This window comes from Saccostrea echinata, unplaced genomic scaffold, assembly GCF_033153115.1.
Source record: "Saccostrea echinata isolate AGI-Se365-2 ecotype Australia unplaced genomic scaffold, CSIRO_AGI_Sech_v1 ptg000028l, whole genome shotgun sequence".
NCBI classification, from domain to species: domain Eukaryota; kingdom Metazoa; phylum Mollusca; class Bivalvia; order Ostreida; family Ostreidae; genus Saccostrea; species Saccostrea echinata.
In genome coordinates, this window is record NW_026889777.1 from 15,188,149 (window position 1) to 15,260,237 (window position 72,089).

General features: G+C 33.5%; 7 protein-coding genes across 7 annotated transcripts; 1 reads left to right on the forward strand and 6 right to left on the reverse strand.

Moving 5' to 3' along the window:
- Positions 1-3,677: 3,677 nt before the first annotated feature.
- Positions 3,678-4,871, reverse strand: LOC133193556 (neuronal acetylcholine receptor subunit beta-3-like). The gene has a single exon (XM_061329518.1). It carries the CDS (start codon positions 4,869-4,871, stop codon positions 3,678-3,680), a length of 1,194 nt encoding a protein of 397 aa, XP_061185502.1.
- A 1,009-nt stretch (positions 4,872-5,880) lies between these two features.
- LOC133193557 (acetylcholine receptor subunit alpha-like) lies at positions 5,881-7,080 on the reverse strand. Its single transcript, XM_061329519.1, has one exon. It carries the CDS (start codon positions 7,078-7,080, stop codon positions 5,881-5,883), a length of 1,200 nt encoding a protein of 399 aa, XP_061185503.1.
- A 2,600-nt stretch (positions 7,081-9,680) lies between these two features.
- LOC133193558 (retinoid isomerohydrolase-like) lies at positions 9,681-18,877 on the forward strand. The gene is made up of 7 exons (XM_061329520.1): positions 9,681-9,755; positions 12,603-12,785; positions 12,931-13,003; positions 13,136-13,309; positions 15,148-15,202; positions 16,733-16,892; positions 17,438-18,877. Exons 1-7 carry the CDS (start codon positions 9,681-9,683, stop codon positions 18,818-18,820), a joined length of 2,103 nt encoding a protein of 700 aa, XP_061185504.1. The 3' UTR covers positions 18,821-18,877.
- Positions 18,878-21,415: 2,538 nt separating this feature from the next.
- Positions 21,416-29,248, reverse strand: LOC133193561 (cubilin-like). Its single transcript, XM_061329521.1, has 11 exons — positions 29,171-29,248; positions 28,540-28,684; positions 27,937-28,242; positions 27,395-27,679; positions 26,827-27,159; positions 25,074-25,361; positions 24,610-24,740; positions 23,258-23,450; positions 22,706-22,990; positions 21,848-22,168; positions 21,416-21,611 (listed from the first exon to the last, which is right to left on the reverse strand). The coding sequence occupies exons 1-11, from the start codon at positions 29,246-29,248 to the stop codon at positions 21,544-21,546; spliced, it is 2,433 nt and encodes an 810-aa protein (XP_061185505.1). The 3' UTR covers positions 21,416-21,543.
- A 1,932-nt stretch (positions 29,249-31,180) lies between these two features.
- Positions 31,181-35,935, reverse strand: LOC133193808 (beta-1,3-galactosyltransferase 5-like). The gene is made up of 2 exons (XM_061329739.1): positions 35,718-35,935; positions 31,181-32,256 (listed from the first exon to the last, which is right to left on the reverse strand). The coding sequence occupies exon 2, from the start codon at positions 32,237-32,239 to the stop codon at positions 31,235-31,237; it is 1,005 nt and encodes a 334-aa protein (XP_061185723.1). The 5' UTR covers positions 32,240-32,256; positions 35,718-35,935; the 3' UTR covers positions 31,181-31,234.
- A 6,920-nt stretch (positions 35,936-42,855) lies between these two features.
- Positions 42,856-50,992, reverse strand: LOC133194158 (uncharacterized). The gene is made up of 2 exons (XM_061330152.1): positions 50,467-50,992; positions 42,856-47,262 (listed from the first exon to the last, which is right to left on the reverse strand). Exon 2 carries the CDS (start codon positions 45,735-45,737, stop codon positions 44,688-44,690), a length of 1,050 nt encoding a protein of 349 aa, XP_061186136.1. The 5' UTR covers positions 45,738-47,262; positions 50,467-50,992; the 3' UTR covers positions 42,856-44,687.
- Positions 50,993-52,672: 1,680 nt separating this feature from the next.
- Positions 52,673-53,992, reverse strand: LOC133193562 (uncharacterized). The gene is made up of 2 exons (XM_061329522.1): positions 53,788-53,992; positions 52,673-53,633 (listed from the first exon to the last, which is right to left on the reverse strand). Exon 2 carries the CDS (start codon positions 53,153-53,155, stop codon positions 52,673-52,675), a length of 483 nt encoding a protein of 160 aa, XP_061185506.1. The 5' UTR covers positions 53,156-53,633; positions 53,788-53,992.
- Between the last annotated feature and the right edge of the window lie 18,097 nt (positions 53,993-72,089).

Below are 72,089 nucleotides of genomic sequence, written 5' to 3' on the forward strand. Positions count from 1 at the left end.
CTTTTTCAGTACCTTGTGCAGCCCTGTAATATATAATGACATATGGAGAAAAATTCTATTTCAAGAAAAATATCTGTCATAATTGTAGGAGTATTGGAAAGGGGGGAAGGGTGTCATGAAGCTTGGCAGTTAATATGTGTACATGAAAAAAATACCTTCTTTTTTGTAGAATAAAAAATGATTTTTTTTTAGTGTGTGTGACTATTTTTATTTCTGGATAGACCATGTAGACAGGGTAGACTACAGAATGAGCTGTCCATTTTTATTCATTGTAGTAATCAAATTAAAAAAAACTCTACAAGGATCATGTGTTATCGACGTGGTAATCAACTTTGTATTCCCATGGTCGATGCATTCCCGATCTCATGCACACCTGTCCAATACTCCAAAATAGACCCTTGTAAGCTAAATAAATGCAATAAATTTCTGAAACCAATCTGTAGATAAGCTTACCTTTTGAATACAGACTATTTTAGCATTAAAACGATTTAATTTTCCCTTTATACTTAAGTATGTTGGCTAATCTTGGTCCGCTCAGAATGGCTTGTGTTTACGTCATGTAATGAAAAAATAAAGCAATTAAACGCTATTTACCTGCATCTATCAATCCATTTTCTCCTCTTCTTTGCAACAATCGTGAATCAAAACAAACTAGTTTTATAATTCCACTGCGATGCTTACAACTTAAAGCGAAACAGTAATCCATTGTCTCCAAGAACGCTCAGGTACCCGGAAGTTTAAAAACGAAAGTGAAAGTAAACGAGACTTACAGGCCCTATGTTGAACAAGAACAGGAAAAAAATTAACAGTGCCATAATGACACAGACATATTTTCTGTTCAATATAGATTTTTTGCTAAAACAATTTACATTAAATTTTACGAATACTTTTTTTTTAAATGCTACATAGAAACTTTTTGCCACCTTCAGTTAATACCTCTGATGCATACATTTATTTTACTGAATACAAGGTATCTCCATGTGATCGCAAACCTTAGACCTTTCCTTTAAATGTTTACAATTTGAAGGCATTTTTGAAGAATGAATTGTTTATTTTATAAACTTAATGATGGAAAATTAAATTATAGGGAATCAATTTAATAGTTACCCAAGTTATTTTGGTATAACCTGGGTTGGAGGAGGTTACACAGTTTATAAAGCATAAACTGTCCCTACCCAGGTTATACAGTAAACGTTGTCTACCTATTAAATTTAAAATTCCTTAATTGTACATGTACTGTGTTGTTTGCATATTACTGTATATACACACAAAACATTTCAGGAAATAATAATTTCTTCTGGCACTATCTTTACATCTGTAAAGGAATTGAGGAATTTATTTTTACCAAGACCATTGAATTGAAGAAATAATGTACGTGTACATAAATTAGCGTGTTGAAAATTAAGCGCAATCCCTAGGTTTGGAGTTGTTGGTGTAATCATGAATTGGCGCTATACACGTCCGTGCCGTGTATTGTATTTATAAATGATTTCTTAGCATACATTTATACAATGATTTCATATTCATGAATTAGCGCATCGTTTCCCCCCGCCTAAAATATGAAGCCCGCTTTTTAAAGGTACACATACAGTATTTGCAGCCTTACAAAAGCAAATAATGAATAATTATTTCTGTTCTTCTAGTCTTATCTTGATTTCATTGAACTTTTGATTCTTCAGGTATTTGATATATATCGCAGATTCCATATTACTTAATTAAACATTTGTGAAATGTCGGGTGTCATGAGCTATATATTTTAAATTCATCAGGATGTCCATCAATATCAAAACTTAGGTACGAATTTGAGACAAAAAAAAACTCTTATAGATTTAAACTGAATTCATGTGTGAATTTTTTCACTTTCTTTCGGTTAAAGCATATTATATTTTGATACTAGTACCCTGTCATGAACCGTGTTTTGTAATAGCCATCTGCAAAAGATAAGAGAACTTTTCTGTAAAGTTACACCCCCTTATGCCAGGTACCTTACACGATGCACTGTAAGTGTATGTGAGTGCAAATAGTCTAAAAATCAATTTCATGTCAAGCATTTCTGATTAAACATTCCTGATAAAATGGTCATGTCAACTGGTGATTAATTCAAAAGCTAGGAACAATTTAATGCAATTATTTTATTTAATCACAATCAATTAATGTAAATATTACTGACATTTTTTCTGCATATTTCAAGAATGCATTTTAAATACGTTTGATATTCTAATTTGCAAATTAAGATTATCTACATTTCACAAAACTCTTTATCAAAGCATTCCATATATATATACAATGTATATGCAACATAAACGTGGAAATGGTATACGATGTAAAGTTTGAGAAAATCCATTTATAACTGTTTTCTCGGTTTTTTTTTTTATAAAATGGTCTTTGTTAATCTTAGACAATAAATATCAAAATGATATGAAAAGGATTATAAACAAGCAGTTATCGTTCTAATTTGGTAGGTAAAAATTCAAAATTTACATCAATTTGACGACCAAATAAAAATAATTTTTAAATTAAAAGCATTTTATATTAAGAATATGTATTTCATCAATGTTCATATACGAAACAAAAAAATAGCATGCAACTATGCAATGTTAGTAAAAGAGACAGAGTAATGAAATATATGGAGATAAGGAACAATAAATCATGTTTTGTTACTGTCTTTATACTAGTTTACCAAAGTCTTTGTGTAATTGAAATATAAATTGCTTTGAACCCCTCATTGTTTCAAACCGTTAACAATTTATACTTTCAGAAACTCTATACAGCACTGTAAAATGATTTTAGACACCCAAGGTATTACATCGTACACTGGACTAAGTTTGCCTATTTCATTTTTAACAGGATACTAGCTATTTACCCCGAGGAAATATTTTCAACATGGATTGATGGACAGAAATCATTGCTGTTTACCACTTAAATGGGAAATAAAAATGCTAATAAAGTGTTCAATTAATTAATTAATGAAATGTTATGAATGCTATACTGATTATAAATTGGCAATACACTGTAGATTTCAATCTCTTTACTGTGGAGTGTATAGGTTTACATGCTTTTTATTTCCCCACGAGTTTTTAACCTCTACATTATAAATGGCATTAACTGAATTTATATAACCAATGAATATAATGGTAGTTTCTTGAGATCGATATATTTATTTGCGCAAAAAAAATTTCGATAATTTTTTACTCGAGATTTGATCGTAAAGTTGAAAGCAAATTCAAACAAATGTATATACAGTTAATCATACAGGTAGCATGGTATTGGTTGATGGCAAAAGCAATCATTGAAATTTTACCTATAGGTTAATATCAGGCATTGAATAATGACTAAATATGTAGCATTTTTCATAATAAATATTAATGGTAATTAAATAAATATTATTTCCATGTTAAATGTTTTGTATTTAATGAAGAAATAAATCGAACTTGTGCTTAATAAAGTTTTCGGAAATTATAACACTTGTAAAGGAAGAGAATGACACTTGGAAAAATTACCAAACTTTTATTTTTAATGTTATTAAAATGCAATAGTAGTACATAAATGGATAAAAGACCGGTATATATACTTTTTAAAGTTCTGACAATACGAATCTGTAAACTAGTAAGTAATAATTTTATTCTAAGAGAGAAAAAAATATGAAAGTTTTGGAGGGAAAGTAATAGTATCTGGATCTATGAATACACAATGGACATAAAAATTATATTCGATATTGCTATTTGAATTAAAGAGACAATAAAACACATTTTATCAAAAAATCTTCCAACTTCAATCCAAGACACTCCGTCATTATCATCCTCATCAATGGCCACAGATTTTGTTTCCAAGCTTTCTGCAGAGTTAACTCCTTTCCTTTTCCTACGAAAACATTTCACTGTGCTTGCAATGAATCGAGGAACGGGTTTTTTGCAAGAACTTTGAATTCTAAAACCAAAGATTACAAAAATTACAGTGATTGCACCTGTCATTACGTAGCTTACCAGAATGTAGCCAATAATGGACACATTCGGTTCTGAGGATTCAGGAAGCATGTCTTGAATTAAAGTAAGGTAAAGAACTATTGATAGTAGAACTGTGGTACTAAATCCCAATCTCTCGCCAGATTCAGGAGGAAGAATAAAGACAAAACCCAGCAGTACTGAGATTGCCAATACTGGCAATATCAGACTAACGGTGTAGTAAGCTGTTCTTCGTTTCAAATGAAGTCCAACAACAACTTCTTCATACCCATAAAGGTTTAACTTTGTGTGAGTTGTAGAAGCAGTAATTTCCCATACACCATTTTCATGATATAATTGTAAAAACACTTCTGATGTTACGAAATTGACGTTTACTTCGTATGGTAGATAACCACCAATGAAAAATTTCATAGTACAGTACTGGGTGTCAAAAGGAAATTTGGAAACATCGGGATCACATATCACCTCCAGCACCTGAAGGGCATACCATTCACACAAACCAGTGGAGGACACACGTACTGAAATCAGCTCACTTCCAAGCCCTCTGATGTCTTCAAAAGGATTCGTATTAATCAGGTTGGGCAGCCATATTTTGTTTTGTAATATTATGGTTGAGTTTGTCTGATTATGGTTGGCGGGATCCCAGGAAAGTCTTTCATCAAACCACTGCTGTAGGAAGAAACCAGTCAGAGTGAATTTCCCTGTATCCATATCGAACTCGTTTATAGAAAATAAAAAGTAGGATGTGTTTACTTGAAGGGGAAATGCTCTATCTATTCCTGGTCTCAACTCCTTATCATACCCCGTCAATAGAGACGTCCGTAAATTCTGCTCGTCCGATAAGGTATATGCGCTCACGGTTGATACCAGAGAACAAAAAAGTAAAAATCCCCGAATCACTTCTTTCATTTTGATATCGCTAAGAAACAGCTAATGGATTCACTTATCAAATCCTTTCTTATGATACGCTATTGTTTACATAGATAATTATATATTTGCGATAAATGAACAGAAATCTGCTGTTTATAAAAGTCCACCAATGAAACTGTGTCGTTTATGAAAGGTCTTCAATGACTTTAAATGCTTGTGTGCAGATTTATTTAAAACTCTTTAAACATCAAATCCCTTCCATTTGATATTGAGAAGGTCATATTCTAATTAATTATGAGCATTGACTAGAGGTCTTAATGGTATTAAACCTGAAAACGTTACTTTAACAGTAGTATTAGATCAGTACAAAAGAACCTAAAATTCACTTATCCCATTTGTGAAGGTCACAAGATTTTATAAAATTTAATTTTATAATAGCATTAAGTTTCATCAACAAATTAAATGATGAAGTACCGATCAGAAGTAAATCTCTCATTTTTATCTTGTGCCACTTGCATACACTTCTCAACAATGTTTATAGTAAATTTGTAAATTTTATCAGCCGACAAAGATATTCAGTGTTATAAAATAAAACTACTTTATGAAATCTTCCGAAGGTAAAAATAAAAGTATAGGAATATAATTAGAAGAGGTTATTTTGCGGATGCATAATTCTGTAAATGGTGCATTTTTGTAACGATATACTTTTAAGACAAACAAGTGTTCATTATGACCTACTGAAGTTCAGGATACTTCAAAGTTATTGATTTTTAATTTACTTACGTATATGCTATCGATATTATAAACAACATAAAGGAACTTTGAATGAACATATTCTCATGTATATCATTATGAATATTTCTTTATCTTAAACCTAGCCCTAAATTATTTTACTATTTAATTGCTCGGTCACTTTGTTCTTTGAGTTATATTCTTTGCGTAAAATAAAATAAGCTCAATGCTCAAAATATGTTTATAAACAATATCAAAAGTAATTCTTTTATTAAGAAAACGATTCGAGTCTTGACAATGGCTCCTTATAAATAAACTATGACAACACAATTGAAAAATACGTAACACACGTTAAAGTTAACTGAATTATCAAACTAATGAAACACACGAAATCGAACCACTTTCCAACCTCATACCAGGTCACATGTTCATCGCTTTCTTCGTCATCCACTGGTCCAGATTTTTCATTTATCGGTTCTACGGTATCCTTTTTCTTTCCTCTCCTGCGACAACATCTAACAAGTTGAACAATGCTTTGTGGTACAGGCTTGTCGCTTGGACAATTCTGGATCCTCAAACTTATGATTACAAGTACAACAACAAAAGCCCCACTGAGGACGTAGCTAACAAGAATGTACCCCAGAATTGAAATGTTCGGTTCTGAAGCTTCTGGAAGCATGTCCTGGACTATTGTCAGATATACAACGATAGATAACAGTACCGTGATGGAAAATCCTAGTCTTTCTCCGGAGTCATGGGGCACAAGAAAAACAAATCCCATCAGTCCTGCGATTGTTGTTATTGGTAGAACAAGACTTACAACATAGTAAGCTGTTCTTCGCTTAAGATGCAAACCAACAACGATTTCTTTATATCCATACAAGTTTGACTGTGTATGGGTTATAGAATCCGCGATTTCCCAGATACCGTTTTCTGTATATAGTGTTAAAATAATACCTGATGAAATGAAATTCACATTTACTTCATTTGGTTGATAACCCCAAATGAAGAATTTCAGCGTGCAGTACTGAGTGTCGAAAGGAAAATCAGTTACATCAGCATCACATATGACTTCGAATGCTTGGAGAGCGTACCAGTCACAAAGTCCTGTATAGAAAACGATAACTTTAATCAAGTCGCTTCCTAATCCTCTGATGTTTTCATAAGGATTAACATTGATCAAATCAGGAAGCCATAGTTTTTGCTGCGGGATTGACGTGGAGTTTGTCTGATTGTAGGTGGTTAAATCCCAAGAGAGTCTTTCGTCATACCAGTTGACTTGGAATACACCAGTGATGGTCAATTTTCCTGTATCTAGATCGAACTCCTTGATTGAGAACAGATAAAATGATGCGTTTACTTGGAGAGGATAAGTTCTGTCCGTGCCTGGACGCAGGTCTTTATTATATCCTGATAGCAAGGCCGTATGTAGATTCTGCTCGTTTGTTAAAGTATATGCATAAACAAAGTCATCCATAAAACAAATAAAAAGTATTTTGAAGAGGAGATGCTCCATTTTATAATTTGCGAGAATCATAATCCGATTTGACACTTTCTAGAGTAAAATAGTTTCAACGCTTTTTTATATTCAGAAGAGAAAAGAAATGTAATCTCACACTGGACAAAACATTTTAAATCATCTATTATGCCTTCAACTGAAAACCATTAAAATCTAGTCGTCCGTTTAACAATGTCCGTCTTCGTCTGGTAAATCCTTTGTCCTTAAGACAATGTCATGGTGCACAATTTCTGATTAACATTGGGACATCGACTTTGTATACATTTACATTCTATATTCTAATATATTGATTTTGGTAAACCTTATATGTTTAAAATTTGATGAACAAATATGTATTTACTTCCTTTGGACTACTGATCTATAAAATAAATAATTAAATAATTAACAAGCGTTCTTCATTTCTCCCGATGTCTCTATTTAATTTACAAGTCAAACACTGACAGGAATAAATACGGGTCCCTTTACTCTTCATTTCTTGGCAAATATTATCCGTTTCAGTGTTTATAGATATCGATCTGTAGTGCCCCATAATCAGTTAAAAAAGCAAATACATCAGCGGACATTATTTATGTATATGTACTTTTTTATATTAAAGGGACATGCTCTGTTTAAAGGGACCTGGACACAGTTGCATTGCCATTCAGTTTACAATTGTATATTTCTATTTTTATTCCAAAAATAACTTCAGTTTAATTAATTGAACTTACATAAAAATTCTTAAACAATATATGTCTGTGTTCGGAAACATGGGCACGAGCTTTCTTATTGTAAATGTTTACGTTTTACTGGATGTGTTCAATTTGTAACTCTACACACATCGCGTTGGTCATGCTTTCTCCTATTTCTACTCTGAGTTTTCTGGATTATAGTTTTGACATTTTTCATTATACGAAATTTAGGTCAAGTTTTACTTTGTGAAAGTGAAAGGATGTGTGTCAATCAAAAGCGTCCCGAAATTCATACTTTTAATAATTTTCAGATAAAACACGTTTCAAAACATGCTTTTATAATAAATCAGTCTGAAATGGTATTAAAAAAATGTAATTCATGATATTATACCAAACATTTTAGAAAACATTAACATCAAATCTGTGTCAAAACCTCTTACGACGTGAACATTCATATGAGTTTAATGGCAAAAGCCATTTTTTGCTATGGGAAACCCCAAATAACTGTCCGATCATAACATAAAAAGGGGTGCACAATGGCACTATATAATAAAGATTGTGAGTAAATCTCATTATTCAATGGTAGAAGAGAAGTTGAGGATAAGAAATTGGTACCCCCAATATTATAGAAAGAATGGCAATTATGTCCATTTTTTGCTATTATAAACCTCGAATATCTGTCCGATCATAACATAAAATAGGAGGTGCACAATGGCAATATATGTTCTAAAGAGTCTGTGAAATTCTCATGAAGTTATTCAGTGGTATATGAGGATTTGCGGGAAAAATATGGGTACCCCCTCCCTCCACAATGTTACATGTATAGAAAGAGTCTGGTTAAAAAGTACAATAGGAGGTGCACAATGGGACTATGTAGTGAAGGTTCTGTGAGAGTCTCATTAAATTTTAATTAGTGCTATATGAAGAGCTGTTGATAAGAGATGGGTACACCCATGTACTAAAGACGTACGGACGTACGGACGGACACCCCCATTTTTCAAGATATATACGTTGTCATTAAGATCCTCAATATAAGAAATGTCGTTTTGAAACTTCATCAGGGACATTATGCCTATGAAAGTAAATTAGTAGTATTCTGAATGGGGAAGCTAATTCGTATTAAACCATGGTGTACATATTTTACAAAGAGTTAAAATATATATATAAATTGGATGATCTGATATGAAATACTAGTATACAGAAATATGAGTTACATGTACATGTATCGTGCATGGTTAAATGATGAAAATTGTAGGCTTGAATATTTGAAAAATGTCGAATTTTAAAATTAATGGATACATTTTTGTGTAAAACACTTGCATGAGACAGGAATCATTTTATCAACATTGATCAACAGGATTTATGTATCGTTTCAGGACAGAATTTTACCCTTTTAAAGCAGATGAAGGATATGTGATATTCATCAGAGTGAAGTCTTAAAAGTAATTGCATTAATTCTAGCAAATGAGCAGGACGTCTTTAATTACGAAGAAAACTTATCAGTGCGTTTCAATGAGATCGGGTTCTGATTTGGAGGCCATATTACATCGCCGGACATCAATTAGGGATATTCTCAAGAGTTATTTTCTAAATGCTGTGTTTTGTAGCAGATTAAGTTATTTTAATGTTCTCCTTTCTGTAAGTATTTTGATATTGTCCCCTTTATAACAACTGTCAAATGATTGGATGTAGCTTCGTGAATTGAAGTCTTAAAAATGATTCTTGGAAATATTAAATCAAATTTTATTAACCAAAATGACAGAAAATCAAAGAACGGAGCACAAATTGCATTAATAGAACTTTCATTTACATTTATGGATGTCGATAATAAATTAATTCTTAAAGACAATTTTCTGGATCGATCGAATGGACATAAATGTTTTCCGTCGATTGTGACGTCAGAAGTATCGGACGTTGTATATGAAGAAAATGAAAAACAAACTACTTTTCATCCACCCAACGCCGATAATCAACAAGGTGTATATTCCAAGAAAACTTCTAAAGGTAAGTGCCAGTTTTAGTGGAAATCGAAATAATTTCCTATAATAATGAAATGGCCGTTAAGTTAATGATTATGAATATTTTTACTGAGCGATGTAGTATGTGTCTACATATAAATCACGACATCTGTATACATATCAAGTTATTGCAGGTTGATTTTTTCATTCCGAAGACCCATAGCAGGCGAAGATTTTTTTTCCGTTAATTTTAAGAGGAAATTCTCATTCAAAGGTCTGTTGCTCCGTTCCCAATTTTTCGCTGTTCTATTTTAGAATTTATTTATTATAATTATGAGTCCTTGCCAAAAAAAGCAAGATTCTCCACTTCCAATCTAAAACACAACAAAAATAAATTGAACACGTCTAAAAATACGTACACCTTTAAAAAGGTAAACTTTTATCATTTAGAAGATACTGTTTTAATTTTTTATACCAGACTATGGGTGTGTTGCTCCATGTTCAGTTTTAGATTGACTGTCTATTTTGTGACTTTTGAGAAAATCACTGTCCTTGATTTGAACATCACAGTTGAACTGAGCATGGTAGTTGTATCATGATGAGCTTATAATCGAATTTGAGTTTAACCAATGAACATGTACATGTACCATTAATCGTCTCAGATGTAATGTAACGGTCTTGTAGGATAGGCTTTTCCCTCTACCCCCCTCCCCCTCCCCGGAAAACTGGCTCTAGAGCAGGATCCCCCTTCGGAAAAAAGGCTCTAAAGTAGGATTTCCCTCACGGAAAATGACCCTAGAGTAGGATATCCCCTACGGAAATCCCACACCAGATTCAAATTTTCCGGGTTAAATCCCTATCTGTTTTATAGTTTGATTTCCACCAAAGCTAAATTTCCAATACAGCATCATACCTTTTCCTACATATGAGGGAAGAGGGGACGACACATTGTCTTAAAGTGCCCGTATTCAATTTTCTCACAGGTGCTCCCGCAGTATACCATCTTAAAGAAACTTCACAAAAATTACAAACAAAAAGTCTTGAGCATTCAACATCTTAAAGTTTTAAAATGGCAATCGATTCCATTAAATCATATGAAGTATGAAAATTGAAAATTTTATATTTCATTTTTCCTCTCTCTGTAACCACCCAACCGATTCTTTAAAGCACTGAAGTCATTTTCTTTGTGATTGATCAAACTGGTTTCTGAATAAAATATGGCACAATGTACTAGTAATCGGTTGGACAAATTTTTAACTGTAGCCACGGAAACAAAAAAGAAGGAATTTTACCTTAATTTTATTTTTAATTATATTTCAAACTACGTGTACATAATATTGAAGTGTGTGTCTCTCCCAAGTTTTAAAAATTCATGTACAAAAAAATACCGCTGCGCCAAGAGAGGTGTTAAGACATCGAGTCTTACGATTTTTTGAGTGACTTATTTGAAAAATTGCCTTTGAGTTAAAATATTGAGTTTAGATTAAATGAATTAATCTACATATTTTTAGACATAATAGATTCAAACAATTCTGGGGTCAAAAACAGTCAGTTTTTTTATTGACGTCAGTTGACTCTTTTGTACACTTTAAGCCAAAATACTGCCTCTGTGATTTTTGCATTAATAAAATAGTGGAAATCCTACTCTTAGAAAGAGCATGGAATTTGGCTCTAGTGTGAGATTTCCCCTCGGGGGAAGGCCTACTCTAGAGTACAGATTCGGGGGGGGGGGGGGCTGGCTAGGGGGGGGGGTACTAGTATTTCTCCACAAAATGCTACATCTGTCTTTTGGGACATACATGTAAATAGTACCAGAATTACAATTGATTAAATTTTCTTTTTAATATTGAAATTGATTTGGTTACTGTGAGGTTCATAATTTTCAGAAATTTAGGAATGCTCTCAAGTCTTTCGCAGTAGTTTTTTTAATATATTAAAATATTGAGCAAATCTATGTTTAAGTTTGTTTCAGAGAGCAAACACTATGTGAGAAGATCCCTAACAAATAAAGGTAAGGACTTTGACGATAATAGATTCAGTGAAATAGGTGAATATAACGAACAGTGGTTGATTTAAAAATAATAATAATAACCTGTGAACAATACAAATATGTGATCAGGAATGAAAACACGGATCCCCGGAAATTCCAGAAGTGGGATCAGATGCCTAGGAAGAGTTAGCATCCCCTGTCGACCGGTCACATCCGCTGGGAGCCCTATTATTGACGGAATAATCTGTATTTAAATTTAGTATAAAAACAAAAGCTTAACAATTGGTATGAAATATGTCAATCAAAATACGACCCAATGATAGGTTATATTTGTTTACAAGGTCATTATAATGGCCATAACATTTGTGAAATGCTGACTTTAAGCGAGATTGTTCAAATCCCTGTAACATCAACTTATCTGTCAGAAGCCTGCAATAGCAATTAAAAATCATGTGTAAGCTTGGATATTGGGGGGGGGGGGGTTGATGTTGGTTAATTTGAAGTTTGAAATTGCACGAATATTTAACATGTCTTTTAAATACCCAAAAAATGAGTAACAGAACTATTGTTTTCGATAAATTCACTTTCTTGTATATTCATTGTTTTCAAATTTAAAATAGCTTTCAAATATACATGTGTATATATTTTCTACTTGTTTTTGTCCGTTTGTTTTGTATTAGAGTTACCTTCAAAGGATACCAAAACAAACAAAACAATTGTTAAAGCATAAGGTGGTGTACTATGTAGCACGAACTAAGCTTTGACTTTTTCGAAGTACAACGTATATAAATCTTGAACTTCATGTTCTGAATATAAATGATCCGTCCTGATCGAATTCTACCTTTAGCTTATGTACAAAAAAGCATTTTCCAAATTTTGATATTGTATACAATCACTTTAAAGACAGTGCATAGTTTTCCCGTTACAGTCTTCCTGTCCACTCCCACTCAGCGGCGCTTCCGGACAACTTTCTCAAGAGGTCAATTATGTGAGCTAGAGGGCGCTTTCCTACAGACTCAATACCCGGATGTATTCCAAAGAGAGCTTCTTGCTATGAAACTTGATCTGACTGAATCAAGAGTTCAGGTAATTCGCTTGCTTTCTATTCTTCTTAATGTAATTACTTCATCTAGGATACATTAACAACGATGCGTTATAACATTCGTAATACATGAAAAATTTCCCCAAACATTAAAGTTACTATTTTTGTTAAACTTATTCTTTTTTACAGGTTTGGTTCCAAAATAGGAGAGCAAAATGGAGAAGACAGATGAAAGTCATGATGACCTCAAAAGACAGCAAAGGTAAAACACATTTGTTTAGAGGGGGCAAGAAAACATTGCAACATTGTAGCATGTTTGTACCTACTGTCGAACTCTGGGAAGAGTCAGTATCATTAGAATTCGTCTTCTATGTTTATTTTATTTTTGTTTTAGTTGATACAAATTCACCTGCGTTGCCTCAAGTGTATGACATCAAGCTTCTCGAATCTGCGGAGAAAGCAAACGACCTGTACCCGTCACCAGCACCATTTGGAAATTTATCCGGCATGCAATATGACCGGAAGCCGAGTTTATACTACCATACACCTCTCAATGAATTCGACGATCGTTATGGAACGATCGGCCTACCTTCAGCCAACGAGGAGAGAAACTTTCTAATTTTAAATTAAATTTTACTACATTTATCTGAAATATGAATTTTTCTCTAGTTACTTTTAAAAAGTTTATTATACACTATATGTCCTTGTATAGTATCTACAACTGCAGGTTGCTATTTATTTTTCTGGCTTGAATTTACTAAATAAATTATGTCACTTGCACTTTTCATCACCGAGATAACTTCAGGATTGTTAAAAAAGTACCCCGAGGTTGATATAAAAATGATTATTGAGTTTCTTAAGTTTCTCATTGACAAAACCTAAGTAATTTTCAGAGACTAAGTCTTCCAACAGTCTATTTGAATTCCCATGGAACTAATTTTGCCCCTTATTATGTATCCTTATGAAGGAATTTATTCAGAAACTTAAACATGAAAAAGAAGAGATCTCTTGCTGAAGCTTTCAATTTGACATTTAGATATATCGACGACGTTTTATCTATAAAATATTTTTTTCTTTCCTACATTGATTTGATATATTCTTTTGAACTCGAAATAAAATACGCCACAATGCCTTACATATCTGTTTCGTATTCGGATGGTTTACTAGAAAAAGACATTGATGTCAACCTAACAACTAAACTTTGTGATAAAAGTGATGACTTCAACTTTTCTGTCGTCAAATTCCATTAATTATGTAGCAATATACCATAATTATTATCTAATATGGGGTCTAAGCCTTCTAGAAGAATCGATAAGCAAGAGCATGTTCTACATGCACTACAGCCTTTCTAAAACGAGGCAAGCTACTGACAGATAAGTAGATAATGCAATGATAGTAACAATCTCGTCTAGGGGAAATACAATGACTGTTTGCACATTTAAACTATATTTAGGTCGAATGCTGACTGACTTCTTTTATACAAATTATTAGGCCAATATTTTAACACTTTATTGTCTACAGAATTTTTTCGTTTACACGATCATCACAAGGGGGACACAGCGGGTGTGACCAGTTGACAGGGCTGCTTAATCCTCCATGGCATCTGATCCCACCTCTGTTTTCAGAGGTCCGTATTTGCTCTGCACACAATCTGTACTGTTTAACTGGTCTTTTGAGTAGCTGTTTGTTTTAAAGTCATCGCAAGTTCTATGGTCGATACAATGACCTTGTCAGGAAATACAAGGCCATTAATAAAACACTGAATTGTCTAGGGATTTTTCCGTTTGCTCGATCGTAAGGATGAAAACACGGCGGGTGAGACAGGTCGACAGGGGATGCTTACTCCTCCATGGCACCTGATCCAATCTCTGATGTTTTTAGAGGTCTGTGTTTGCTCTTCTCCCGATTTGTACTGTTTCCGTGGACTTTTGAGCTTGATTACTATTCGTTATCTCCATATTTCATTGGTACTGTTTTCACTTTGCAGAGAATAGGAATGGGCATTCATAGGGATAGCACTGTCTTCAAATCATTGTCAACAGCAAATTGTTGATATTCAATCCTGTTCAACGGATGAAAACAATCTGGCCCGACTATATATTACTCAACATGCACCCTCTCAAAAATTTATATGTTAGTAAGCGATTGACTCTGATAAATTATACATGTAGTTAATCATTTTATTATAAGAAGCTTAAGGCTCAGAATTATTTTTATCAAATCAAAGCTTTCGATTTACCAAACTAGAAATTAACTTAAACGGCAATCTGGACCTCTCTCTTTGACCATCCAGACATTTTGGGAAACACTTTACATTAAAATACAAGGTATTTCCCTACAGGTAGGATTAGTAGAAAACTTATGTATAAAGAATTATAAAGCATTGTGCTATCCTGTTTATTGCAGGTTTCGGTCTCTACTTCGAATTCCTCACAGAGGGCATAGACGCTTTGTTTAGGTGGTAAATGTACCCCTAATTTGTATTTATTTGCTTTACTATCAAATACGGTCACACTAAACAGATATATATATATACATTCCACAATTGTTTTCATTATTAACTACGTTGTATGTTATCATATGTTACAAATTGAATTTAAAACACCTTTCGAGGTATTTTTATGTATAAATGTAAGGTTCTCGCCTTACTAGGTAAAGTTATGCATATAAACGTAAGGACCACTTTGAAATAAGACAATTTCCCACAGGAACATCTCCTTATTTATCTTTAAGTAAATAATTTACGTAATATTCTTTCATAAAGGGCCTTGACTAAGGTCGTATAAAGTTTACTGTGATACAGCGAGAGATATTTATTATCATTGAATATTTAGTACATTTATTGTAAATAAAGTTGTAAATGAATTGACACTAATTCTTTGCAACACGAGTCAATGTATTCTTGTATGAACTTACAAAGTTCAGATTGAAGGTGTCATTGATGATGGCGAAACGATTAAAAGATCGTAAATTTATATCATGTAATATCACTTTTTTTTATAATTCATTATAGAAGAACAAGAACATTTAAAAATAATATTCCATATCTTTATATCACTTTCTCTAAACATCTTTCAACATGTAAAATGGGGGAATTATACCTTAGATTCATGCATAAAAAATAATTTCTTTTTTAAGGACAGATGATACAATCACAAAAATGGATGTCTGGGACCATCTTTAAAAATGTTTGGTTGCCCTTTCCCGACCGACCGGCTAAAAATGGCCTGACTCAAAACTTTTTTAACCTTCTGGAAGCTATTAATTTTTTTTTATGCATTTCGAAAAATAGATTTTGAAAATTCAGCATTGATATTTAAATAGTCTGAAAAAAAATTTCTCACCTACCTACCGACCCATTTTTTTCTTTCTCATTCTGAGTCGGGAGAGGGTAAACAAACATTATTTTAAATTAGCCTGGATTGATATATATTTTGATATCTATTTTGATTGTAGATGATGCAAATATTTAATTTCTAAAATAAGGAATCATTAATAGACTTTCTGTGATATTCAAAAATCTACCTTTTTGCTGTCACCCTTATAAATTCATACAACTTTTGGCCACTTTATAGGACAATATTGTGAAACTCTGAATAAAAAACGTAAATCTATGCTGCTAAACTTATTCATTTTAATTTTATAGATATGTTTTAGCTGATATTGTCATGATTTTTGAAGAAGGTATGTATGTATCATTTGTCCTTAAACGTTTAATATATTTAACAAAACATATCTCTTTGTTGACGAAATGATAATCTAGAAATCCTTTATCTGGAGTCTGGAGGTCGAGTGGATGGCGAGGTTACGAAAGGCTATCAAAAAATAAGGTATAAAGTCATAATACCCTAGAAAGCAATTAGTACACTTTGTTCCTGCTAAACAGGTAAACTGCTCTATTGAAAATGATGAGTAAAATACCGAAGTTCGTGTTCGTATTTCTAGTGTTGAGTATGCCATTGATGCTTATAGCGTCTGCAACGGTTTTAAGGAAAGACACTGAGAACGGATTTCTGGAAAGAAAGAGTGATGTTGATTCTCACAAAACAGACCCGGGTTTTGAGCTCTTCTTTGATTCAAATGAACAAGAAATGGAAAACGTTCCGATTTACTTTGAAAACCCTCTACCATCTTGGCTAAAAGGCACATTGGTAAGTTATGTGTTGTTATTACTGATATTCATCTTCATTAATCATAGATGTCATTAACCTAAAGTGAAATTTTCTAGTGAATGTTGTATCTAACGTCGTTAGAAAAAACTCCAAAATTCTACTTTTCCGTCTACTATAGGGCACTTTTAGTGAAACTTGGCACAACGCATTGTTGACTTTTGAAATGTATGTAAGATTAATATATCGCCTGGTTTTTAAAGTTTCCCAACCAGTTTCAGAATATAGTGCTTCTCTAGACACAAAAATAGGAAGTCCTGTTACAATTCTAGCGGCGGTTAATTGTACTTTTTCAAGCTTTTCAGAATTACCTAATTATACCTAATTATGGGACTAGAAAGTAAACAAGCCTTGTTAAACTTTACTGCAGGATCATTTCAAGATCTTGTTCAAGGACCTTCTCAAGAAGACGTAGTGAAGGATATCATTTATAAAAAAAAAAATATGAATCACTTCTAAAGATATTGCTAACATTTTTGTTTTTTTTTTTTGTTTTGTATTGCTAAATTCTTGTACATCTTATGCAGATTCGAAACGGACTTGGAAAATATGGGGTTGGCAGCAGAAGGTTCACGCATGCGTTCGACGCCTTTGCAAAACTTAGCAGTTGGAAATTTCCGGGTAATGGCACCTCATACTTTTCCACCAAATTCCTTCAGAGTGACTTCTATAAAGAATCTATGGAAAAGCATGATATTGCTCCATACCTTTTGTTTGAATCTGTGGATCCGCCATTTAATCTGGTACAAAGATTGAGAGCCCTAGTACGCGGCATTGACAACATGAATGTAAACGTTTACAAGTTCGGTGAAGGTGATATTGTAGCTTTAAATGACTTTTGGAAAGTCTATCAAATCGAACCCGACTCCCTACAAACTCTCTCTTCCGTATCTGCTCCTGTACACATTCATAAAAGTCCATCAGCTTTCTCTTTTCTCAATTTTCTCTCCTCTGCACATCCACTTCCGGAATCAGGAACCTCGAATCATTTGACCTATTTATCAAGTGTAAATGTCATTCCGGGTATGAAAAGCAAAATTTCACTGGTTAGAATAAAATCGTCTCAAGAAAGGGAGATAATTTCTTCGTGGGAGGTAGATCGCATTCCTTATATGCATTCCTTTGCTGCAACAGAACATTACGTTATATTTTTCGCTTGTCCATATTACATCAATGTAATGAAAATGATTCGATATGCTATCCCAGAGAGGGCTTTAGACTGGGAACCCGAGTCTCCCACAACTTTATATGTCGTACATATTAAATCGGGTGAGGTGTACACATTGAAAACAGAGAATGTGTTTATGATGCATCAAATAAATGCTTTCGAGAAAGACAATTCCAACATCATAGTAGATATTTCGTCATACCCAAATCCTGACTTCGTGAAAAATTTAGAGATGAGCAATCTATTGGACCCAGTTAAGAGGAACCAGTTTAACACGAGGGCTGCTGTAAGAAGATATTCAATAAATTTAAACACCTTAACAGTTAAATGGAAAACATTTGAGGATTCACGAAAAGCACCGTGTGCCTCGGCCCTCGACCTTCCTGCCATTAACGAAAAATATCGATATCGATCGTATTGTTTTGTGTATGGCGTGGCTTTGAAATGCAACAATGTTTCCTTGAGTGATATAGCACTAGTTAAAAAAGATCTGTGTGGGCGGGGCCAGGACAGAATGTGGAAAGTACCCAATCATTACGCAGTAGAGGCGTGGTTTATCCCGACACCTAGTGGCAAATCCGAGGATGATGGGTATCTCGTTCTTCCAGTTTTGAACGGAATAAGAAATTCAAGTTACTTGGCGTTCCTAAATGCCACTAGTATGGAGATGGTCAATTCAGCAGAACTCCCAACGATTGTACCATTTAACCTTCATGGACGATTCTTCCACGATTTGATTTAATACTTAGTTAAAGATTAAATGATAAACAAAAATTATGAGCTTTACATGTATTATCAACGAGGGGAAATGACATATATCTTAAGATATTTGCTGACAATGAAATATTTGTGCTGCTGTCTCGTCTGATCTGGAAACTCAAATGATTTTTTTCTCTATGTCGCATAATTCTGTAATCCTTTTACATTTTCAGCTTATTCAGTAGTTCTAACTTTGAGTCATTATGAATCGAACTCTACACAAATCATTTTGCAGATATAACAAGAAATTGAAATTTTCTTTTAAATGAAACCAATAACTAGATTTGTGCGCAGACTAAGAGTATTGGATTGGTGAGCATTTTCTCTGCATTATTTTTCATTTGCTGTCTTACTATTGAATTGTTTAATGAAATGATTTCTTTAATAAGCAGATCATTTCCTGTGATTATTTTTTTGCAAACTTTGATTGAATAGCATATCTAATATGTGTATTTTAAAAATTGTGGTAATTGCATTTCAATAAGTTAATCCTTTAATTCCATAGGTATTGCTTAGATTTTAATTCATTTTTTTCTGTGTACTATTATAGTAGTTATACATTACATGTATGTTCAGAATGTTTTTTTTTTTAAAAAATGTACATATGTATAGCAGAAACAACGTGTATTCATATTAAATTCATAAACAAAGTACAAGCTTTGCCTTATTAGATAACATACACTGGAATCAGTGTATCTCGTAAATTTGCAGGAAACTACGATGAAACTACGATATTCATTTTATCTGGTTGATCACTGAAAGGTCCAGAAAGGCGGTTGAGTAGTACAGCTCTGTCATTCAGTAAACTTTTATCAACTGAACGACATATTTATTCTTGTGGGCTAAGTCAGATTAAGGGTATTAATTTTATCAAAAGCCATACAGTACGACCAATGTAAGTGTTTCGGCTCGTTAGGTCTATGCTTGATATCATGTACGATTTTCATTAGAGTAATTTATCAATCTGAGTTATCCATTTATAATTTAATTTTGTTTGTATTCTAGCCTCTGATTGGTTAATATCCAAAAAGGAACACAAATTATTTCTGTATAACCTGGTTTGGTATGAGTACACACCCCCTTAACAACCAGCTGAATCATCTGTATCCATACAGTCCTCTCATTTCCAGTCCTCGGGATTCATGGAAAATTCCAGATTTAATAAATTTTTTTAATAAAAATTTAAACGATAATTCGATCTTACCACATGTAACCAAACAACATGGCTGCTAGGCCTATGTATCAGTTTTTACCTCCCCTCGCTTCCCATCACTTCCGTTACTTCCGTTACTACGGTTGTATTATTGAGCGGCAAATTTGAACTAATAAAAAGTAACGAAATTTTACACCCATAGTTATTTAATGATTTTAAAATTAAATTATAAGGAATGACTCTAATTCTTGGCCAAATTATTCGAGTATAACCTGGTTTGGGTCAGTTTACGCTGTTTTATAATCCGCTTCGCGGATTATAAAGCGTAAACTGACCCAAACCAGGTTATACTCGAATAATTTGGCCAAGAATTAGAGTCATTCCTATAATAAGTCATTGAGCCATTGAGATCACATTGCAGTTCACATAAAGGAGGCAAATGACAATTATTAGACGTAATTCATGAACACTGTCTTGCTAAATTTTCCTCAAATTTAATTTTTTGAAACTTTGACATTTTGTACTAAGATACCAAATCTCTCTCTCTCTATGTATAATATGAAAAAAATTCAACCATGCATTTTTTTTGTTCATATATTTTGATATTAAGCCTATCAGACCCCTGTAAAAAGAGGGTGGAATTAGACATCTCATACAAAAATGTGCATTGTTTATAAATTACTATCTGATATATTACAAATGTGTGTCATGCTGTTTCTAAAGGTAGCCATTACTATAATTCCGTTAAATATATCTGAGTATACTGTGATATAAAAAATAAAACATAACATGTAAATATGCTACTCTCTCATATCTCATAGTGTAAAAGAGAGCATGATTTCAAAGAATAAAAATTAGATTGTATCAACATAAGGAAATTGAATCATAGGTTTTAGATATTTTTGGAGATTTTAATAAATTAAAAGAATCCGTAAATGACATAATATTTGACCTTTGACCTCTAAATATAACCTTGAATTTTATTGTTCATAGACCATGGAAACTAATTTATACATATGTCCAAATACCAAAATTTCTTCCATGAAATCAAAAGTTACACTTCATTTAATAATTTCATTTTTTACAGGACAGGGTAGATATCTTGATAGTTTTTAATTTTCCTTACAAAGATCATTGATGATTGATATTGGAGTAATTTTTATTCCTTGTGAGTTTAAAAAAAATGAGTTAAAACTGATTTCACAGGTGTTTTATACTACCTTAAGTAGACTCTAAAGGAGATTTCATCAACGGACATTGTTATAACAATATCTCTCTCTCTCTCTCTCTCTCTCTCTCTCTCTCTCTCTCTCTCTCTCTCTCTCTCTCTCTCTCTTGAGAAAAAACGAACTTTTTGTTGTTTTTCTGAAAATTGTATTCAGCAGCCATATCTATAACAGTTACTGTTTTTGCAAGTTCGTACATGTTAAGCTGAAGTGAAATCCGAAGTCTTCATTTTGGGACAGATTCCGTCCTACAGGATGCATCTCTATATTACTGTTAACTCAAAGTGTGGTTCTCAATAGCATAGTTCCCAATATAACAGTTAATAGTCAGCTAGGATGAAGTCTTCGGCTAGCAGATGATGAGCGTTTGATGCTTGGGATTGAGGGACCCTGGTCTGTTAATAAACACAATTTAAGTATATAATGTTCTCGAAGAAAACCATTGAAATTTTAGCAATCTTAAAAATAAAACTGAAATATAAAGTGTAGAATTGCCATCTCTAAGTAATTTATGCAATATTTTAGTATTTTAACCTTTGTTCCTTTTTTTTTTTTTGTTTTGTTTTCCCTTAAGTATAGTTAATGAAATACCATGATTGTAGAGTATAATAAAACGATAAAAGTCACTTACCAGATATTGGTTTTATTGCTGCTAAGAAATTAGTTTGCTTAGTCCGAATCTCGATCTTTACAATTTCATTTTTAAGGAATAAAAACTGCATTCCTTTGCTTAAATTCGAAAAAGAATGCTTTGTATTGTTTATGATTAGAAAGTCGTCTTCTGTTGAATTTGTGGTATGGTTTTCATAATGAGTATCCAAGAAAGTGAATGATAACTGATGCACAGACTCCAAGGTCCATGAACACTGACACGTGACACTGGGGAATTGTGGGTAAAATGGCGTACTGATCAGTTGGGGGGATTTATCTATTGTTAAATAATCTCCACAATCTGCAATAAGAAAGAAAATCATGAAGTCGATCTATTGCGTCGATTTTATGGAAAAAATATGATGACAAGATCGTAATACAATGTATATACATTGCAATTGTAAACACGTGCTGTTGGTAAAGAAAGGTTCCAAGCATACAAATATCTAGAGATAGAATAAAAAAGTTTTCGGCGAGTTGGTGACATAAACTTGATGACTCTTCTTTTGTTTTGCTTCGATTTTTTTTAATACCCGAATTGAATTTTCCTTCACTTCTACGTCTCACTCATTCTAGAGATGGAGGGGGTCGTTGAACCTATCTTAATGATCTAAGCTAGTAGACGTTTGTACATTTCCTCATCAAATCAAGTATGTTACAATTTCAGAATCACTTAACCTTTTTGAAATTAAAATGATAGTAATTTGCTAACAATTTCAGAATTATTCTACCTTGCCTGTAATTATTAAGATGATTGTAAGATGCATAGAATTTCAGAATCTATAATTAAGATGATGTTTCTTTGCTTAACCAAATTATAAGAAAAGTGTTGCACTACCTGACAAAATCTGCATCTTTTCAGTAAACTCGCTATCTTCAGCTTCACCAATTGCAGACATCCATACTTCAAATACAATTCCCGGATAGGACAGAGTGTTGATAAAAGCACTATTCTCATAGAATGGTAAAATGATTTCAGAGACCTCGGTCTTCTCCTGGCGTCTGTAATTTATCCGATACCCCCTCACATAACTAGGATTTATCAAAGGTTTCTCCCATTTCAGAAAGAAGCCATATCGTGTTGACGTTAAGGTTACATTCGTAGGCCGACCTGATGGTGGATCTTTGACAAATAAATAAAACAAATTTACGTGTAATTATTAATAGTTATATTCAAGCAAAAAAAGTGAAACGTAAGGGGAAAAACGTTATATGCATTGATAAGAAAGTACTGCTGGCATCATTTGTATTCCATATTGGTACATTAAAATATCCCTAAAAAATTGACATTAAGAAATGGAAGGATTTAAACTGCAATAAGTCAACGCAGGAAAACATTTTAGGATTACATGTAAAAACCTAGAGGTTATTGCTTATCGTTTGTACTCACAAACTGCTGTAAACACTGCTGTAAATCCGGTCGCATAATTGCTGTCGTCTGTTACAAAAGCTATGGAGGCTCTGTGATCTCTTATAATCATAGAACCAGGCTCGTTTCCACAGAACCTCTGATTTCCCGGAATTTCCACATAATCTTTTTGACATAATGGGGAATTTTCGATGTCAATTTTAACAATATCAAACTGGAAAATAGATGTCATTTACAATAAGCTAAAGAATTTAAAAAAAAAAAACTTTTACAAAGCTAATTGATTAATACTTTAAGTAAAGAAGAAACCCGTTGTCTAAATTATTCACCCAAATCACTAATTTTTCCTGAACAAATTAATTATTTAGATTAATAAAGCCGCAAACTAAGTCAAAGGGCTTGATCTTTAAGAATTCAATCTGAGTTTATTATGAAATGATATTTACACTTAAATAGCACAAAATTTACACATGTTCATCTTGAAAGCTAAGTCATTATAGCCCAAAGGATCGAACTGTTCTGTATACATGATACATGATACATGTATTCAAAGGGAGAAGTTTTTGAGAAGTAAACCACATCTTAATAAACATCAGAATTTGTTTTCGGAATTTTTATTTTTTTAATTATACAATTTATTTTTTTTTCTTTTTCATCAAGTTCAGGAGTAAAATAGAGATAGATTTTTTCGGAGGTGAGTTTGTTAATCATATGCTTCTATCCCGACAAGCAGAAGTGTTACTTTGGCGTCCATGACAACTCCCTTTTCAGAAACATTGAAATACATGGAGATGTATTGAAACCCTCCAATCTGTAAAGTCTGGGGCTCAACTTAATTGAATGTAAAGATATCACCTAACGTATATTTCAGAGGGGATAATAAACCCTGTCTTTCCAATGGTTTACTTAATAGGAAGCGACTCCATTTTGTGTAAAATGTAAACATCCGGTGATGTAAATACACGTTTTTTTTCGAGCTTGCCGGAAAGACTCGAGGAGATGCGAGATTGTATTGTACTTTGTGAGGAAGTTTTGAAACTGTAGTTGTTTTAGCTCAGTAACTCAGTAGCGCTCATGTTACCTGTTACATGTAGATGAAATTTTGTTTATCATCTTCTCTTCATGTGAAAAAAATATTTTTCAGTTGATATGCAAATAGGAACTTTATAAACTATAGGTTGATATTGTTTTAGTTTAAGGTTATAACTGTTGCAGATATCTAGAAATCTTTTCATAAAGCTAAAGAACATGTTTTATATTTTAATGCTAAACAGAACCGAGAATCAGGTGAACATTATAGTCCATGTTTCTTTTTCTGTATTGAGAAATAATGGCATGTACATATTGATTAAAAATGATGATATTTTATTCACCTTATACCAGAGTGCGTGATCCGTCAACAAATTCCACTTGCAAAAGACATTTGAAAGGTAGCTACCATTAACTTCCGGCGACCGTATAGTGAGACTTTCATTATGGCGCAGTTGCACGGCACGTCCACATGCTATAAAAAGAGTAGAAGTTTTGAAAAATGCCTCCCTATCTGTTCTGTTAAAGACAGTTTATCCTGGTGATCTTAAAGTATTGTTCACACAATGCTGATGGCAACATCAGATACAGGCTAGCTTCATATTATCAGTTCAGTGCAACTGTTTTATATATTTACACATTCAGAAAAATATTTATTTTCTTCGTTTGCAAATTTTTTTTTAAAAGTTTTATTCCTTTATTACATGTATGTGTTCACAATACTGGATTTTAAGATTTACTTATGTTTTTCTCACTACTCTCTGTTCAGTTTGAAATTTCATCTTTAAAATTGCGTAAAAGTGCTTACAGGCCCGGATGATTTTTACATTTGAAGGTGTCCCCTCTCCACCCTCGGTTAGATAAGATAATTTTACTGCAAACAATTGGCCTTGGTGAGCTTTCGTGTCAATGACGTATGTTGTTAAAGTGTCAAAGACCCGAACAGGGATCACGTGATGTCCTACGTTAGGTATGACACTGTAGGTGACAAGGTAACGCAACAGGTCTTTTTGTCCATCGTAAGGACTCCACGTAATGTTGATAAGGTTGTGTTTGCTCTCGACATAGAATTGGTCAAGAAAAGGGGGAGGAGAATCTACAAGAAAAAAGGCATATACTGATTGGATATTGTACGATTGAGCCTTTGTACGACATATCGAGGTACAAAGAAAATTTTAAGTACAGAGTGGCACTAAGAGATCATTTTACCCGGCGTCTGCTTGTCTGTCTGTCTGTCTGTCCGTCTGTCACACCCTATATCAGAAGAACTGTTCGAGATATGGATTTGATATTTTGCACATATATTGCTTGGCACTATGGCTTTTGTAAATTACCATGGTTACCGACCTCCTGACCTTTGACCTTGACATTTGACCTGCTATTCAAAATAGTTCATAGTGACGATATATATATATATATATATATATATATATATATATATATATATATATATATATATATATATATATATATATATATATATATATATATATACAGCATATTTTTGATATATAAGAGGTAAGTCTACGCTATTTAGTTTGTGCACTATTTGTCATAAGACAATACGAAAAATACCAGCATTACAGTCCACTTGACCTTGACCTATGACCTACTTTGCAAAAAATATCTCGGGCAGTTTAATTAAACTTATGACTTTTGAATTTTGAGAGGCAGGGTTTAGATAACTAGCATTTATACATATTTATGAACTCATGATTGTACTTTGAAACCGTATGATATTCAGTTACCAGACTTACTTATATTTAAATACTACGAAGATAAATCGGGATCGGTATTCCACGATGGATTGTGACTGAGAATTGCAGACAAGACAGACTGAAATCCCTTGAATGAAAAAACATTTAGCTCATGAAAAAGTACTTTTAAACTGTATGATATTGAGTTACCACACAAACTTATATTTAAATACCATAAAAATCATGAAATACCATAAAAATCGGGATCGGTATTCAACAATGGATCGTGTAGACTGACAATTGCAGTAAAGACAGACTGAAATCTATTTTGGAGGATTGTTGGAAACACGTATTAATAAATTGACAAAAAGTTATTTCTAATAATTTCAATTTAATTATTCATTTTAGGGTTATGGAACCATACTTTCTTTGATTGTCAGATTCTATAGCAGTCTTATACTATCCATGGATGTCATTTTTCCTTTGCAGGCAAATGCATTAACTATCAGTCAATCGAGCTTATAGTGTATAAAAAGCTGACCATTCTTAGATTCATTTACACTATTAGTGAAGCCACAAAGCAGGCGACACGTGTTCCCTGGAACACTCTAGTATAAATATTATATTCTGGCTGCTGTCCTTGAATGAATCAAAGACGAAATTCAAATCAAATCGAAAATAAAACGCAAAATAAAGTATCATAAATAAGGAATAAAAACGCACTTTTCAATTAAAGTCATTTGCCACAAAAACATGCTGTTTTTAAAAAAACACTCTGGAAGTCTGTTGTTGGCATGAAACCAACTTAATATGTACTAAATATATTGCATTCTTTGCAAGAGCCCATTCTGTATACTCACTTACCAACTGCTTTGACTGACAGGTTGAAACCCCGACCATTTAATGCTTCAGTGGAATTGAACATGATGAATGTGTTGTTTTTCTGTATCAAATACGTTTCATCAATCGAAGAACCTGGACAGAGTCTTATTTCCTTGTCAATTTTCAGGCATGTTGTCTGACAGATATTCGAATTCAAGCATAAATTAAAGTCCCGGATGATAAGTTTTATGAACTTATCCGCTGTTGTATTGATCTTCCATTGACAAGAAGAAAATGACTGTAGATGATATGGGTAACCCTCTGAAAGGATTGTAGCTTCTTTGTTCTTTCCGAGAAAAACTTCATTTTGACACTCTACAAAATTAAAACAGAAAATATACTCAAACATAAAGTATATACATGTAATAGAATCATAAATACACAGATTGGTAATTATATTTTCTACTAAATATGTATGGACGATGTCTCATATACCATACATCAATCAAAATGGCTTTATTTCAGAGGCGCTCTTTGTAAAGAAAAAATGTTTCATCTGCTGAGTACATGACGAAATTGATCAACATATTGAATAAGTGCGGACACTTGCCTGACGTAAGATTTACGTAATCCAACTTTTCACTTTCCCAGAAAGAGGTCTTTGCAAACATCCTAATCTGATATAGCTGGCCCCTATGGAGGCTGGTATCCAATATGTACGAATTATCGCTGCAGTTGACCATTGTTTGGTAGTGTACAGTGGAAGGATATACCAGATATTCGATCACACACACAAGGGCGTCGGCATCCGTGCCATTCCAGAACCAGTCGATTTGTATAGAGTCACTGATTGCTTTTGCGGACAGGTATGTGGGGGAACATAACTTAGGTATGACTGTTAATAATTGAAATCAAATTTTAACTTTAATTTAATAGAAAACACTTTTAGAATGAGTAAATTTAACGAAAATTTTGAAGAGTAAAAAGCAAGAATCGTTCAATCCACTTATTTGACAATAAATTTTCATCGAGGAAAAGACACATTTGAATGATAATGACATTATGAGTGTAAAACAACATCTATCATGTCTATAGGAAATTTGTTTTTCTAAAAAAAACAATGCTATTGGGATTTTTACTAGTATAACTTACCCTCCACGTGTATATAAGAAGATGGACCCGATTTTTTGGAGGAAAAATTCACATACAGATAATTGTTTGGCACAACAAGGCTTTCGTTTTGCTTGGCTTTTGAGCACAAGTCGTTCTTAAAATTACTTTCAAAGGAAGTCAGACAATCACTTCCTTGTAACACTATATCAATCTTGAACCAGGTGTCATTCCTAATTTTGGTTATTTTCCATGAACACCGTAGGCCTGCGTGGTAAGGCAGAGGAAATTCTGGTGACTGTATTGAATAGGTATGATTGAAGTTGAGAGTGACATGTTTCTGGCAAACTGGAGAAAGCAGACTTAAATATAAAATATATGCATCTTTCGTTCAATAAATGTGATGAAAGTGTAAAAGTTAGTAAGTAAACATTTGCATTAACTTTCAACATCTGTCATGATTTTCTTTTCTTCCCATTTACACAGCAGTAAAAAGCACAGGGTCTAATTTACGTCTCTAATTTCCATCAAACTTGTTACTTTCAAGTAGTTTGGATTAAAATTTTGCCAAAATAACGATATAGAAATTACTGTTTATTGTATTAACTTAAAAAAAAATGGTGGTGACGATGAATGTAATAATACCAGCATGAATGTATCTGGTCACAAGTACAGATCCATTCTGAATCAACCTGATGATGTAAAGTCCCGGATGTTCTTCTGTATTGATTATAACTCTGGTCTGGTTTTGTTCAAGATTAAATGCTGTTTTGATTCCTGTCCCTATAATCTAAGCAAAATGATAAGAAACATAATAGATGAATTAAATATATAAGAATTTTTTTTAATTTGAATTAGAGAGCGATTTTTCGGAGATTTTTGGTAGCATTTCTACTTAAGTGAGCAGTTTCTTCAATCTGATTTGTGAGAAGTCCGAATCTTAATCATACTTTATTGTTAATCAATATTCCTCTAAGAAAAAACATCAATTTATACATTTCTACATCTTAATTTTTAATATACAGTAGTTAATATCTGAGGACTATACTTAGATTTCAATCCTTATAGCCTTTTCATAAGAAAATTAGTGATCCCGATATTCTATTCCATGTTTTATCATATTAATATTTCGAAAAATTGATTTCTGTGGTGATCATGAATGGGTTTTTTTTTACCAAGGCAACAAATACATATCTATATAACCCCTTGTAGAATTAAAAAAAATTATACAATTTATTGTTCACAACATCATATAATGTGTCTTGTTAAAACTTACCTGACTTTCGATTGTGACGTCAGCCAGGTGAGGAGTTACCTCTATCTCTATGTAACCAGGATGACTTCGTGTTATCATTTCTAGATTGAACCGAGTTTCATATGGAATATGAAAGCAATTAAAATGTTTGTCCACTGAACAGTTTTCTTTAACAAAAAGATATATTATTATTCTACATTAAAATTTTGTTAATTAAAATACATGAAACAAAATTTGTGTCTTTACGAAAGACTTTAAATTCAGTATTTACCTGATGTAAATCTAGCCACAGCAGATGACGTCATATAACATGAGAAATGGACAATTAACAGTAAGACCGTATTAATACACCTATCATAATGTTGAAGTTGAACACAATCTATCCGTGAACGTCTCATTCTTTCCATTTATTGAAAGTGAACTTACAAATTGTGCACCTACTTCGCACAATAGTAATCTCGCACCTGCTACAAACCAAACGATAAGTGAAAATACGCATCTCCTTCTCACCACTCCATAAGACGAAAGAGTTACACATCTTCCCTTTTGTTGGACGTTATTTGTACGGAATGAGACATACATGTAATATATAACAGAAAATAATGATTTTTTTTTTTTGGTTTATACTTAGTAATGGAAAGTCAGGAAAAAAATATTCTGCTTGATGAAGAAGATCCGCATAATAAATTTTATTAATTATATTATCATCATACTTGTTTCAATTTTACTTTTGTTTAAAGGTATTCAATGTATAATGAAGGAATATTGAACAATTTTGAATCATTTTAAACTAGTTAAATATGTATTGCTAGATAACGATGGAAGTGAAATAAACCAAATTCACATGACTGATAACATATAAAGTCGGCCATTTTGCACCTTAAACGTTTTTGAAGAGTTATCTACCCTTGAAGAAAAGAGAAAAATTTTAAAATTTTGTCAAAATATCTGTGGTAAATGCTTCGTTTTATTTCACATATAAAGTCGGCCATTTTGCACCTTAAACGTTTTTGAAGAGTTATCTACCCTTGAAGAAAAGAGAAAAATTTTAAATTTTGTCAAAATATCTGTGGTAAATGCTTCGTTTTATTTCATATTTTTAAAAATATTTACATTTCCAAATATTTTTCCTTAAGATTCTTTGCAAATAAGAAAAAGTTCATTTTCTCATGAACTACCGTGGAATGAGTAAGAATATTTCCATTGTGATGTGATTGAAGTAAAAAAATATACTGCAAACTTTTTTTTTCAAAAATGATCTTTGAATGACAAAAAATGTGTGGTAAGTCATCAGAAAAATAATGTAAATATAAGAGATGAATTTAATTTTTGAGAATTCATGAGGTACATGAACTACAACGCTTCACACCTGCATATTTATCATGAAGCGCTAACGCGCTTCGTGAAATATGCAGGCGTGAAGCGTCGTAGTTCATGTCCTCTTGAATTCTCAAAAATTAAATTCATCTCTTAAATGAAGAGAGAGTTTATGCATAGTTTCACCAAGAGATTTGTATGAAGTTCGAATTACTTTTTACAGTATATTGATAATATATGCGCTGCCTATAGACTACGGTGTAAAATTCAAGATGCCATTAACTGGACAATAATCAAAATTTTGTAAGTTCCTTTGGTGGAGTATTTTTATTTCATAACATATTCAAAATGCAACCACGATTAAAAATATGGGACCATTCATTTATTATCTACAAAATGTGATTGTTATACGTTGAATACCTTAATATAATTTTTTAACAGTCAGCTAGTTTTACTTCAAAAGGTATAGTTACTTTTTTCAAGTTAATGCTCGAAAGACTTCTAATTTAAATTCTTAATATGTAATTTGCTGAATGTAGTCAAATTATTGTAAAAATTGTCCGAGGAAAGCATGTTTATAATAATATAAGAGAATCCATATAAAAATTGATCTCTTTTGATAAGTTGCGCCGTCTTTCAAACATTAATTTTGTGTTTCATTTTCAACGTCAGGAAGATAGAAAAATGATTAGGTTCACTGAAATAAAGTCGACAAGCAGTAAACAACTTTTATTGTCATTTCATGACTAGAAAACTGTAGTAAGAATATTAGAGAAATATCCATTTGAAAATATCAATCAGAGAATAAATAAAAAAGTAATCCACTAAACGGCAGTCCGACCACCTGTTTTGTAGTTCTACCCACATTCTTGTCAATTCCGGTGGGCTATAGTGATGGCCGGTAATCATATACCTAAAGTTTTTCCCACATGGTCCGATTTCACGACTACCACAACTGAACTCACGATGCTCTTTTGCGACAGCACCGATTTGTTTCCGGCACAAACCAGTTATGAAAACATCTTCAAATATGAAGTAAGGAACTTTATCTGTTGCTTGGTAGAGATCGTATATCACATCTCCGGAAATAAGGTATGCAGTTCCGGCTATGTACTCCGGATATTCTCTGTCCTCATACTGATCATGTGACACATACCATTTAGAAAATGGATTCCGAAATGGTGCAGTATGGCTTACTTTACATCCAAGTATTGTGTTTACTTGAGAAAATTCCGTTAGATAGCGTAAAAGTCTGGGAAGATTTAAGAACATGTCATCATCTATCTTTAAAAGATAACGAACTTTGCTGCAAAATGACACTGTCCAACGTAAAATAGCTATAGATTTTCTTGTAAGATTTTCGTAAGTTTCAAGAACGTCTTCAAATACAATATCGTTGTATATCAGTTTTTCAGTATGTGCTAAATCCTGCAAAGCTGCGTGTTTACTTTTACCCAAGACAAAGTTGACTTGAACAGTCGGCTTAACTTTTGAAACGTTCCCCCATGTGTGACGAATGGCATCTCTCTGTTTGAAGTTGGAGACTGCACTTGGCACCATTATGAGTAAAAACACATTTTCACCTTGATCAGCACAGCTTACAGAGGCCGCAGTGATGGGTGGAACTATCCCTGTATCGATATAAGCCTGAACAAGTCTATACGAAATGTCTTCAGTATTAATTGTCAATCCTCGATATGGTGCACAAAGTAAGTAAATCACAAGGAACACGCTAATTACCCAGATTACGGTTGACTTCAGTTTTTTCTTCATCTTGAAATATTGGAAGCCTGAAAAATATAAATCATTTTACTTTAAATATTTGAGAATAGAATTTTATTTTTTTGAACTGATAAATTGAACTTCCTAAGCTTTTGAATGTCAAATTGATGTACATATGGCGTGTAAGATAGACGTAAGCAGTAGTATCTTATAGAGAGAGAGAGAGAGAGAGAGAGAGAGAGCACTAAAAAGCAACAACACTGTATATCCTAAGTGTCCGATCTACTTAGTAGATACAAGGAAAATGACCAACGACAGCTACAATAAAAATTATCAATAGTTGTTTATCAAGACACCCCCCCCCCAAATTGGGTAGGTAGGGCTGTTAAAAATTTTTTTTATATGTAAAAGAGTGCATTTATGTTTATGTAAGACAATTTAAAAAAAAATGGCCAATTCTTGCTTTGACAGGGCCTCTACTAGATATATAAAAATAAGTTTTACCACAATTCATTATACACAAAGTTGTAACCGTTATTATTCAATTTAAAAAATCATCATTGCTTGCTTATTCATGCAATTTAGAAAAGTAACCATCATTTATCAGGGGAAAATGCTTACCAGAATATAACTGTGACAATACCGTAATTATGTGGAGATTTTGTTGGTTTTGTTGGACCTTGACTCCTTGTGACTTCATTACCTGCACGGACTACCTGATTCCCCTACCACCCTTTATGCTATTGATGTGTGCGTTCAAGCGGAAACTGATTTCTGTTACGGTATACCGGGATTGATGTAGTTACTGTATATTTCACGCTTCGTGCAAAACTATGGGTTTGAATAAAGTCTCATTATGCAATACATTGTTAAAATAACACTTAAAAAACATTGAGCCGGGGGGGGGGGGGGGGCGAACATCCCCCCAAACCCCTGAATCTCAAAATATAAAGTATAAAGTATGTAGGCCTAGTGGAATTAATGGAATACTACGATACCCTATGATTGCATGGAATAAAAACGTAAACAAACTGCATAACCTCTCATGTCGTACTTTTTAAAAACATTGTATCTTCAGGAAATAGCATTAGACAACTAACAAGAATTCCCACTTCACATAAGATTTTAACCGTTTACGGTAGCCTAGTGGTTGGGCGATCGCTTTAGGGTTCGATTGTCGTTCGTCGCGCCGCGACCTAAGACTCAAAGAGTAAGACGTAAACAAAGGTAATGAATAACCCTTTAGAAAATTGACCGGAAGGTCATTGTGACAGATGTAGTGACAGCGATATTATAACTTATTACTATATCACTTGAATACATTTTTTTTTTTTGTAAATTGTGTTCTGATATGACCCCCGATTGCTGTCAAACGATGTGCATTGTCAAATACAAGTTATTTTCTTTGCTATTTAAGACTTTAATGCCATAGGGGCTTGTCTTTCGGATTGTTAAATGTAAAATAAATTTTTAAAAATTTTGAAACTACTTTAAACACACTTAAAAGTTGTTAGAATAAAGATTCTGACACTTTCAGTCAAGGAAAAACACGTTTAAAAAAGACGTACCACACCTATATACATAAACTCTACGTAGAGTTTATGTATATTTGTTTTGAAAAGATGATATCACTCAACCAAACTGAATAGGTGATAGCACCTATTCGAATAGGTTATATCACTTATTCGAATAGGTGATATCACTTATTGGAAATTAGTAGGTGGTATCACCTATTGGAATGTTGATATCACCTATTTGAGTAAAAAAAGATATCACCAATTCCAATAGGTGGTATCAACTATTCGAATAGGTGATATCACCTTTTTGTTTTGAATTGGTGATATCTCCAATTTGATTTGGTGATATCACCTATTTGCATTTCTTATAACAATGAATACTCGAGACAGTCTAGTTTCAGTGCAAAGTAAAGGATGAACTTTCAAAATATTTCTAAAGAGCAATTTTATTTCCTAAGCAGTGATTCAAAAAATCATAAAAGACATTTGAAAGACTTAATGAGAACAAGAGATCCATCGCAATATCTTCAATTTATCTCAGGTGAGTATTTTTATCCACGGCCCTCTTGAATTATTAATTCTTAATTTTTTTTTTTAATTAAAAAATATATTCCTAATAAAATCTACCAGGGGTCATTATTCAACGGGGGTCTTTTTCTTCACGTAGGGTACGCAGATTTTAAAGGTTATGCCACTTTTTCTACATGCAAATGTCATTTTTCGACGTCGAATAGTGACCGGGGTCATTTTTCGACGGCGAAAAATGAATCCGGTCATTATTTTACGGGGGTCATTATTCCTCTTTACACCGGCACTAGAGATGAAAGTCACGGGTGTTGCAACCACTTTTGAAATAACGACCACTATTGCAATAATTATTTCAATAGTGGTTGAGAGTTTTTTTTAATGAAAATGCATTTCAGAAACATTACTACATTGCATCCACTATTGAGATATTAATTTCATGCGGGTCCTTCGGATGAGACCTTAAAAACCGAGGTTCCATGTCACGGTAGGCGTTGGAACGATAAAGAACCCTCACTGCTCTGGCCCTGAGTCCGAGTATATAGGTGTAAATTTGAAGCTCCTTACCGGTATATACTATCAATCAATCAAATAAGATTTTAAGAATTAGAATTTTTCTCGAAATACTTACATCTGCATAATGCAAAGCTGACTCAAACAGAAACCTTAGAAAGCAGCGCGACTATGGATTTAACTGATCATCGAATTGTTTGAATGTATCATAAAAAGTCAATTGTACAAGTTGGGATTGATTGTCACTTCATGACACTTTAGTAAAATATGAGATTGTAGATTTATAAAGCCATTTTGAAGGCTATATGAATGGATTCAATATCACTAAAATGCATATGTATTTCATGAAAGCAAAAACAATACTAACAATAAGTGAACATTTTCATCAAGATTTTTGTCGGTGAAAAAAATGTTTAATTATTACATTAAGTTAAAATAACTCTTAATTAAAGATTAATGACCTACTTTACTTATCTCGCGTGATATTAAAGGAGAAAAATTTGATTTATTTATCTATTTTTTTTTTTAAATTTATTTATTTATTTACTTTTTTTTGGTTCCATCCTTTACAAAAGGTTTGATATTTTAAATTCAAATTTTGCAGATTTTATTTAAGAATTAAAATATATCAGAAAGGATACATATCTTTGCAATGAAAAAAGCACAAGCAATAAACAGTGTACTATTCGAACGTAAAACCTCATTTCTCTTCTAAGTTCCCCACCGTGAAATTCTGACGTCCACAAATAAAAATAAAACTAGGTCGATATGTTCACAGCTTGTTTGACAGACGCGTCCTCTCTTTGTGTCTCACAAACACAAAATAATGTTCATATGTAAAAAATGTTTGACAGTATCAGACATATGTAAAGCCTCCTATCTGAGAAAACAACGAAAAAAACGAAATATATGTTAACTTTGTGAATATTATGTTATCAGAATAATCGAAATATGAGTGTAAGAAAAGTACTTACCAGGTTTTAATTTTCCATTTCCGTATGTCCTCCAAAATGATTTAAAAAGGACATTGCAATAGGTGACAGAGACCCTGTTCACAAAACTGAATGTAGAAATAAAGAAACAATATCTAGCAAATCTAAAATTTTGGTTTTAACATTTTCCATCATTCCACTGTTGTTCATTACTACGGGAATGAATAAAAATTAAATGCAGCGTGTTATTCTCAACATTTCGTCGAAAATCCTGTGAATAATTAAAGGACATTTGAATAAATTAATACATTAAATTATGCAGAAATCTTGCCAACATAACTAAACGTTCCTAAAACACGCGCACTTAAGAACAAAATGACATTTAGTGGAGGATATTTATAGCTCAGGAAGCATATGTTTTGCAACGTAGAAAAAAATAAGTTGTTCCATAAAAATATTTTCTTTACAAATAAAGTTGTATACTATCCAGAAAAAAGAAAAAAAATGTTTAGATTAAAAAGATAATTTAAGAAAAAGTATAAATTCTTTTGATAGAACAGATTCTGTAAGCACTATTTTCCGTCCTTATAGTGTTCTGTATTAAAACTAAACTCATGTTATCTTTGTTAAAATGATGAATATACAAAAGCTTTGGAAATAAAGTAATGCATTCTTTAAAATTTCAGTCGATTCCACTGAATAAAAGGAATGTATGTGGCTGCATGGGAGATTGGGAAAGGGGTTGTGAGTAAAATATCTTCGAATAATTTAATTCAATTTCTTTATTGCATACGTCTTATAGCAGTATTACAAGATTATAACAAAAGAGACGAAAATGGATTGTCAGTCCTTATAAATCTATATCATATACATATATATATATATACACACACACACACACACCCTCACACACACACACACACACACACACACACACACACACACATATATATATATATATATATATATATATATATATATATATATATATATATATATATATATATATATATATGTTAACAGTATTTACAGATTATATGGAGAATGACACATACATGTAGATTAATGAAAAATAGTAGTTATATTCGTATTAAAAAATAATAATAAATAACCAAATCAGCAAATGACACAACATTATGTGTTTAAATAATTTCTAAGCTCAAGGGCTTTATAAATCAATTTCCCCAAATTACGCAATTCTTTTACATTGTTCACACTTAATAACTATATTAATTTGTACATGGATGGAATACATCAACAAGTGTGTTACTTGTACCTTTTTTTGTGGATAATATTTTGTTAAAAAGACTTGATGCTTAATTGTGATTATGAATTAGTTGGCTTTATCAACTCTTGTTACATACTAAACCAACTAAGTTTGTCCTTAAGTCAACCAATGATATATATCCTGTTCTAAATTTCTCCACTTGCTTCGACTCTTAAAATTCTTAATTTACTCAGTATCTGGAGAATATCTGTTACTGCTGAAGTGTTGTATGAACTTCATATAAAAATTACAAGGAAGTTACCTCGCCCAAATAATATAATGTCATCTTTTAAAAAGTGTGTTCACTTATCGTTATAAATTGGACCCAGACTAAATGATCCAAGCATGCAAATATATCCAGGTTATTCTGTTTTTGTCTTTCTGTCGTTCTGGAAACTTTATTTGCTAGCCCTGCAGATACTTTAAAGACGAAAAGTTACCAATTTTACCAATTTTATCAATTCTTATAGCTATTTTATGATTATTACGACTCGGAAATAAGAATTTTCTTACAAATTGTACGGTGTAGGTACATAATATCAAATTTATCCTTAGTTTGTCAGTCTGTTGTGTGTTGTATGCGAAAAATTCTCCGTAAGCACCCATGGCCGTAGGAACCGGGGGGGGGGGGGGCACGGGGGCCCCAATAATTTTGCCGATATATAGAATATTATAGAAAACATAGCTACTATATACTAGTTTTTTTATTATTATTATTATTATTATTTGCTCGTCAAGGAATTTTTGGTAGTTGATTGTGCCCCCCCCCAACTGAAAATCTGAAAATGTATGGTTGTGCCCCCCCCCCCCCAAAGTGATATTGCTTCCTACGGACCTGGCACCGTAAATAGAACATGCCCTGGCAGACGGAATGATATAACAAACGCAGACCCCATATGCAGAAGATAATAACTATAATATCACAACATAAATATAATAGGTTGACGATTGAAAAAAATGAAATATAAATCGTTTGACATACAGTTTAGATGTGACGCCTAAATTCAATTAGATATTCCAATATAAAACCGATGAGGCAGACTGTGATTCTCTATTTCGAACTCACTGGGATACATCAAGTAGACATATGAATGAAAATGAGTATTATAAGTTGGTAAAACGTCCTCGATATATCTAAATGTGAAATTGAAGGCAACAATCAATTAAAAAAAAAAAAAAAAAAAAAAAAAAAAAAAAAACTTAAAAACAAGGGGTCTCAGTTAACTTTGTTAGTGTTTTTTAAAAATCATTCCCAGTTAGTAGACGTTCAGGTCCTCCCTCTGACCTTTAGTTCACTTTTGAAGGACATAGTGGTGAGAGCAATTCACTTGTATCCTTATTTTTCAACCTTGACCCTTACTAATGTATTGGATATCAATTTTTTCTGATTTTGGTCTTAGTCCATATTATTTAACTCTGATACAGATTTTTTATACAATTTAACTCTATAAACAGATGAATCTCTATGAGAGCATAACAACCATACCTAATTAAGAAATCATGTATAATTTTCTAACTATAAGAATTAATTTGAACCTCTGATAATTCATTCAGCTGTTAGTGAGATAAGATGAATTAACAACTTTTCTAAAGTTATGTGAATGAACAAAAATATGAAAATGATTCTTTCTTTCATCATACACAATACATTATACGATTAACCCAGACAGAAGAGGCCAAGTTACAGCAAAGTTACCGCAAAACTGGAATCAATGTATCCTGCAAGATCGCAAGCAAAATCGTTATTTCTTTTTGCACTAAGGAAGGTTTCCAATTGATAAGCTCTTCCAACAGTATATACAATTCTACATAACAATTTTAGTACTCTTATTTTGTGGAAGACCTACGCAGATAATAAGATTAAACAGAAGATTGCTAACTTATTATCAACTAGATTGATGCACAGAACTTCCGTGTCTTTACGAGCCCTCTATACACTGCACACCAAAAAGTTCTGATTGTGTGGTATTATTATGCAAATAGAGTAATCTGCCCTTTGATCTAGAATAAAATAAATTGAAATATACAGGTTATTACTTACGTTGTGATCAATTCAAGCATTCATAGTCTTTTAATAGGCCAAGATGAATAGACTGAACACTTCATTTGCAGGTATTTTACCCACTAATGTAAACGACAGTGATTTCTGTTCATCAGTACTTCATTGTCTTTGAACATTTTCCTGGTAAATGCAAGGTACCCTATATTTAAATTGTACAAGATAAACTCAACATCTACACCTTTACACACTCTAGATAATTTTCTCAATGTCTAAAAATATTTTCCATTGGTGTATAGAGGGTCCTTAGGCGAGATAACTCGGAGGCATTTTTTATCCCCTCGAATCGAAGTTGGAGGGGATATAGTAACGCGCTTTTGTGTGTGGGTGAGTGAGTGAATTAGTTTGTGCGTAACGGAAGTTACGCAAGTAATAATTATATCGGGATCGATGTGACCTTTTGCGAGGGGATGCTCCGCGTTGCGTTGCCCTTGTTAAAATCAGTTGAGGTAAGCACTACTTACCTCAGGCATTACGTAAACAAATCCTTATCTCCCTTCCGTAAATAACTTCAAATTCTTTTAATGCTTAATGTTTGCCTTCTATAAACGTTACAGGAGGTATAATTACTTGGGGATCCTTCGATGGTCTTCTAACTAACAGGGCTTTAAATGGATAACTAACAGTGAATAGGATTCTCTTTAACGGTTTATCAATTACAGAAATTCTGCATACTATAGAACAATAGCTATTCCCTCCAAGTGAAATGGTGAGTGTATGTACTACTTTGAGTATTGTCTGTTCATCATTCACAAATTTTACTGATCTAGCTGTGATATCGAGTCGAAAATGTAGAAACAACATTATACATCAGATGAGGGTTGCCTGAGAAAATACATCTATGATCTACACATGTAGCTCCAGCAAAACAAAAAAAGGCCATTCCATTTTTTTTAATGTTTATAGCGTCCACCCCTAAATTCAGAAACCTATCTGTACATCCGGGAAAAACATAATCAACAGGGAAATCATACAGCGTTCTTGGAATATTTATAAAAGTAGCTATCAACATTTCAGAATTTCTTCACATTGTAGCAAAAAGAAAAAAGAAAACTTATATAATGAAATTCAAGTCTTTGGTACAAACATTAACCAAAAATGTATAATAATGATAATAATTAAAAAAAAAAAAAAAAAAAAAAAAAAAAAAAAAGATCGATACTCCCATCGAATAGAGTAAATTACATAACAGATATTTATTTTGTGCATTTCTGTTGTCTTTTTTTTATTTCATTTATCTTAAAACCAATTCACTCCTCGGACTCTAGACATAGAAAAACTTGAAATGGCCTAACGTTGACTATTTTAATTACACTAGAGTGTATGAAAGAAACTTTGATTTAATTTCAGAGTTTTGATCCAATTTATACTCATAGTTATCTTTCTAAGGATGAAATTCTTAAAAACCATTTGTCAGTTTTAAATATTTTAATTATTCCCAACAACCAAATTGAATTCGATTACTATATCTTTACTGGATTCCAAAGCATCATAAAAATCCTCAACTATAGATATAAATCACCAAACTAGACATTCACTTCAAAAACTGGTAATCAGGAAACGCTCTTTCATGTAGATCAAAGGAAGTTTGAATCACTGAACAAGCCATTTTATTTCATATTTTATTCAATAAAATTATCCTTTTCTCCTCATCCATTCTTCCTCCACATATATCTGTGGTTATACTTACTCTGGAGCAAGTCTGCCTGCTTGACAAATCTATGGATATCTTTGCCATAATTATATATTTTACTTCTATTGGATTGTTACAAGGGCGTAAGTACATTGAAAACAGTATGTAATTAATATATACTTATGCCTAAGTTAAAATTAACTTTCGAGACAATATAAAATAAATGTATAGTTTATAATTTTAAAAAAAAATGTAAAGGAGGATCTTTTACATTTTAGAATCAACAAAGAAGGGATGCATTTAATTTTTCAAGTTAACAAATTAACAAAAATAAAATTGATGAGTGAAAGATAATATATGTACTTCATCATTATTTCTGAATGATTATTATTTATTTGCAGAAAAATATCCAATATCCCTTGATTATTTATACAAGAAAGAAATATTACACTAATTATTCAATTTCTAATTAAGATTGAAATTGACATTTCCAGTCCAGCATTGTAAACAAAAATAAGGTGAATCAGTGGCAAAACGACTGTTATATTATCTCAGATATTAAGGAAAGATTGAAGTATATGGGCGACGTGTCATGATCTATGAAAAAATTAGGGAGCGAATTACGGGTCCTCACCCCAAAAACCAAAGATGCAAATGGCGACCCAAAGTGGGCTAACATGTGCCCTGGATAAAGCAAGATCTCAAATGCACAATGCATGTACAGTATAATATGCAAAAAATGAACAATGAGTTAATAACAGTTAAAAAGAAGGAAAAAACATTCAAAGCAAAAGAAAAAAATCTAGTATCCCAGATGACGTTATAGTTGTATAGATACAAAAGCTTTTAGGAAAAAAAGACATTTTGTCAGTGATTTTAGTTAATCATCACTTATTGTAGAATCATTTTAATAAATGGAGGTCGATATTGTCGGTAACCATTTTACTGGTTCATGGGGACGTAATTTCTTGAGTAACTGGTGTATACAAAAGATTCAACAAAATATATGACAACGTTCGTCGCGAGCATGTTAAGTTTTGGGTAAGTGTTACCCACGAAATCCACGAAAACGTTACTACTCGATTCCCACCAACATTCTGCAAACACATAATTCAAAAATGTTTTGGCAATTTTGCTGTTAATTTTTTTTTTTTTTTTTTTTTTGAAATGCAAAGTGGACTTCATCAGTAATTGATTAATGATTTCAATACCGGTGTTAGTAAATTAATTGCTCCTAATAACATCTATGTTTGATAAGTGGTTATGAAAATTTTACATTGAAATAGGAATCACAAATGTCTTCGAAATTAAGAATACTAGTACTCTTTTTTTTTTAAACAAAAAACAAAAAAAAAATAATCTCTTTTGAAGTTGGTCATAAAATGAACATTTTGATCTTGCTGTATTAGGGTCTGCCTTCATTGATTTCTGTAGTGAAATACGTGAGTTTTACCAGAAGTATAGAGTTATATCATTTTCTTTTGATAATTCAAATCTTGTTTTAAGTTTGAGGATTTCAGGTCCAAATGTCGATATCAAATGTTGAGATTATTTTTAAGATCTTTGTGATACAGTATCTGAATTATTTTGCAATCTAGATTTCTTTGAAAAACACGCGTTCACGTTTTAGAAACACTTGGTATAAGATTGTTTAAATATGAAAGAACTTGGCCATTTTTTTAAAATGTTAAATCGTTTATTTACTTCATAGATAAAGGTTGCTTGAAAAGAAACATCTCTTGAATTCAGATCAACTTTTGTTATGGATGTTTATATTAATAACGCAGTACATGAATTTGTTTTTTAACAAACAGAACATTTTATTTCATAGCTACACAATTGTAAAAGAAAAACATACCGGTAAATATATTTTTAAATAAACAAACTTTTAATTCACTAAGTATGTGGTACATTAAATTGAGTTTATTTCAATATGCAGACTTCTTATTCACTAAACAATCAAAACAGACTCCTTTACTTTCGGATGACACTTGCATAAGATTAGAATTTCAAGATTATCGGTGTATCAATATACTGCAGGGTCCTATATGACTTTCTTAATTTCCTAGATATAACACTGATTAAAATGTTTAACCTCAAAGTCATTGATAATCTATGAACAGAGAAGTTCCAGTTTTTTTCATTCCCTTTTTCAATTTCATTATCATTAATTAGAGAAAGAGTGGATTTATGACGCCTCAATCCTCATTTCAGAATTTTATTTAGGATGACATATAGATGATATTACGATAAAGGCTACAAAACAAGAACAAAACAAGACTGAATACACATCACTAACATTGACACTGAATTTTGCAAGTTTAAAGTTAAATTTACACAAAGAAATATTTCATAGCTGAATTTATATAAATAAAATGTACATTAAATTGATTTAGCATAATTAACTCACTCTATTGTGGCTCTAATGTCTTAAAACATGATGGTAAAACGGTGGTGCGGCAGAGGCGCCAGTTGAGTTGTTGAAAGCACGAGAAACACTGAATAGTAACACAAGTAGTATACGGACATAAACGGTAGACTAAAACAGTTCACACGGACAAATACGGAATAACACAGAACAGTTTACGAACATATATACATATAAGCCGTGTAACGGCACACTCCCCGCCTGCGATGTCCAACATCGCAAACAGTTTCTACGGTGAAAACAGTAAAACCACTTCTGTAACTGGTCTAACATAGTTGACGACACGACCAATTTTCACCACACGTAATTTGATTTTGCGCACTTTTCCATCTTCACCTGGAAAGACACGTACAACAATACCCATCGGCCATTCGTTCCTGACAGAGTCTTGATCTTTCAAGAGTACGACATCACCTTCAGTAAGATTGTTCCGAGGGTCGACCCACTTGCGTCTGGACTGTAATAACTGAAGATATTGTGAGCGCCACTTCCTCCAGAATTGGTCGGCTAAGATCTGTATGTATTTCCAATGGGATTTGTACATATCCTTGATATCAAATGGCTCAAATGGTCCAACATCCAGTTCGGTCTTCTATGTTAACAGGGTAGACGGAGATAGCACAGAGGGTTGAAATGGGTCAGTTGATACAGGTACTATCGGTCAACTATTTATGATTGCACTAACTTCTGCCATGAGAGTATTTAACACATCATGAGTAAGGTTTTTCTTTGTTTCCTTTACAAGCATAGAATCCAAGATTCGTCGAGCGATGCCAATCATCCTCTCCCACACCCCTCCCATGTGGGAAGAGTGGGGTGGGTTGAAGATCCAAGAGCATCCACTGTCTTCACTGGCGAACTTTCTATGTTAACTGCTGTGATTTCTAGTGCGTCTGCACTGCCGACAAAGTTCGTACCTCTGTCCGAACGAAATTCTGTAACTTTTCCTCTTATCGCTATGAAACGTCTGAGAGCGTTGATGAACGTAGGTGATGACATATCTTCTACTAACTCTATATGTATGGCTCGACATGTCAGACAGGTGAATAAGATAGCCCAGCATTTGCTGTTAGCTGAACCTACTCTGGTTTTGCGTGTAGTAATCTCCCATGGTCAGAATGTGTCCACGCCCACATAGGTAAATGGAGGTGACGGTTTTGTGCGGCATTCTGGAAGATTTCCCATCTTCTGATGCTCCAGTTTACCTCGGAGTTTTCTGCGAACACATGAATGTATGATTGATGATATTAATCTCTTTCCACCAATCACCCAATATCCGGATGAACGAACAACTCCCTTAGTTAAATGTCTTCCCTGATGCTTCACAACTTCATGACAATGTAGAACAAGAAGACGAGCTAGGTAAGTTTTCCCGTGGATAATGATTGGGCCATGTTCATCAGACAGAGCATCTTCAGTACGAATTCTCCCTCCTAGTCGTATGATTCCATCATGAAGGTAAGGATCCAGGTAGCGTAACGATCTATCTTTAGATAATGGTTTGTCATTGGCCAAGTTTGCGATTTCCATAGGAAATGTTTCATTTTGACAGAGTTTCACTAAGAACAGTTCTGTTGCACGGTTCATGTGTACAGGGTCCAACAATGGTAAACCAGGTTTCTTCATCACAACTTTTCGGAGAACAGTAATTGTCTGACTATAGATGTCCATGAAGAAAATCTATCTATCCTCTTGTACACTTCATGGGTGTTTAAACACGTTTTCTGTGCAACAATGTTATTGTTTCTAATTTCGTTGTCTTTTTCTGTGTCAATAAGTGGAAAATCCTCTTTTTCCAATAGATAACTCTGTTGTTGTAAACAAACGGGTCCTTGAAGCCACATGCTGTGTGGTAGTTCATTCGCAAAAATTCCTCTGCTCCCGATGTCCGCAGGATTTGCCTCAGATGAAATATAGTTCCACTGCTTTGGAGTTGAGTGCTGACGGATACGCTGTACTCGGTTAGTGACGTAAGTATGGAAACGTTTGGTTTGGTTATAGATGTATCCAAGGACTATACGACTATCTGTATAGAACTTCACTTCATGGATAGTGGTGTCTATGTGTTTTAAAACAAATGCTGCAAGTTCTGTACACAAAACTGCTGCACACAACTCAAGTCTGGGGATTGTGTGACCAAGTTGGGGTGAAAGTTTTGACTTTCCCATCAAAAATCCAACCTGTATCCGTGCATTGTCAATCGTTATCACACGTAAGTAAGCCACTGCACAAACGGCTTTCTCTGAAGTATCTGAGAATAAGTGTATCTCTTTTCGATTACTTTCTCCCAGGGAAGTTGGAACAATAGTTCTAGAAATCTGTAAACTTGACAGCTGGTATAAGGTGTTGCACCAAGTTCTCCATCCATTGGCGATATTCATTGGAACCATGTCGTCCCATCCAACAGGTAAGTTTATCACTTCACGAAATAAGACTCTGCCTTGCAGAATCACAGGAGCTATAAATCCGAGTGGATCATACAGACTGTTCAAACATGAAAGAATTCCTCTCTTTGTTAGCGGAGGGTCCCTGACCCTAGGTACAAACTGAGAGGTAAATGTGTCGGACATTACATTCCACATGAGTCCCAGACTTCGTTGAAATGGCGCTACATTTAAGTGTAAATCCACGTCAGATAAATCTTTAGCTCTGTCGTCTGGAGGTAGTACATCCATGATGTATGAACTGTTTGATGCAAACTTATGAAACCTCAAGTTCCCTTCTTCTTTGAGTGTAGTCTGTGTTTTTGTAAGATTTCTAGTGCCTCTTCATCCGTTTGGTAAGATGCGAGACCATCATCTACATAGACGTTTCTGTCTACGAATTCACAAACTCTTGGGTCACACTCTCTGTTCTGAACACATCGTCTCAAACAATACGTTGCTACTGCTGGAGAAGGTGAGTTTCCAAATAGGTGAACACACATACGGTATTCCATTAAAGGTAATGTTGGGTCATTGTCTGTGAACCAAATAAATCGTACATAGTTTCTGTGGTCCTCTCGAATTTTGAATGAGTGAAACATTTGTTCAATGGCACCTGTCACTGCTATTTTTTCTTTTCTGAATCGTAACAGAATCCCATGTAGACTGTTGGTTAAGTCTGGACCACTTAGTAGAACAGAATTAAGGGAGTGTCCCTGAAAGGCTGGGGACGAATAAAAAACCATGCATATTTGGTTTGGCTTTTTGGGATTGTAGACACCAAAAATTGGTAGGAACCAACGATCTTCCTCGTCCTTAAGCTCTGTTGCTTTTTCTGCATGTCCTTTAGAAAACACTTTGTCCATAAACAAGTTTGCGTGTTCCAATTTCAACTTGTTATTTTTACAAGAAGCTAGAAATGACAAAGTTCTTTTCATGGCTTGTTCACGATTATTCGGAAGTTTCTCTCTACTGGTCTTAAATGGAAGTGGAGCAGTCCAGTTTCCGTTCTCATCTCTGTAACATTCATTGTCCATAATTTTTAGGAATTCTCGATCATTCACTGACAGGCCTGGTTCATTGTCCTGGGGTGTTTTCACAAAAATATATCAGTAGTCGTTATTTCCTCGCTATAAAATTGGTTGTCTACAACTTTAGACACATGCATGTAAGAGGGACAGGATGGAAATGTCGAGCCTCTTCCTGATGGTAGAATGTGTGTTTTGTTGGTCACAATGTTAGTAGGTACATGTACCTTATCAAGACAACACTCTCCTATAACTGTCCATCCTATAGATAGTTTTTGTGCAAACGGAGCTCCATGAGGTCCAGTTCTCCGTGTTAAAACATGGTGAGCATCTGGATGATCTCTTCCAATGAGTAACAAAATGTCTGCATCATCATTCAAATCTGGTATATGAGTGGCTAAGTCTGCTAGATGAGGATATGCGCGCGCCACATCTGGTGTAGAAATGTCCTCTCTGCAGTTGGGTATGTTATCACATTCTATCACAGTCTGTAGATGAATTTGGTTTCCTTCTAATACTGGTTCTAAGATAAAGTTTTATGCACATCTGCCAGTGAGTGTCACAGAACCATTGCATGATGATAATGTGTAAGTCACAGAGTCAGTGTTTATATCAAACATATTAAAAAATTGTGAACGAGCGAGTGAACGACTACTTTGGTCATCAATTATGGCATAAATAGTCTTTTTCTCTAATGAACGATCAGTGGGATAGACGTTGACCAGAATAGTTTTAGAGCACGATTTGCCCTTAAGGTATCTGATGTACAATTGACTAAAAAATGATACATGGTAAGGTATACATCCCATATACTCATTTGATAGGTATGGGTATAAAGTTTCTAAAAAAAGCATTTTTCCCGCCAAATTACTATGGGGAAGTAACTCCAGCATTTGAAATATAATGCAGGAAAACATATTTTTCTGGTGATGTCCAAAATCTGTACAATATAATTGATATTTGGTAAAATATGATTGATGATAATAATAAACAATATATTTTGAAATAACTAATTTTATCTTTCTCAATTATATTTTGAAGAGAAAATTTCCAATTTACCCCCTCCCCTTGACACACATACAAGAAATAATATTGAAGAAAGGAGGATTGTACCTAGTTTATCACATGGTTATTTACACATCAATCACTGTGTTTTTCTGCTCTTTAAAACCATTATGAATATTGAATTTCCATACAAGTTAATTTTGTTTAATGAATAAAAAAATATTCACTTTTATAAGTAAGAATTTTTTTCTCTTATTGAACATGATTGTGTTTTATGTAAGTAGCTATGACAATGTCATCTCACTAAAAATCATACTGCATCAGACAAAAACAATATATGGATATTACAATGTGTAAAACAGTAGCTAATTTACAAAATACATCAAGTTTTGGGTTCAAATACATCACATTTCACAATAGGTGCTAGCATAAAAATCACTTACTGCTCATAGATGCCAAGCACAGGTCAAAACTTTTTTTTTTTATAAAAAAGCAAGTTGTCATGTATATATGAGTGAAATATTTTTGAAGGGACATAAAGCAAACAAGCACAAGTGGAAATACTTGTGGTACACATAAAATTGAATACTATTCAAAAAGAGTAACAAGTACAAAAAAAAAAAAAACTTGACACAACGAGTTTTTCACACAAAAAACATGAGTGCAAAAATTTATGGTACACATAAAAATATCTTTTCCTAGTAACAGGTACATTGTTATTGTGAGAAAAAAAGACACAACTTGGGTATTACAGTATCTAACACTTTACAGTCATTGGTCACTCTTGGTTTACCATGAGAGTTTTTTGCACAAAAAACATTACGCAGACCATCTTCGCCTGCACGTTTATGAATTATTTTCAAATGATGCAAGCCAAGTCCAGAGCCTGCAACATTCTCTGCCATGTTCATTTTTAGAACACCATTGCCAACAAGAGCACTCAAAGATGGCAGATACAAGGCTTTTGCGCATTAAACTTTTCTTGAAGGAAATGTGTTTCTGCATCATATGCAGATTTGGACAGATCAGATTTACAAACAGCAATAAATATTAGTTTGGAAAGCATTTTCACATCTTCCACAGCATCATGTGCAGAATATGACTCTTTACAAAAGTGCTTAGCAAGATATATCTGTGTATACTTTTCTAGTTTTTTATGTTTTGATCGAATCAAAGACAACGAGTCAGTAAAATCTGACACATGTTCAAGAAACTGTTTCTGTAAACCAATCCGTTCAACAGCATAGGAAAGGACTCGGAAATCAAATACTCGACCGTTGTGAGCTATGATGATGACTCCTTTATTCCTAAATGTACTCAACAAGGTAAGAAAATTTGAAACCGTGTCACGAATGGGAACTGCAACAACTTTCGATACATTAGCGTAAACTGATGTTCCATCGCAGACTATTCCTGTCGTTTGCTCTGCTCCAGGCTCTATGGGTATTTTTGGTAGAACATAAGTCGAGAATGAATCTCCAGACTCCGTCTCCACAGCACCAATTTGAGTAATATGAGGCATGGCTCCTTGTCTGACTACAGAAATACAATTACTTCAATTTTTACTTGATATTTTAGAGTATTTATAATGATAATACAAGCAACCACTTTTGCTAAAAATAGGGATAGGCTTAAAATAATGAGCAACTTACTAAGCCCAGTTGTTTCCAGATCAAAAACAATGAATGTTGGCTTCATGTTCTTCAGCTTTTGAACAGCACTAGATGTTGGCTTGGTAATGGGATCTGGTACTTTTTCAATGTCAGCTTCTGCACCAAGACCAACGTCTAACAATGCAAACATTGTTATTCAAATTGTTAGCATACATATCTATATAACATAAAGTATTTGCTTTCCTACAGATTTAACTTTCTTTTATTAAGAAATCATATATTTCAAATCTACTAGAATAGTTAACCTGATTGATAAGTGGACCCCTCTGAAGCCTCAAATGCATCCTTTTGAGTTGCTCTTTCTTGTTTTAGGATAAGACGACGACGTTTGGTCTCTGGTAGTCTCATCTTCTCTCTTAGCTTTTTCCTGTCTTCATCTACTTTGCTAGAGAACTTCATGTTGAATGACCCAGAGACAGACCACTTTTACTAAAAGCCTGAAATCATAAAATATAGATGAAGACATTGTTCATTCGCTGGGGTCCACCGACATTGTCAATCATGGCTACAAGGAATATTTGTTTGTTATTCCTTTCAAGCTTTTAATAAAATTTACAACAGAATATAACATCATTAGGACAATAAAATCAGAGATATTGGCAAACAACATACCTGCACCAATTTTTGTATTTATACAAAAACTCGGCATCCCCTTGCCATGCTCCTCGTCTCTGTGCGTTTTCCCATAAGGAATCCTGTTGGGCCTCAGACAAAAGGTACAGATGGACATACAGATACCCGCCCAGTCCAAGTTTCATCTCACCCTTGATGGTTCTTTTAGTAAGGTAAAGAGGCCCGCATTTATAGTGCCTGCAATTTTCCAGGGCATCTATAACTGACACCCACTCTATCACCCGTCTTCCATTTCGCCACCCGTTTGCACTAAACTTTTTGCTATTGATCAAACTTTTCATACCAGGAAAACATGTTTCACACGTGTCCCCTTCACAAATATGACCAGATATATAGTTATGGTCGACTAACACATTAATTTTCGACGACTTTTTGAAGCGACCTTTTTTATTCCTCTGCAACATGGACGCCGCCATATTGAAAACTGTTTATAACGACGTCATGAGATATTTAGATATTTTGGTTTTTAAACTTAAAAATAATTTTCGGGTATCAACTTTTACATAAAATTGTTATATATGAGTATTAATCCAGTTGAATGAAAAAAAAATATGCATTTAAAGATTTTTTACTTTCCCCCTTTATCTACCGAGGTCATTCCGGAAAATGCCGAGCTCTCATGCTCAATTGTACATCCGATACCTTAAAGTTCATTCCACATATCACGGTACACTTATTTTGTCTTGTCGTGATTGGTTTTCTCCCCGCCTTGATCCAAGTGTTTGAATCTGTAATCATGGAGAGCAGTATGATGAGTATCACTATCACAGTTCTCACATTTCACTAATGTTTTACAGTCACGAGCTAAGTGGTTCGAGTCCAAACAACGAAAACACAATCCAGAGTTTTTCAAAATCTTCTTACTTTCAGATAATGGTTTGGAACGAAATGTTTTACAATCTTTAAGGTTGTGGTATGTATTATGAATAGGGTACTTTTGTCCTTTGGGAGCCACATATTTGTTTGGTTCAACTTCAGTTTTACATGACAGAACTGTAGTATTCTTGGTTTTCCTGTTTTGGACTGGTCCAGGGTTACAAAGGGATCCTTCATATTGAAATCCTGGATCATTTCGAATCTTGCTCATTTCTTGTAAGAATTCAACAAAATAAGCAAATGGTGGATATGGAACATTTAGCCTAGCTTTGTAGCTAGCGGCACGTGTTGTCCATTTTTCTAGCAACTTAAAAGGCAGTTTATTCACAATAGGTATGATGCCAGAAGATGAATCAAAGTAGGACAATAATGTCGAGTAGTTTGGATCTTCTTTTAAAGCCTCGATTTCTGCCAGAATGTCAGCTTATTCATATAAACGCTTATTGTCTTTGTTACTAATTCTGGGAAAGTCTCTGAGTTTATTCTTTAAAGCGTGTTCTACTAATTCAGGGCTTCCATAACGCTCTTGGAGTCTTTTCCATATCCTAAGAAGGCCTCGTTCTGGGTATGCTGTATTTGCTGCTCTGATGCTGCTGCAAATTTTGAAGATTCTGGTCCTAAGAACTTTACTAGTAAGTCCATTTCTTCAAATGGTGTAACTCTCAGTTCCTCTGTTATACTCTTGAAACTGGCTTTCCATGTGTCAAAAAGTTCGTGGACTAGCGCCATAAAATTAAAACCGCTTTAGGTACATCAATGAATTTTAATACATTTAGTTAGCTTCATCTTTTCTATCGAAAGAAAAAACCATAAATCATAAGTTTTATTTTTTAATAAATTGTTATTGTTTTTAGTAGCAATGGTATGTCCAAGCGGCGCAACCTAAAATATGACGTTTTTTCTACCTGAGTGTAACTGAGAAAAACTCTTTTGATATGAGCATTTGACGTCAAAAAATCCGGTTAATCCAGACATGTGGTACAACACAATTGTTCCGTAAAAATTGCAATTTTTACCCCATTCTGTAAATTCTATGAAATTTTATCGTAAATTTATATGGAGTGTACAAACAATTAAGGGCTCAAAAATGACGTCAAGAAGGGGGAGGGGTTTCTGTTTCCAACATTCTTTACAGTTTTGCACCTGGAAAAACTGGTATAGACCTAGGGAATGTTTAAACGGGCTACAGAAAAATAAAAAACATCCAGAGTACTCGTTTTAAATAGCCAAAAAGATTCAGAGAGATGAAAGATGCACAGTTAAAGTCAATTTGTAGTGAGGGTGTCAAAAATCAGTCACGTCTAAAAGTGACGTTGATCATGTGTGGTAGAAATTTAACTCCATCAAGCTAAGTATTCTGGTATAATCAAGTGAGGATCTTTCCTTATGTATAGATACATTTACAATATTATATGCATTGAAAGCAGCTGTTCATGACATTGTAAAGTCATATAAACAAGACGGACTTAAGTCCTTACTTAACTCCAGGTAATCACATCAAGATAAGTGTATAAAGTAGATTAAGTGGACATTGAGAAACAATGACGTTGTCGGACGTCATGAAACTAAACGGCGACAGCGCCGGGTGATCATATAATGTCTTTTTTATTTTAGAATAATTTGGCAAATTATCAACGTATCAAGTTACAATTTTCAACATTTCTTAAACTTTTGTTGATTTATGTTTTTCATAAATTTTGTAAGCACAGACTACATAGTATTAATTTTATCGCATCAGTCCACGAACTTTTTGATAACCCCTCGGAATTGCGAAAATCTTGAGAATAACAAATCCTTCTTGAGTAGAAATCTTTTAAGGTCACTTACGACAGTCTGGTCTTCAGAATTTTTCACATGTTGACTTACAAATTCTTTCGCCATAGGGTTCAGTTTAGACTGAGTCTCCTTCTTATGGGGTATGTCTTGATTAATCTCAGGATCTATGGAACCATTAGCACAATTTGAAGACTGGTTAGTAGCGATCGATACTATTATCACTGTGTTCACTGATGTATCGAGCAGTATACTGTTTGCGATTTTTCGGTGCATCAATATCTGATGGTATAACAGACCCTTGTCTACTGTCCGACTCAAAGTTCTCTATTGCTTTCACTTCTGCCTCTACGAGTGTTGCTTTTCTTTTTTCTCCTAATAGGTGGTGAGTAGCCTCGAGCTCTGCTTTCTTACGTTCACTTTCAGCGTGTTGTTTTGCTTCATATTCCTTTAGTGATGCTTTTTCTTTGAGGATCGCAAGTTCCTTCTCTCGGAATAGAATGTTAGCACGTTGCGTCTCTGCTTCCACACGTTTCTTGAATAGAATTGAATCGACATGGGATGACGCCGTCCTTGATGAAGCGGACCTCCGTGAGGCAGTTTCTGTTGCTTCCATACGAGTATCCCTTATTCTTTTTCTTAATTCCTGAATAATACGTTTTCCTTTGTCAAAGGTAGCCATGTGGGAGTCCAACTGCTGCTGGCTTTCTAATGTATTTGTTCCGGTAAGATATTCACAAAATAACACACACTCTTTCTCATATCTATCTCCAAGATAGTCGAGACTGGAACCCAGAGCACGCAATGCTTTTGTATTATGACTAATGTTTTCAATTTCACTGGGAATGTTCTCTATTTCACTCCATATTAAATCGATTTTTGAGTTGAATTTCTTAACTTCAGCATCATTAAGTTCTTTACCTTTTTCTGTCAGAGTTCTTTTTCGTTTCTCTATACTAATTCTGTTGGTATGGTGTTTCTTTCCTCCGCCGGGTCAGGGTCTGTTTCTGCTTTAACGCCGTCCTCGGTGGTATGAGGGGCTTCCGCTACCACGTTCGCATCAGCCATGGTGTTGTACGTAATAGACCTTTATTATGACGCCTCAATCCTCATTTCAGAATTTTATTTAGGATGACATATAGATGATATTACGATAAAGGCTACAAAACAAGAACAAAATAAGACTGAATACACATCATTGACATTGACACTGAATTTTGCAAGTTTAAAGTTAAATTTACACAAAGAAATATTTCATAACTGAATTTATATAAATAAAATGTACATTAAATTGATTAAGCATAATTTACTCACTCTATTGTGGCTCTAAAGTCTTAAAACATGATGGTAAAACGGTGGTGCGGCAGAGGCGCCAGTTGAGTTGTTGAAAGCACGAGAAACACTGAATAGTAACACAAGTAGTATACGGACATAAACGGTAGACTAAAACAGTTCACATAGACAAATACGGAATAACACAGAACAGTTTACGAACATATATACATATAAGCCGTGTAACGGCACAGGATTTTTCCACGACTTTAATAAATATTCGAAAGCAAGTGTATACATATTAATCATGTTTACATTTTATTTCCAAAATTTCAAAAGTTAAGTTTGAATTTTGATAGTTTTTATTTAGATATTTATAGCCAATATTAGTCTTATCTATGTTTAAAAGAAATTTAAAGTGGGCATCTGTGATACAATTCAAGAAATTGACTGTTAAATGTTATTTTATAAAATCCACAAAAGTATACAAAATACAAGGGACCAATTTATTGTATTTAATTATTGCCAAACACTGTCACAGATTCAAAAGTAGCGGGTAATAAAACAAAAAGTACAATAGCTATGGCTTGTCAAAGAGAAAATAAATAGAGGATATTCAATGTTTTATAGTTCGGATTTTCTGATATTTTCTCAAGTGCGAAGTGAAAATATTAAAACAAGCTGTCTCACGAGTGAAATAAATTCCATATCAAACTAAAAAAAACATTGAATGTTCTTACATTTTCTTTGATTTCCTTTTTGCCTCTGTCTTTTCGTAACACAGTGTCAAAGCCTGTGACGTCATAGTTGAGCAGTTTAGATGTCGCAGCTTAGCAATTGTGAGATTGAAAACATTGTAAACAATGGATTTTAGCAACATATTTGGAAAAAAAAAAGCCTGGAAGTTTTAGTCTCTGTCCGGATGGTTTATTTGCTCGCTCTCTCTATCGTATAACAGGCCAGGGAGTATTTTTTACAACACTCTTCCTGAAGGGAAGGAAAATCATGAGTTTGCCACACTCCAGATAGTCTGTCACACTGTGACAGAATATCACTTTTTATTCAATAAATAAATTACAGTTTTTCACTGTAGAAAATCTAATAAAAGAACTTACTGGGCTTCTTTTTTCATATTATCCTTTATTTGACATCATGAATCTGCACACATTTGCCATTGTTATCTTTGACCTTGTATTTTGTTCTTTTTTATTTGTTAGATATGTGATATTTGAAATTTTGCACTTCTGGAATTTCTTGCTGTTGTTTTAAAGTGTTTTTGCAAAGTACATTGAATGAAGTCATCCATTTCCTCTTCTGTTTAATCAATAATTTCCTTTAATAGTGTGTCGAGTAAATTCTAGATTAGATGTCTTTGAAGTCACCAATAACTTTGTGTTCTCAGTTCCATTCTAGCACTCAGTTAACATCTTTCTGGAGTCAGCATTGATTCTGTGTCTAGTAATCCCTAGCACCAAGACATAATGTCATAACGTCTCAGTGATGTTACGGTATCCATCCTACAAATAATAACAGATATCAATACACTAAACATACAACTCTATTGCGGATGTAATAGACATCAGATATCAACAATTCTTACATACAACTCTGATGTGAATGTTGTATTGAATATCAAATTTCAACACATTAAACATTAAATCTATTGTGAATATATTAGATATCGGATATCAACACATTTTAAAAACATTCAACTCTATGAATAGCATTATTATGACCCATGTACTACCTCAAACTATAACTTTACTATGTGCTTTCAAAATGTCACATGGCCCTCTATTCTGATTGTATTAAGCATTCGTGTTTGACAGGAGATCAAAGATGCAATTTCAATCTAAAACTAGTAGTCCTCATCACTTTTCAAACTGTAGTCTTTTCTGAAAGAAATCTCTGAAAAAATAAGTAACTTTATAAAATGTCTCATCTGGTAATTATATTCAATCAGTGCAATACACCTTTGATAGTTCTTCGGACTTTTGCATAGAAGTGCAAACAATATATGAAATTATGACGTTGATTGAAAGCATTTTGATTAGGAAATGTTTAAATAAATATCTTGTAAAATAAGTAAAGCATAAGAAGTGTTTATTTATTTTGAAGTTAAGGCTAAAAAATACAACCTTTGATACTTTCAAAAAGTATTTATTATTAGTACCTCCTGGTATATAATACGTCTCTTGTATATTTTTGCCGAGGCTTTGATACTGTTTCTCAGAATTTAAAAGTCCCTTTCATGTATTGAAAACACATTGCTCTCCAAGATATTTTGACCTGTATGCATCATTCTCGATGCATTACCCTGCAGTAATTCAAGAGCATCTTCAGACGGAATTTTTAAGCGCATTACCTCTCAAATTAGAGAAAGAAAACCAGACTAGATATTCACTTCATAAACCAGTTACAAACGGAGAATTCTCTTTCATGTAGATGTAAGGAAGTTTAAAGTACGTATTATATAACAATTGAAGTAAATAGAAGAAGAACTAAATAATAGAAGAAAACGTGCAATTTTCTTCAAAGGCATAGATACCTATGCTTTTCTTTATCCTGAAATATATTTGTTGATCAATTTTCAATTAAAAAATGCATAGCAGGTACTTTAATTCGCGTTTCCTGAAATCATATTTGAGATTTGATAATTTTTCCTAAATTATATGATTAACTACAATGATGAATTTTAAAGAAATACAATGGGTAAATACACATTACTTTGATAATTCAGAAACATTTCTGTAAACATTTCAATTACCCAAAGCCCTGATTTTCAGAACCCAAAGATCGGAAAACCATAAATAATGCACCGTGTTTTAAGTTATATAATACTTCAAATACATTTTATTTTCTACCAGTCATATATATATATATATATATATAGAGAGAGAGAGAGAGAGAGAGAGAGAGAGAGAGAGAGAGAGTTATATTAGTATATGTCTATTGTAATACGTTATAGATTAAGTTTGCATTTTGTTCTGCGTCATTGATTTTTGATGGAATTAAGATCCCATTAATTTTTACGAGTTGATGGTATCAACTCATGGTATGTGACTTGTAAGAGATTCCCTAATGTATCGAAACTAATCACATTTTCATTTGAGTATTTTGCGTACGGTTCTTGTATAATTTTGGTTTATTTACAGTTTTCATAATCTACAGAACAAGAATACTGTTTCCTGATATGCTTTGAAGTGTTTATAAACATAAATATTTATTATCAATTTTATTGGAATTTGTGTCCATCCGCGAAAGAAAATAGTGTTAGGGAGATGCGGTCAACAAAAGTGACATGTCGGGCAAACAAAGTTTTGATTTATAAATTAATAAATGTTTTATATAACAAGCATTCTGAGAGTATTGCATTAGCAATACTAGTCCCCTACCGGCAAGTGTAATCTGGTTCCCTTAAGAATTGAAAATGCCATAATTCCGTCAAAAATTAATGAAGCGGGAAGAAATGCAAACTTGAGCTATAACTAATCAAGGTAAAGCCACATACCAAAAATCAGCTCAATATCTACAAGCGTTTAGAAGAAAATTGTGGAAAACCCGTAAAAATTGAAAAGGCCGTAATTCCGTCAAAAATCAATGAAGCGGAACGAAATGCAAACTTGATCTGTAACTCATCAAGATACACTCACATTCCAAAAATCAGCTCAATATCTGCAAGCGTTTAGGAAAAAAGTGCGGAAAACCAAGTGGGACAGACTGACAGACAGACAGAGGGACAGACAAACAGCTAGACAGCTAGACGGACGGACGGACAGACTCAGAGGAAACCTATAGTCCCCTCCGGTTTCACCGGTAGGGGACTAATAATAATAAGTATTTTGAAAACAGATTTTTAAAGAAAATTCACAAAATTGAACATTGTACAAACCAGTTTATTTTTAAAAGATTGGCGTGCTGGTGATATATAAACAAGCATTCTGAGAGTATTGCATTAGCAATACTAGTCCCCTACCGGCAAGTGTAATCTGGTTCCCGTTAAGAATTGAAAATGCCATAATTCCGTCAAAAATTAATGAAGCGGGAAGAAATGCAAACTTGATCTATAACTAATCAAGGTAAAGCCACATACCAAAAATCAGCTCAATATCTACAAGCGTTTAGAAGAAAATTGTGGAAAACCCGTAAAAATTCAAAAGGCCGTAATTCCGTCAAAAATGAATAAAGCGGAACGAAATGCAAACTTGATCTGTAACTCATCAAGATACACTCACATTCCAAAAATCAGCTCAATATCTGCAAGCGTTTAGGAAAAAAGTGCGGAAAACCAAGTGGGACAGACTGACAGACAGACAGAGGGACAGACAGACAGACAGACGGACGGACAGACGGACGGACAGACTCAGAGGAAACCTATAGTCCCCTCCGGTTTCACCGGTAGGGGACTAATAAACTAATTCTTGCGCTGTTATGCTTATGAGGAGAACAGTTTTGCCGCGTTAGTGATGAGTGATGAATCGTTCAACACAGAGAACATTTCCTATGTTTGTAAACAAAGCGAGAAGGTCGAAGTAAATCAACTACTAATCTTAAACGGAAGATATGAGTGTACTAGTTGAAAAAAATTTGTTTTTGAAAGTTTTGAAATTAAAGTTCTTATTTCTTGTGCAAGCAATAAAAGATTTCGATTGTTTCAAGGCTTAGATTTTTTTCAGCAGCGGACAACTTTATGCTCCAATTTCTTTTTCCCTGTCAAAACACTGTTGAGAATTCCGGTCTTCCACAATCTAGATCTGTTTCACAGCGAGCTTTAAATACAGCAATGGTTTAATTCCTTTAATATGTTCAGCTGTGTTTTGCTATCAGATGCTGGCCATGTTATAATGTGAATTAATAGTACTGAAGGCAATAAATAAAAACAAAAACAAAAACATTATGTGGGCTGTTATTGATAAATTAAATGTGAAATGCATATTTATAAATGTGAAATGATCAAGAAATCAAGTAAATTCAGGAGTAGATAGATCACGTAAATAGTCAATATCATGTCATTGTGATGAATTTAAAGTCTTCAGTCGAAAAGCCGAAAGAAACTTTAAACGTGCATACATGTATCAATGAAAGTCAAGTAGTTGAATTTCAAGAAAGGCTAAACCGAGAGAAATGATATAAAAAATTTGCATATCAATTAAAGTCAAGTAGTTATTTTTCAAGAGTTGCTCATTTTTTCTTATTATTATTATTTAGGTTTTCCATCTTAACTGAAGTCCCTCTTTTTTATTTAACGGTAAAATAACGTTTCTTTTTTTACATTCAAAGAGCTTTCTGAACCTTGATTATCTTTTTACAAGCATGTAAAGGATGCTGTTCCTACAAATCAGTATATCAAAGCAATATCAATTGTGACAATTTGAATTGTAGAGTTGATTACACAAGTTTTTTTTACATGTACTTGATTCATAACCAGTTAATAATTTTTTGTCAAAAATCACGAAAAAATTAACCACGATTACTTTAATATATTAGATAAAACTACTGTGGAATTGAAAAACTCCTTTTTGACTACTTATCTCTCTCTCTCTCTCTCTCTCTCTCTCTCTCTCTCTCTCTCTCTCTCTCTCTCTGGGGATGGGAGTTATATTGCTAATGTATTTTGCTTACCCTCACCATTGACATCTAACGCCATTTCGATGTATTATCTTAGTATTATCTGTCTCTGTTTGAAAATCTTTTGGTTGGCAAGTATTTGGGGGTGGGGGTGGGGGGTCTCTTACTTTATACAAATTGATGGTATTGCTTTGGCGGATTATTTTCTGATCCCTATATACTTTTAATTGTGTCCACGTATTATCCTTCTATCCATTAATGCTGTAAATGTATTAGATTAAGTTTGTACAATATTTAGTCAAAAAAATTTCAATAAGTTAGCGAAGATTTGATTGAGCACTTCCTGAATGTTCTTGATATAAATATTTAAAAACAAGATATATGCAAGGCATAAATAGAATGTAATCTCTACCCAGAATTATCCTTCCCGGTGTGCTCCCACATAAATCTCTGGCAATGCTCATTGTACAGGGATCTTGTACAAGTTTTAAATGGCAAAAAATTTGAAATTTAAAGCTTTATTGATAATTGTAATATTCGATCAAGATAATAATTTATCATAAATCTTTAATTTATCATCTTTGAAATGTTAATGTAAAGATGATGAACAGAGAACAATCTCATAAAGCCATTTAAAAAAAAGAAATCTTGAATAGGACAAAAATACGGACCCCTGGAAAAACTTCACTCTAAATACTAAATTCACGAACTGGTTAAGATTTTTTTTCAGATCTGTAGCAATAGGCATTCTCCACTCCTTCTTCACCCATCTCCTTTTCACCAACGTTGCCATTAGGAAATTTTGCTATCACGTCACCATTGAATGCTCTCAGAAGTTTCATTTTAAAAATTACTTTTCCACTCTTGCCACAACATATTTGTTATTTGATATATTTAGATGATTTTTGTGTGGCGATGTTTATTTACAAACTGAAATAAATGTATTTGCAGTTTCTTGAAACGAGTGGCCAAAACGTTGTGTAAACGTTTATGTTTCATCTTTTTTAAACTTGTGAATTATTCAATTTCTTCATCTTCCTTATTTCTTTTTTTCGTAATAATCCTAGGGTACATAGAGGTCCATGAATGAAGCTTTTATATATTAAGGCCCTTTCACAAATTGGCGCACGAGCAGAAGCGACAAATATTCGCGCGACCGAAAAATTTTGATTTGGATCTTGATATGATTAAGAAGAAATTAAATATCTTAGCATTTCCCAAAAAACATAGAACCAACGTTTCTTAAAAACTACAAACTATTCATTTTACTTTCATTTATGTAGTTTAAGGGGACGCTAATTTAGTGATACACACAAGGATGTAGTGTAGAGGTAAAATATACACAAGGACGTAGTGTAGAGGTAAAACTCCTCTGGTGACGTAGAAGAGACGGAAAACCTCCCTATTTCCATAGCAATGCGCTTTTCGTAAACAAAAAGGATTGTATGTACATATAATTTGTGGGCGCATTTTTATTTCCCTTTTTTCAAATAAAGAAGACAATGTAATAATTTACCCCCTCCTGCCCCCCCACCTCTCTCTCTCTCTCTCTCTAATTGTTAGGAAATTAAGATTTGTTTTATGTCGGATTATGAATAAAATGACCCTGACCTTCATATCACAAAAAACCCTTCATCATAAAGTTTTCAAAATACTATGGTTTCATACTTACTACAAAATAATGGTTAATTAACAAGTCTCTTCTCAAGATCAACCCCCCCCCCCTTCAAAACAGAGAGGTAGATACGCGAGATATGAAATTTACAACTGACAGGGAGATTTTATTAGTTTCATTAATAAAATTCAGTTCAGCTGATGTGATCTGATATTTTGCCAGCATTCATTCTTCATCTTTTTGTCTATAGAAATTATAATTATTAAATTTAAAATAAATTTATCTTTAGAGAGTAGCAATTGTCAGCTGTATTCAATAGCATTTCGCGTTTTCTGGTGAATGTATTACTTGCACATGAATAATTTCATGCAATGAGAATTATTTAAATTGTTGTTCAATTGAAAATCCTGGGATCCGCTTCCACGGTTGCGTGAAAATCTCACCACTACTGTACCCAAAAGATTTAGCAGGCCGGAAGTGTTCTTGATTCTTCTAAACTAAGAAAGTTTATACACATACTTTATAATGTCATAAAAAAAATATCAGCCTCCATCCAATCCAGAAATGACCGATTTGAAGTGGAAAATTCAGGAATTATTTTGCTTCAGCCATGTTTTGACGTGAACCTTGCTCTACTTTCGCTTCCCGTAACTTTGGTTTGACCAAAACTAGCAAGTGTCTTTCGTTTGTGTGTGAAAAGAAGGGGGTCGTTTTCTACGAATACTCTCTAATTTAATCATTGAAGAATCTCAAGCTTATGATTAGGTTGGGGTGACATAGCTATTGCTTGCAAAAGCAGACTTTCTTGTTATTATTATTAATATTATTAGGGTTTTTTATCCCAACAGCTGACCTCTTGCTTTTCTAACGTTTCTGTTGATAGCGTGTCTGCATTGTATCATCGACTTCCAATACTTGTAGTATTCCTTTTCAATATTTCATAGAGTCGCACACAATTGATGAATATAAAGAGAGTGACAGATCGTGTCCCCCTAACCAGTTCCTGACATTTACAAGTGCCTCGTACTACTACGAAAACTGTTCCAGGAATGTTACGCATATATTGAACAGTAAATGTAACTATTCGACTTCCTGTACAATTCATGCTAAAAACGGCTGGCTTGGAAGCGACCCGTGTAGAGGAAAACGCAAAAAGCTCCACTGGACAGAAACATGTACAGGTAATACTTTGTTCGAGGGGTTAGCACCTAAGATTATTGTTGCGTCTGTTTTTCATTAAGTGTATCTCCTATGATAAAGAATTAAATTAGAAAAAAAAAGTACAGATGGCACTTACCTTGTTTCTTAGTAAAAGCCAGATAAATTCGACCTTTTTGCACTTAGGAAAAGATTTAGATATTAATTAAACTACTGCCATTAAAATTTATTATAAACATGATTATACAATTCATGTAAATAAATTCTTAAGGATAGTATTATAAGTTTTGGTCAAAAAAAGAATTATAATCCTTGAAGTCAAAAATTATTAATCGTGACCTTTTTGCACTTAAAGATAAGAAAATGTAACATGAATAAGGTTTCTAAAATTGGAGAAGGAGCACTGTCATTTAAAAAAAATGCATGAATATTATTGTTATATCTTGGTTTTTTTTTTTTTTTTTTTTTTTTTTTTTTTTTTTTTTGTATATTCAACACAAAATCATTGGGTCACTTTTTCATTTTTTCAAGTTCTTGAAGTTATATATAAAATTTCAATGAAAAAATTGAATTTATTTTTCAAGAGTTTTTCGGATTGTGAGCCTTGTGTTTTTGAAAAAAATAATATCGAATGACTTGATTTCAAATTCCATAAATTAGATTTAACATTAGTCTCTACTCTTCTTCTGATGTCTGAAAAAATAATAGTGCATAACGAGTTACTTAAATGACTTATCGCATGTTTTTCAATGACCTGAAATTAAAAGCAAATTATGTTCCTTATGTTCACAGTTTATCAAAATTGTCTTTTTATTGCGAATTTTTTTTAGAGTTAATTAGATAGCAATAACGTGATAATTTGACGTCAAAGTTGACAATGATCAGCTGTTGACGTTGATCGTACTGAAATTTACGTGAGACAAACTAGCTTTTCTGTATTATAGATGACCAAATCACTGATTTTGTCGACATGATGTTGAATTCCCAAATCTTATATGTTTGAAATGTCGTCAATAGAAATCTGTAAACACGGTAAAATTAACAGCATGATAGGGAGGGATACGCGCCGACGCCTCTGCAATAATAGTTGATTTGTCATCTTATCTCTCTTATAAAACTTTTTATTCTCAAATTAAGCATAGAGAAACTTTACTAATTTAATTAAAATATAATATTAATTTAATACAAGTATAACTGCAGTGTATAACATTGTTTGTTTTATAAAGGATGGCAGTGTTGAATAATAATCTCTCCATTACAAAGCTTTACAGTAATTAGAGCTGATTATACAAATATATATTCTAAATGTTTAAAATAACAAACAGAACAAGCAGAAAATTTTCTCAAACTCTTGGATTCGGTTAAATGAAATAAACTAAAAATTTACTTTTCACATAAAAAAAAATAACTTTAATCAATTTATATTGTAAAAAAGCGACCGAATCATCGTCGTGAATAATACCTGAGTTGAAAGCTGAAGATGACGGGATGCATACTAATTACTTTATCTTTTATAATCATAGACTACCGGTACAATTAAAATGGAAAAGCACCGCTATAACATGGCAAGTTTATTCGTGCATTTCTGTTTTTTTTTTTACTTAGATACTTGCATAAAAACACCATGTACATCAACGCCATAGTCCCGATATAGTGCATAAATACCTTATTCCATGATTGTACTTTAAATTAGACCTAGTTCAAATTTTAATAGTAATTGAAAAGCAAGTAACGAAATTTTTCAGCATTTTTCGCATTATATGCTGCATTTGTAATTGATAAATCGTTGAGAGTAGACAGATGCTTGTTTTTCTATCACTGAAATGTCGCATATGTCTTCACAGCAGTATGGAACCGAATTCCGAATGAAATATGCATATCGCCGTATTTGAACTCACAAATATCGCTTAAAATATGCTTGCAACAACGTTTATTGTATCAATATTAAAAACAAACAAGGTTGTAGATGAAATATGGTGATAATGAACAGTATTCAACCTCAAAAGTCCATTGAAGCAATAAAACTCGGGAGCGGAGCAAAAACGGACCTCTTGAAAACACCAGAGGTGGGATCAGTTGCCATGGAGGAGTAAACATCCTCTGCCGAGCGGTCACACCCGCAGTATGCTCATTGTCATGATCGGAAAAACTGATAAATCCATTGATATTTCAGTGTTAGAATAATTGCCTAACAATTAGTATGAAAAATATCAGTCAGCATTCGACTAAATGATAGATTGGTTTCGTTGACAAGGTCATTACGACTTGCGAAATGACGACTTTAAACGAGACTGTTGATATCCTTGTTTCATCAACTTGTTTGTCAATAGCTTGCCTCGTTTTAGAAGATGAACCAACATTTTACGATCAAGTAACTAAAGTTACTAGAACTTAAAAGACATTAATGGTAACCTAACAACAAAGCTTTATGATAAACGTGATGACTTCAATTTTTCAATCGTCATCTTCCCTTATTTATAATTATGTAGCAATATATCCTTATCACCTGTATATGGGGTTTTTGTCTCCCAGTTGATTCGATACGCAAGAGCATGCTCTACGTATGAACAATTTCTAAAACGAGGCAAGCTATTGACAAACAAGTTGATGAAACAGGGATATCAACTGTCTCTTTTGAAGTCATCATTACGCATGTTTTATGGTCGATACAATGACCTTGTAAGCAGATACAACCTATAAATAAGTCAAATGCTGACTGACTTTCTTCATACTAATTGTTAGACGATTATCTACACACTGGAATGTCTACGGATTTTTCCGGATTTTTTTCCGATCATGACAATGAGCACACGGCGGGTGCGACCGGTCGGTAGGGAATGCTCTCTCCTCCATGGCACCTGATCCCACCTCTGATGTTTTTGGAGGTCCGTGTTTGCTCTGCTCCCGATTTGTATTGTTTAATGGACTTTGAGCTTGAATACTTTTCATTATCTCCATATTTCATTTATCTATTTTAATGGGTATATTAACATCTTAAATTTATTTTTCATCAGAGTGATCAGTGAAATATTAAGTAATATTAACATAATACATAAGATAGAGCTACATGTACTTGTATTTGCTTTTTTACTGATTTGTGCCAATATCTTGAAAGATTTTTCTCCCTCTCTTTATCTCTCGGAGGTTGGGGGCGGTGGTATTGCTAAGGTATTGTCCTACTTTTTGTCTTACTTTTCGTATCCTCTACAGCTACATAATTATAGACGTCTTACGCCATTTCATTGTATTACCCTAGCTTTTTCTTTCTTAGTATTAAAAAGATATTTGAAAATCTTATGTTTGTATTTTCTTGATTTTTTTCTCTGATTCTGTATAGATATCTAGTATGATCTTTTGGTTGTTTTGGTTTGGTTTTTCTCGGACTGTTTATAGCTTAAATTGTTCACTTTTTACTTTCGACTCTATTAATATTTGGACATCATAGTTGTATTTTTTGACTCTACATAGATATCTGGACCAGTTGGAGTTCCTGGAGTTGTCCCACCATGTGTACCACGCAGACACTGACCAGAACTAGGTCATGTAACAGACCTGTTGAATGTTCCGAGTCCCCTAAGGAATCTAATAATTGCTCGTCTGTAGGATGTCCCAGTGAGTAATGTTCAGTAAAATATACGTCAATACATTGCCTTCAGGGCGAGGATTTTAAAACTTTTCGCGAAAAGCGTAAAGCGTAATGATTGTTGCACTGATTTATATATAATATTTTTGCACCTTTTTATGTAGTCTTTTTAGTAGTTTTTCATAAACCCATGACAAATTAAAGAAATCTTTATACATCTAGCTAATGCTTATACTTGATCATACGAAATACTTACGAAATAAAGGTTGAATTACATGTATATCTGCAAAAATTTTTTACATATGCTGGAAATGAAAAAAAAAATTACAATATACGTAGTATGACAATAAGAAATGCTTCTCATTCAATCTTGATAAAACCTGGTTAAATATAGAAGGCGTTATACGAGTATATAATATTTTAAAATGTTTAGAAATGTTCCTCACTCTGGACAAAAGCATATAAATGGAATGGTTTAGATTCAATATATTGAAATAGACACTTTTTTTTAACAAAAACAATGTTTTCAGGATTTTTAGGTTGCCTATATAGTGACCTAGAATATGACAATGCTACGACTGTGCTGATAAATATTACAACCCAAAACTCTACCAACAACATTACAGCCAAATCTACCAACAACATTACAGCCAAATCTACCAACAACATCACAGCCAAATCTACCAACAACTGGTCTTCTGGGGGCATCTTTATAGTCGGTACACAAATTACATTTAGGTGTCAAAATCAACACCGTCACAATGGAGGTAGTCTTACTTTGACATGTCTTTCACATGGAGAATGGAACGGAGAAATGCCCATCTGCAGACGTAAGTTTGAAATTACATTTGTTTACATTCAAAGTCACGTGATAAGACTTTCTATGTCGAGTGAAATCTGTTCTTCAATCCTATTCATACCCAAATGTATTCACGAAAAGGGTATCCTTATGTTCATGCATTGTTTAGATTGCAAATTGTGCCTTACAGGTAGGACTATCGAGGTCACCAAGCCTTATTATTTTTTTTTATAACAACGGAAGTTTTAGATTTTACAATTCAGAATCATTATTGCCCTGGCTGAGAAAGACAATAACTTTGTAAATTCAATTATTTTGCAACATAGAAATATAGGCGAACATTTGACTATAAATGTACCACTTTAATTGCAGGTTGCATGTGTTCATGTGAACGCATGAAGAAACAGATCGTCATAAAAAACGAGGAAGTTTTGAAATCTAAAATTGTTAAGATGAAAGAAAATCTAGCAATAAACAAATCAGAACTTAGTCAACGCCTCCGAAAAAGGATATCGGCTTCTGATCCTCGCCTTTCTGCTGCAGTCATGGGAACTGTACTGGGTCCGCTTCTTCTCACATTTGTTATAGGAGCCATTATAATCACAGATATCCCGACAATGATCCTCCACTTATGGAATGGACAACTAATTAAAAAGAAGAAAAGAAAAAAGGCAAAAGGAAAACGTAAAGACGGAACTTTACCCAGATAAGATTATAGTAGTCCATTGTTTTACAAGACAATAATTACAAATGTTATAGAGTTCTAAAATCTCACCAGCTTAATAACTTCGTGAGTTAATACATTGTACTTCCATAAAATTACACGAATGAATTCTTATATATACTAAAATAAGAACCTGATCAGCGGAAATACTAAAATAAATTGCAAAAATAAAGTTTGCTCATAGTCGCAAGTTCTTTCAAAACGCGGCTAAGGAGGTCTTCTTTATGACGAAAAGAAAACGAAACAGGCTTCTAAAAGGATTCTTGTGAAACAAAAGTACAATATCGTGTACAAATATTCCAAGAGACGTTATAGTTAAAACTTAACAGGCAAAAAAGCATCTCTTCTAAGAGATGAAGTGGGAAAGGGGGGGTGTAAGTTCTTGAACCTGTGTCCAATCCTATTTTTTTTAAAAAGTTCATAGTAAATTTAATTTTTTGTCAAAATTGTGTTATCAGTATAAAGGAATTGACGCGGTTAATATAAGTAATATCCTTAATCACAAAAGGGTCCAGTCTTGTATTCCACCATATTTCAAGTTAAAGACTACACCTTGTATTTCCTACAAATATACATCGACTATTGCTTCCAAACTTTTTAATTACAAGAAAACTTTACAGGGCTTGGATATCGAATATCTGATACATAATCCTCCATCGTGTTCATGTTCTTCTTCGCCCTATAACTATAGTCCTGCTGGACACGTTATTACTGGTGACGTAAATATAGTTAATAATGAGGATCTTAGATCACTAATTTTAAAAGGTCCTAAATTTAGGGAACCCAGATCCTTCAACTGGCGTAAGAATTTCATAAATATTATGGATTCTGTAGAGGACTACGCCAGGCGATGGGCCAGACATGAAAAAGAAGACCTTGACACTTTGTCAGAATGGATTAAATGTATCAGATGTATGTTAAAATCGCACATTAAAAGATTGAGGGGCAATATGAGAACCATCTATCCTTCTGTATTTAATAATCTATAGTGAAAAAAGAATTAGATAGATTACATGATCAGTACGTACTGGTCCCTGCTGACAAAGCAAGTAACAACATTGTCTTTGTTTGTAAGGCTCATTATATTAAATGTATTTTAGAGGAACTTGGATTTAATTCTACAAGTGGTAATCCAACTTATACTCATAGTTCCCTTTCTAAGGAAGAAATTCTTCAAAATCATATGTCAGTTTTGAATATTTTTAATATTCCAAACAACCAAAATGAATTCGAATTACCATATTTATATTGGATTCCGAAACTTCAAACAAAGATACATAGCGGGTTCCAGTAAATGTTCAACCAAGCCTCTATCTTTACTCCTCACTAAGATATTAACAGTGGTGAAGGAGAAACTTCAAGAGTACTGTGCAACAATATATTCGAGAAGTGGTGTAAATCAGATGTGGATACTTAAAAATTCCAAGGAACTTTTGGAAAATTTGAAATCACAAGATTTTACCAAAATCAACATCTTAAAAACTTATGACTTTTCAACTTTATACACAATCAATCCCCCCGATAAATTAAAGTCCAGGCTTTTTGATATCATTGACAGCAGTTTTTTCAATAAAAATGGAACTCGTAAATATACTTACCTTGTCATTGGTCATTTGCAAAATTATTTTGTTAAAAAACATTCTGATTGTACACACAAGTACTCTGAAGTTGACATTAAAAAGATGCTTGAGTTTCTGATTGACAATATCTATGTGGTTTTTGGAGACCAGGTCTTCCAACAATCTATTGGAATTCCTATGGGTACCAATTGCGCCCCGTTATTAGCAGCCCTTTTTTGTATTCATATGAAGCAGAATTTGTCCAAAATCTTGTACGTGAAAAGAAGAAAACACTTGCTGTGACGTTCAACTCGACATTTAGATATATCGACGACGTATTGTCAATTAACAATGGCTATTTTCATTCTTATGTCGATACGATATATCCTGGTGAACTTGAGATAAAAGTTACCACAAAGTCTGACACATCTGTTTCATACTTGGATATTTTACTTGAAAAAGACGTTAATGGTAATCTAACAACCAAGCTTTATGATAAACGTGATGACTTTAACTTTTCAATCGTCAACTTCCCTTACTTATGCAGCAATATACCTTCATCACCTGCATACGGAGTATATCTCTCTCAGTTGATTCGATACGCAAGAGCATGCTCTACGTATGTACAATTTCTAAAACGAAGTAAATTATTGACAAATAAGTTGATGAAACAAGAATATCAGCTGTCTCGTTTAAAGTCATCATTTCGTAAGTTATATGGTCGATACAATGACCTTGTCAGCAAATACAATTTATCATTGAGTCAAATGCTGACTGACATTTTTCATACTAATTGTTAGGCCATTATTTACACACTTATTTGCATTGTCGACGGATTTTTCCGTTATTTCCCGATCATGACAAGGAGCACACGGTGGGTGTGACCGGTCGGCAGGGGATGCTCACTCCTCCATGGCACCTGATCCCACCTTTGATGTTTGAGACCTTTGATGTATTGTATAATGGACTTTTGAGCTTGAATACTGTTCGTTATCTCCATATATTTGATACATTTGATTCCCTTATTTCATTGAGTTATTTATTGATCAATAAAGTCGGAAATTTTCCTATCTTGTAATTGATCATCAACAAATCACTTTTTAAAAATCATCTGATTCTACACACAGTACTCTGAAGTTGATATTAAAAGGATGCTGGAGTTCCTCATTGACAACATTTAGACTAGGTCTTCCAACAATCTGTTGGAATTTCGATGGGCAATAATTGTGTTCCTTTATTAACCGACCTGTTTTTATATTCCAATGAAGCAGAATTTATTCAAAAACTTCTACATGAGAAGAAGAAAACACTTGCCTGTGGCCTTCAACTCGACTCTATGGTCGTTATAATGACTTTGTTAGAAAATATAGGCTAATATTGCATCGTATTTTAGCTGACTTGTGTTATACCAATTGTTTGGCCTTTGTTTTATACTGAATTTGACTACGGAATGTTCCGTCTACCTGATCAATACATAGGGCTCAAACGATGTGTGTGACCAGTCAACAGGTGATGCGTACTCGTCCTAGGCATCTTATTCCACCTTTGGAATTTCCAGGGGTCCATGTTTCATGCCCTCTTCACAGAAATGTGTTGTGTTCTTTTATCTTCACATTTGTCATTATGCAGAAAGACTTCATATTCAAAAATCATTTTAAATGACTCTGATAGACCCATTTTCGATAAAATGTTCTTTAAAAGTCAACTTAAAACAAGAGGCCCATGGGCCACATCGCTCACCTGAGCACATTGGCTAGGCAAAAGCACAAATCAGTTCAGTATTGAAAAGATAACTGGGGGGGGGGGGGGGCATGAATTCTTAACAACCTGATGATACTTCCATGTCAATATAACAAATGGCTTTGTTGTACTTGAGAAGTTTTTTAAAAAATTTCCCATATATTCCTTTGTAAAAATTTGATCCCTCATTGTGGCTCCTCCCTATTCCAGGGGTCATCATTTGAACAAACTTGAATCAACACTACCTGAGGATGCTTCCATATCAATATGACTAAACATAGCTTTTCTGAACTTGAGAAGAAATATTTTTTCTATATGTTCTTATGTAAAACTTTCCATCCCCCATTGGGCCCCACCCTACCCCTGGGGGTCATCATTTGAACAAAATTGAATCAAAATGACTAATCATGGTTTGCAGTTCTTCAGAAGAAGATATTTTCCTATATATTTCTATTTAAGACTTTGATCCTCCATTGTGGCCCCGCCCTATCCACGGGAGTCATGATTTGAACAAAATAGAATCTACACTACCTGAGGATGCTTCCAAATAAATATGATCAATCAGGGCTTTTCTGTTCCTAAGAAGAGGATTTTTTAAATTTTTCCTATACATTTCTATGTAAAACTTTGATCCTCCATTGTGGCCCCGCCCTACCCCGGCGGTCAAGATTTCAATAAATTTGAATCTACACTACCTTAGGATGCTTCCGTATAAATATGACAAATCTGGGCTTTGCTGTTCCTGAGAAGAAGATTTTTCCTATATATTTCTATGTAAAACTTTGATAGTCCATTGTGGCCCCGCCCTACCCCCGGGGGTCATGGTTTGAACAAACTTGAATCTACACTACCTGAGGATGCTTCCATATAAATATGACTCTTAAGAAGATTTTTAAAGATTTTTCCTATATATTTCTGTGTAAAACTTTGATCCTCCATTTTGGCCCCACCCTACCCCCCGGGGTCATGATTTGAACAAACTTGAATCTACACTACCTGAGGATGCTTCCATATAAATATGACTCATCATGGCTTTGCTGTTCTTGAGAAGAAGATTTTAAAAAAATTTTCCTATATATTTCTATGTAAAAATTTGATCCTCCATTGTGGCCCCGCCCTACCCCGGGGGGTCATGGTTTGAACAAACTTGAATCTACACTACCTGAGGATGCTTCCACATAAATATGACTCATCATGGCTTTGCTGTTCTTGAGAAGAAGATTTTAAAAGATTTTTCCTATATATTTCTATGTAAAAATTTGATCCTCCATTGTGGCACCACCCTACCCCCGGGAGACATGATTTGAACAAACTTGAATGTACACTACCTTAGGATGCTTCCACATGAGTTTCATCTTTCCTGGCCCTGTGGTTCTTGAAAAGAAGATTTTTAAATGATGCCATTATTTTTTCACTAATTCCTTATTATCTCCCCTTGAAAGAGGGTGTGGCCCTTCATTTGAACAAACTTGTATCCCATTTACCCAAGGATACTTTGTGCCAAGTTTGGTTGAAATTGGCCCAGTGGTTCTTGAGAAGAAGTCGAAAATGTGAAAAGTTTACAGAAAGACAGACGGACAGACAGACGGACAGACGGA

What these genes read in the sequence shown, in the direction of transcription:
- LOC133193808 (XM_061329739.1), bottom strand. Translation starts at nt 32,239, where the DNA reads ATGAAGAAAAAACTGAAGTCAACCGTAATCTGGGTAATTAGCGTGTTC.
- LOC133193556 (XM_061329518.1), bottom strand. Translation starts at nt 4,871, where the DNA reads ATGAAAGAAGTGATTCGGGGATTTTTACTTTTTTGTTCTCTGGTATCA.
- LOC133193558 (XM_061329520.1), top strand. Translation starts at nt 9,681, where the DNA reads ATGAAAAACAAACTACTTTTCATCCACCCAACGCCGATAATCAACAAG. An exon ending in GACCTCAAAAGACAGCAAAG is followed by an intron (nt 13,004 to 13,135) that starts GTAAAACACATT and finishes TTTTTGTTTTAG; the next exon opens with TTGATACAAATTCACCTGCG. An exon ending in CTTGGCTAAAAGGCACATTG is followed by an intron (nt 16,893 to 17,437) that starts GTAAGTTATGTG and finishes CATCTTATGCAG; the next exon opens with ATTCGAAACGGACTTGGAAA.
- LOC133193561 (XM_061329521.1), bottom strand. Translation starts at nt 29,248, where the DNA reads ATGATAACACGAAGTCATCCTGGTTACATAGAGATAGAGGTAACTCCT. An exon ending in GACCAGATACATTCATGCTG is followed by an intron (nt 28,243 to 28,539) that starts GTATTATTACAT and finishes TGCTTTCTCCAG; the next exon opens with TTTGCCAGAAACATGTCACT. An exon ending in TTCTTATATACACGTGGAGG is followed by an intron (nt 27,680 to 27,936) that starts GTAAGTTATACT and finishes AATTATTAACAG; the next exon opens with TCATACCTAAGTTATGTTCC.
- LOC133194158 (XM_061330152.1), bottom strand. Translation starts at nt 45,737, where the DNA reads ATGGATGTACTACCTCCAGACGACAGAGCTAAAGATTTATCTGACGTG.
- LOC133193562 (XM_061329522.1), bottom strand. Translation starts at nt 53,155, where the DNA reads ATGGCTACCTTTGACAAAGGAAAACGTATTATTCAGGAATTAAGAAAA.
- LOC133193557 (XM_061329519.1), bottom strand. Translation starts at nt 7,080, where the DNA reads ATGGAGCATCTCCTCTTCAAAATACTTTTTATTTGTTTTATGGATGAC.